This window comes from Anoplopoma fimbria, chromosome 17, assembly GCF_027596085.1.
Source record: "Anoplopoma fimbria isolate UVic2021 breed Golden Eagle Sablefish chromosome 17, Afim_UVic_2022, whole genome shotgun sequence".
In the NCBI taxonomy this organism is placed as follows: Eukaryota; Metazoa; Chordata; class Actinopteri; order Perciformes; family Anoplopomatidae; genus Anoplopoma; species Anoplopoma fimbria.
Window position 1 is genome coordinate 3234989 of NC_072465.1, and position 70014 is coordinate 3305002.

At 39.5% G+C, this 70014-nt stretch overlaps 6 protein-coding genes across 8 annotated transcripts; 2 read left to right on the top strand and 4 right to left on the bottom strand.

Annotated features, from left to right (window-relative positions):
* Positions 1-11392: 11392 nt before the first annotated feature.
* Positions 11393-19629, bottom strand: LOC129105705 (rac GTPase-activating protein 1-like). 2 transcript variants are annotated; one of them, XM_054616869.1, is made up of 17 exons: positions 19451-19629; positions 19199-19305; positions 18497-18699; positions 17752-17906; positions 17349-17418; positions 17168-17221; positions 16869-16946; positions 16578-16692; positions 16270-16418; positions 15999-16163; positions 15818-15913; positions 15441-15639; positions 15218-15323; positions 14821-14953; positions 14373-14463; positions 14039-14147; positions 11393-12959 (listed from the first exon to the last, which is right to left on the bottom strand). In XM_054616869.1, the coding sequence occupies exons 2-17, from the start codon at positions 19296-19298 to the stop codon at positions 12884-12886; spliced, it is 1899 nt and encodes a 632-aa protein (XP_054472844.1). In that variant the 5' UTR covers positions 19299-19305; positions 19451-19629; the 3' UTR covers positions 11393-12883. The 2 variants fall into 2 exon arrangements, with proteins under 2 accessions (XP_054472844.1, XP_054472843.1); XM_054616868.1 differs by having other exon boundaries at positions 19463-19627.
* A 3917-nt stretch (positions 19630-23546) lies between these two features.
* LOC129106482 (major intrinsically disordered Notch2-binding receptor 1-like) lies at positions 23547-26855 on the bottom strand. Its single transcript, XM_054617899.1, has 3 exons — positions 24864-26855; positions 24091-24309; positions 23547-23741 (listed from the first exon to the last, which is right to left on the bottom strand). The coding sequence occupies exons 1-3, from the start codon at positions 26853-26855 to the stop codon at positions 23547-23549; spliced, it is 2406 nt and encodes an 801-aa protein (XP_054473874.1).
* Positions 26856-28684: 1829 nt separating this feature from the next.
* On the bottom strand, positions 28685-36756 carry LOC129106114 (evC complex member EVC). Its single transcript, XM_054617447.1, has 20 exons — positions 36415-36756; positions 36199-36312; positions 35465-35551; positions 34892-35115; positions 34694-34778; positions 34473-34571; positions 34102-34230; positions 33802-33963; positions 33470-33686; positions 32380-32528; positions 32155-32253; positions 31853-32065; positions 31561-31670; positions 31172-31373; positions 30806-31027; positions 30583-30718; positions 29674-29776; positions 29452-29578; positions 29246-29342; positions 28685-29156 (listed from the first exon to the last, which is right to left on the bottom strand). The coding sequence occupies exons 1-20, from the start codon at positions 36592-36594 to the stop codon at positions 29008-29010; spliced, it is 2904 nt and encodes a 967-aa protein (XP_054473422.1). The 5' UTR covers positions 36595-36756; the 3' UTR covers positions 28685-29007.
* Positions 36757-37123: 367 nt separating this feature from the next.
* LOC129105826 (limbin-like) lies at positions 37124-49268 on the top strand. 2 transcript variants are annotated; one of them, XM_054617031.1, is made up of 23 exons: positions 37124-37549; positions 38070-38145; positions 38702-38883; positions 39113-39169; positions 39278-39464; positions 39583-39683; positions 39818-39883; positions 39969-40103; positions 40489-40628; positions 40904-41228; positions 41333-41572; positions 41831-42006; positions 42401-42560; positions 42719-42895; positions 43025-43335; positions 43671-43845; positions 44253-44396; positions 44628-44855; positions 45015-45247; positions 45349-45436; positions 45595-45770; positions 47699-47800; positions 48043-49268. In XM_054617031.1, the coding sequence occupies exons 1-23, from the start codon at positions 37358-37360 to the stop codon at positions 48440-48442; spliced, it is 4071 nt and encodes a 1356-aa protein (XP_054473006.1). In that variant the 5' UTR covers positions 37124-37357; the 3' UTR covers positions 48443-49268. The 2 variants fall into 2 exon arrangements, with proteins under 2 accessions (XP_054473006.1, XP_054473007.1); XM_054617032.1 differs by having other exon boundaries at positions 48088-49268.
* Positions 49269-49401: 133 nt separating this feature from the next.
* On the top strand, positions 49402-52037 carry LOC129106220 (cytokine-like protein 1). The gene is made up of 4 exons (XM_054617578.1): positions 49402-50160; positions 50252-50296; positions 50982-51128; positions 51224-52037. Exons 1-4 carry the CDS (start codon positions 50002-50004, stop codon positions 51323-51325), a joined length of 453 nt encoding a protein of 150 aa, XP_054473553.1. The 5' UTR covers positions 49402-50001; the 3' UTR covers positions 51326-52037.
* A 7103-nt stretch (positions 52038-59140) lies between these two features.
* On the bottom strand, positions 59141-60680 carry msx1a (muscle segment homeobox 1a). Its single transcript, XM_054617669.1, has 2 exons — positions 60272-60680; positions 59141-59556 (listed from the first exon to the last, which is right to left on the bottom strand). The coding sequence occupies exons 1-2, from the start codon at positions 60678-60680 to the stop codon at positions 59141-59143; spliced, it is 825 nt and encodes a 274-aa protein (XP_054473644.1).
* Positions 60681-70014: the final 9334 nt, after the last annotated feature.

The following is a 70014-nucleotide window of genomic DNA, read 5'->3' on the forward strand; positions in this document are numbered from 1 at the left end:
AATCTCAGGCTTTGAGGTCAGGCGAGTTTAGGAGAGATCAGGATTGCTGCAATCTTGCTTTGTGCAAGTTGATGTGGCTGCCAGTATTGCGGCATTAGGGCCTGCATGGCAGCGGCGTAAGGCTGCACATAATGTCTGCAAGACTGAGCTACTTGCTGGCTTTGTCCCGAACCAGGTGCTCCATAAGTACTTGATACTTGCAATGCTCAGAAAGTTCAGTGTTGAGACTTAGTAGGTGGTCGAACGCCATTTTCAGGTCAGCAAACTCTCTCTCACTGTCATGGACCATTTTAGGCCGTCCAGGTACTGGGACTGGCTGCCTGGGAGGCTGGAGAGCGTATGGTATTGGTGATCATGTATACTGGGCCTTAAGGGACTGTGCCTGCGGGGCTGATACAGGCTGAAACGGTACTGGACCAGGTGTTGGAGGCACCTGGTTGTGAATGATGGCTCAGCTGGTATGGTGGCGGTTGATATGCTGGCTGTGCAGGCATAGCTAGAGTAGATTGATAAACTGTATGCAGAGGTGCAACAGGTGTTGACAGTGATTGATAGCTAAACTGGGGATGCTGGGGGACAGCTTCGGCAGGTAATTGGTGTGCAGGGTACAGCGCTGTTGCAGTCTGGGGTTGATATGTAGGCTGTACTGGTATAGATGAAGTAGACTGGTACACTGGATATGCAGGTGTCATTGCCGTAAGCGGATATTGGGTCTGTACGGCCACAGGCGTGCTGCTGTGTATAATATCCACAGACGATGACACAGGCTGGTTTGGCCGGTAGGCAGGCTGGTACCCTGGAGCTGTTGATATTGGTTGGCCCACATGACCAACTGCTTGTTTCGTCTGCAAGTTAGGCTGCGATGTGAGCATACCAGTTGATGCGGGAGCTTAGAAACTGCAGAGAATAGTGGTGCGGACGTTATTGTTGCCGGTAAAGACTGAGTCAACTTATAGCTTTCCTGCCTTTGATTCTATGTACAAGCTATTGTCGCTCGAGACTGTAATGCTGTGGAAACAGCTGCTGCAGAAAGTTGCTGCTGCCCCTTGGATAGTTCAACCAAGGTGAGCAGGCAACTAGAAGCCCAGATAGAGATCTGCCGAATGCTGTGATGTAGGAGAACCAGGTTCAGTCACAGGTGCTGACTGTGGCAGCTCTGGTCGAAGGGGGCTGGCGATTGGGGAGCCATACACACTCAGCAAACCGTAAAGGTCACTAGCGTGCAATGCTATGTTCCATTGGCTTACCTGATCGACTGCTTCTGGGAAGGAGAGGCGGGGAGGGGGCCTGAGCACAATATAAGGCTTGTCATCCCTAGCAGCAAACTCAGTCTGCAAGCTGAGTGACCGCAACTGCTGTGCATTGGCTGTGCATTGGCACTATCGCTGTCATCTTTGAGGGGCAGTATAAGGAATGAGGGCCTGTGGTAAGCTGACCTGATACCCCTGCAGGCGTGCTAAGCTGTCCTGACCTTCCTTCTTTTCATGCTCCACTTTCGGCAGCTGCTGTTCTCTGTGCGTCCATGGCACCGTCGTGGGTGAAGTAATCCGGCTCAGAGGACCAATATTGAGAATTACTGAGTTTGTGATATATGATGCTGGGACCACCTCATCCAACAACATAAAAAACAGTATTTGTGAAACTAATAGGGAATTCACAACAGCTATCTTAGTGAGTCGATAGTCAGGAGTCATTAGTTTTATTAGTCACGTGACTCACATGAGTTGCTAATCAAGTAGCCAGTTTACAAGCTAATTCTTAACCAATAGACATCATCATCAGACGAAGGATGGTGGTTTTAAATATTGCATTTTAGCCAATCTGTCCAGCAGATCAATTAATTAATTAGAGCAGATTAATCAACCAATAGTTTTTGGTGAAAAAAACCTCTTCCTCAAAACTCTTTGGATGCAGACTGTCGCTCTTAATTGAGCCACAAGCAAACTGTGTTGACATGTGGATGAATCCAAATCTGGACTGACCTTGCAGGTTGGGTAAACTGTCAATCATCAGGGGCGAGGTTTAGCAAAACACTCAAACAGATCCTGATCAGTCCGTATATATACTCTGAATTATGGCATTAGATTATCATATAAAGATAACTGACATGGAAGTGTTATCATCAGACATTCTTTTCATTAACTAGTCTATGATTTCGAGAGTTGTCCCCCCTCTACACATTATCTTTACCACATAGCTCCACTGTGTATTTGAATTGGCATTGTACATCTCATGCAGCAGAGTCCTACCTGTTTGCACAGCACGTGTGTGGGTCTGTGTTTGCATGTGCATGTTCTTAGCACACAAATGCTTAATCCTGTCACCATTATTTAGATTAGGTCTCTCTTGCATCATTTCAAAATGCTTGACCATCTGCAGGTGTTCTCAACCACCCTAAGAGGGACTTGGACAGCATGGCAGTGGCTAACAGTGAGCCCACTGTGTTTGCACAGAAACACAGTTTGAAATCTGTCATGGCCTCTGTTTATATTTTGTCACTGTTTTGTATCTCACCCTTCTGACAAGTGTGGGTCTCATTCTTGAGATGGCTATTATGTGCTTTTTCTGTAGATCCTGTTAGGCTAAGTGAGTACACATTTCCTCAGTTGCAGATAAGAAAATATTTTGGGACTTATAGCAATTGACATATTTTGAAAATGTATATTTAAATACCCATTTGTATTGTTTTGTAGTTTTGTGTGTACCAGGTCAATCAGGCATCCATTGCTGCCACTGAGGGCCAGCAAACAGCGCAGGCAGCTTTACACATGTGGTTCTATTTTGAGAGATGGAGACAACTTTGGAATGATTGACAAGCAACAGCTGAGAAGGAGGATAACACACGCCTGGAATACAGTGTCACAGGAACACAGGTGTCAGTCACAACGGCTAATTAAAACAAAGCCATCAGTGTTAATGAGAAATGATGAGTGAATGTGTTGAAGCTCTCATTTTTCTGGTTTACCTTTGACAAACTTATCAGCAAAAAAAGACTCTATGATCTCAAGAAAGTTCTAAGACAAAGGAGATTTAATTGACTACACACGTGCAGAGTAATGTTAAATTAGTAGCGAGTATAATCGCATTTTATGTCTTCTTCATATTTGCGACATGAATTCCTGAATTGTATACTCCTAATCGTTTATATGTATGTTTAAAGATTGGACAACGACTTCAGAAAAGTCAAGAATAACTCCAAGCAGAATTCTTGACATGAAAAGCTCCTCTGGACTCCACTCACTGAGTGACATTTACCATGAAATGCAGGATGTCTTTGATAGAAGAAGAGAATAGCAAAACCTCATTGTATAATTCAAAATCCACTTAAGTTAAGCTGACATATAACCTTTGTGGTTGTATGTATGCAGGGACTCTTTTTGGGGAATGCTTGGTCTATAGAAACTACCATGGGCCTCACCTTTACATTCAATCTATTGCACCCCATTAAGAAGGATCAGATGAGGCCCATCAGATACAGAAGTTAAGGATTTTTCTTTTGCACTGTACTCTGATACTTACAGTTTCTCCCCCATACAATATGTTGTGTGACGGACAGCAGGCTTACCAGCAGAATGTTTTTAGAGGATGTGGGTTCATTCAAACCACAAAGAATGTCTATACTTATCAGTTTCACTTCTCTCTTCTGTAGCAAAGATTAATGTGATATCAGCCAAAAGATGTTATTGTCTCAAATAAAATATTTAGAAAAAAAATCAGAAATTCACGTTATCACAGCAAAAGAAAAAAACTGTTATATTGTATATAAAAAAACATGTGTAAATTAGACTCAAGTACATGCAATGTCACAGCAATGTTACAGTCTTGGATAAATGTTTTATTAAACCTACTTTTTTTTGTGCCTCGCTTTAAACAAAACATTTACATATAATCGTCTTTTAAAGTTGATATGGTAAATATGTGAGCAAAGTTGCTTAATTACTCATCCAACAGAGAAAGAACAACATAAGCATTTATTTGGAGTTGTGTTTGTGTCCACCTGTTGAATGTAACTCCAATTATAACTCTTTTTTAACTCTCTTTTAACTATGTCTTGTTTTCCACCGACTCTTGAGGGAAATATCTGGCATTTAGCAGTTACTACTATTTTAACGAGCTAGTCGCTCACTTTGTCTCTCTTCCATTTGGTCATGTAGGTAGCGTTTAACGCATGTTTGTCAAAGCTTCTTCACTTAAACAGTTGCCTGCTGTGTCTGTAAACTACACTGATTCAATTTACCTGGTATGTCACATTCAAAGATTGATGTTGTTGCTGCTAAAAAAAGGTTTTAGTGATGAAATGTAACTGATTGAAAGTGTTCAGTACTACTTGACAAATTTAATGACATAACATCACAATATGGTAGATAATGGTACTCAATGCACCTATGGTTTCAAATGTGAAAAAAGTTGAAGTCTGTACTCATTCTTGAGTGTGGTATACACTGAACTTTTAGCTGTACCAGCTAATCTCAGAAGGGAAGAAATCCTCCTGGGTGCCAGACCCAGACTCATCGTCAGTAATCTCTCTGGTCATTTGAATAACCTTGTCGCGTAAGATGTCTCTCTCTGTTTCCAAGGCCTGATATTCTTTCAGTAGTCTTCTCAGTTGGTTTTTGTAGCAGAAACATGACTGGGTTGAATTCTGTTGAGATTGGTTGATCTGGCACATGTCCCCTATTATGGAATTGTTGAAAGGGAACTGATCTGTATCTTCTTTTGAAAAAACTGTCAAAAAACAGAAATTGCAGGTTATGATTGCAAAAAGTTTCACATTGGAAACATATTGCAACATGTGCTGTGTGTTATTTTGCATTGAAAGACAAAATGTTGTTATTCACTACTTACAGACAAGGCGCAAGGAGATATTAAGAGTGGCTTGTACGATACACAACACTCCTAAAGTTAAAATCCCAATTCTGAGAAGTCCTCTTTTTCTGGGTGTGGAACCTGCGCACACACATACATGCACAGTACAGTGAATCATTCTGTTATTCTGGATAATGACACTGCTATCTGAACCCCTCCAAAAATTTGTTCAAACTTTGATGTTAGATAATTTTAGGTGGATGATCTCGGCAACACATTCAGTTATTGTTGAGTCTTCGCTGCGGCTTCATCATTTCATATCATTAAAACATTGAGGTACTTAAAATAAATTTGATAGAAAACACAAGAAACAATCATTAATGTGTTCAATATAATCCCAGATGAGCAGTACTAGTTTGCAGTATCCCTTAATTGAAACTCTTAACAAATTATTTTTTATTTATTTGTGCTCTTACCTGACTGTTCAGTTCCACCAAGGTTTGTTTTAGTTCCCTGAAGCTCATGGATAGTGGTGTAGTCAGAAAGCTCAAATTCCTGCGCCATGGTGAGCTAATGTGAGAAGGTTTTGGCGATTCTGACAATGCCTAAGGTCTCTTTTGACACTATGAGGTTTTTCTCGTGTTTTTCAAAAGGAAGGAAGTTGGTTTGGTTTAAGGAAGTGGAGTTTAGAGATAGCTCTTGTTATGAGTCAGAAGGACTACATTTAGATAATAGACAAATAGAAGAGTCAATTTGATTTGTATCCTTTTCATAGCAAATTTTTATGCAGTTCCGAATTGTCACAAACTGAAAATAGAACCAATTTAATAAGGTCTTGAACCAGGTTGGTCAAATCTAGTGGTAAATTGATCTCTCTAGTGTGCTCAATTTTCTATATTTGCCTGTTGCAAATGAAAAATTTCAGTTTTATACTGTTGTATAAAACTGAAATACTGGATGTTTTTATTTGACTACAGGACCTCACTGACATCACAGGACTGACGATGAACCGGGCCCTCTGCAGCTACATCACCACATGCTTCCACAGTTGGTTGTATAAAAGAGGCATTCTTATACATATATCCCTCTACCAACATTAACCTGTTAAACCGAAATGAAGCGCCCACCTCTGACCTTTAAATCATAACGCCTTGAAAAGCAACAGGTGTTTGTCCATGTGAGGAGTCAATGGTTCAATTGTGGTGTGTATTCAGCATTCTGAATGGTGACTTTTTTATGACCACGTACTTTTCATAGCTATTGTGTACTTATATATAGTATAAGTGCCATTCATTTTGAAACATTTGGAAATGTTGATCCATGTACATGTAACCCTAGATAAAGTAGTTGTCTAATTTTGTCATTTTCAAAACTCAGTTTAGCACATAAGGAGGAAAAACCTAATTTACTGTTGCGATATTATAACAAAATGGAACAACTTTGACTTGACTTCAGTAATCAATAATATGAATGCTCCTAAAACTATGTACATGTATCACAATCAGCAACATATTTTATTGATATATTTTAACTCAATTCAAATATTGAATTTGCTGAATGTTACAACACAGTACAGCACAATTAGAGCCAATTCACAATTAACTTCTTGCACGCACACTTTGCACTTTGTACAATTTTCAAAGAGAACAGGAGCTCACAAGAAAATAGACAATAGCGACAGCTGAATGTCGAATATTTAGTGAATATCAGAGTGTATCAAGTTACACATGCAGAGTGTGATAAAAGGTGAATGCTTATGTTTGCAAACGGCTGTCAACCGTACAGTTAAGGGTAAAACCTGAGAACGTGTGAATTACATGTGTGATAAGGCTCCAACATACACTGGTCCCTGTTGAGCGTACATTTATGTATGAACGCTGATCTACCCAATTTAATATTTTCCCTAGAGGTTAAATAATCCCTGTCACCTGAGCAGGCTGCAAAACTTTATCTGCTCAAATTAAAGCTTCAATGGTGTAAATGATACCAATACTGACACTACTGTACCACTCCCATATCTTACCAACCACAGGGGAACTGGAAATGATAGAGTTGTGGAGATGGGTGAAATTAATGGGTGTGTTCGGCTGGTTCAGCTGGAGAGGAGCTGCATCGTGAAACTGACGTTGATTACAGGGAGCAACAGTGCATTCTAGTGGTCATTTCTGATGCTAAAGATTTAGATGGACAGATGTCTTTTTGCAACACATGACCTAATAATGTTTCACTAATCTTGCTAAGATTCAATTTAAACCAAAAACACAAAAACAACTGTGTAGTGCCAGGGGTGTGGTTGTATGCTACAAGTGAAAAGAGATTACAAAAGAGATGAGACTTGGGGCTGTGTGGTTTAGAGGATAGGAGTATATCATATATGGTATATATACAGTATTTATAGCTCAGTCCATCCATGCAGAAAAAACAATCCAAAACTCTGAGGCAGAGACACACACATACCTGCACAAACATGGTCGCTGCACACATTCACTAGAAAACACTCAGCCATTCATGCCCACAACCCCTCTCACACTATTCCATATCATGCACCCGTGCACACACATTCACATTCAATTACATGAATTGAGATGCATTCATGCAGGAGGGCACACACACAAACACCCAGCTGCATGCATACAGGTATTTTAGGTGCGAGTATATGTGTGTGCATCCACATGTGAGGGCTCGGTTTATAAAACCAGTACATAAATCATGGAAACAATGGCAGTAGTCAATGGTGTGCATGTGTGTGTAAATCTGGATGCCTACAATGTTGCCAAACATACCATGATGTCACTCTGCTGGCATGAAACCTATCACTAAAGATCTTTATTCTTTGAAAAATTACTTTCAGCAAGCCTAGAGGCATGACTCTAGGGAGAAAAATTACAGCCTGTTGGTCGGTCCACCACTTTGATCCAGACCAAGATATCTCAACTACTATTGAGTGGATTTCCACAACATGTTGTACAAAAATTCCTAGTCCCCAGAGGATCAATTTTACTTACTGGGTTATCCAATGATTTTTCCTTTAGTGGCATTACCAGGTTGACATTTATGGGTTTTAGTCTAATGTTAGCAAATGTGCATGTTCACATGCTAAACTGACATGGTAAACATGATAAACACTATACCTGCTTAACATTAGCATATTAGCGTTGTCATTGTGAGCATGTTAGCATGTTAGTATGCTGAGCACTGTGCCCCAAGTACAACCTAACAGAGCCACAAGCCTGGTTGTTCTCCGTTTTGTTGATACTCTAGAAACACTGCTTTTCCTGATTTTATATCAACATTGACACTAACACTTTCCCAAGAACCCATTATTTTCTTTGAACTTCCCTTGTCCGAACATAGTCAGGAATGCCTTTGTATTGTCATAGTTTATCACTTTAGTAATACAGTATTAAAAGTGTTACTTTGAGATTCTTGACAGCCAGCATCTTCCTTTTCTTGCATTACATTGCCTACAGTATGGTCCGTGAGAATCGCTGATTGTGAATAAAGAGGCTTTTTAGGAGGAAATGAGCCAGATGTGGCATGTTGTTTCTCATTAGTGACATGCAGCTCACTCTTTTCCCAGTTAAATCAAACACTCTGCTTTGACTTTGTGTATGACAGCTGGAGATGAGTACTCAGTTATGTGGATAAAATAAATCAAAGATAAATCAAGGCCCTTGCCATCTTTTTGCAATGATTTGTCTAATTCTTGTCTGGTATGTCCAAGAGAGGGGAAGGGGAAGGAGATATAGAGGCAGTTGGGGAATGAGGAGACAGTGTGTGTGTGTGTGTGTGTGGGGGGGGGGGGGGGGTGATGAGAAGAGAGAGAGACAGAGCGAAAGAGTGAGAGAGTGCCTGTGTGTTCGGACCAGCTGCACAGCAAATCTGTTTATTCTGCACAATTTGGCATCAAACACAACAGACTGCTGAGTGCCTGCTACTGCTTGTGGTGCCCCATTAAAATGGAATTTATTGCTGCCTTAAGAGCAAACCCGGATTACACATTTTCCCCTCTACGTTCTGTCCTCTTCCCTCTCTGGTGATGGTAGTGTGTGTGTTTTTTCCCACTTCTCGTAGCGGCTGCCAGACAAGCTCATTACAGACCAAAAAACAAGTATGGTTGGCATGCCCACCTACCTGTCAACGACTACTCTGCCATCTCCTCTGTCACCTGTGGGTGTGGTGTGGATGTAAGGTGTGTCATCACAAGTATGAAGACATTCTTGTCATCTAAAGGCATCTGAAGGCAGCCTATGTCGTGTGAGAGGACAGTTTAATATCAAATCTGTGTGTCATTTGCATCCATATGACAGTGACTGAAATAACCTTGTTCCCGTTTATGATTTAGGACACATAACCTCACAATCCTGGCAACCTGTTACCCATTTAGCTTACACTAATTTGTAACCAGACTTTGAACTTATGCTGTAAAGAGAGCGTGAACTCGGGGGCCCACATCTCGCTCCATAAATCTCCTCAGCCAATGATAAATTCATATTTAATGACCATGGCCATGGTCTGGGAAGGAGGAGCACTCTTTCATTATTGCCTCTTTCCCCTGCTGCTTGGTCGAGATAATTGATTTCTCTGTGGTAACAAGGTATCGACCACGCATGGTAGCCTGCTAAGACGGCGGTTCGATTCAAAGGAGGAGTGGAGAGGGGAGGAAAAAAAAACAGAAGGAATAAGAGAAGACGAGATAAAATGAGAGAGCAAAAGCATTAAAGGCCAACAAGCCATACAATTATTTGCAGTTAAAACTCACTGGCTTTAGGTGGGTGTAGATTGGACAATGACACGGCTTATTTTTCAGGATTTTTAAAGGACTAGTGCAGAACGGTTTGGTATTTTAGTGTTATATGTAAAATTTACCAGAAGGAAAGCATATTGATTTCACAATATGTCACATAATTCACTGAAAACTGCGTCAGAAACAAATCTGGAGGACGACTTTTCAAGCACATGGTTAGCCTGCTAAAGAAGCAGCATATTGGTCCCGGTCCATGTGTTTATAAATTTGCATTTATTATCTAAACCTGACAAACTGCTCCTTCTCCCATGCCCATTTTGATGTGATTTCGAAAACAAATCTGCATGATGCCTAGCTTAATCCAGCAGCAAATCTTCCAAAAATAGTAAGCAGGTTCTCCAACAGCACAGCAGGAACATAGAAATGCCCCCCAGCAAGTGACAAAATATGTAAAACACTGCATTTTATGTAGCAAATGTACATTCACAGATATACAAGTTACAAATTAAAATAACTATTTTTGGACTAGTTAACATGGCTTTCTGATTTAACAAATGTATTGATTTGATACATGATCAGATGGGTGGATTTGACTGGCAGTTATTGAGTTGACTTCTCTGAGGCGCTGACAGTATTGACCCTGACCTCGAGCAGGCAACGCTTGACACGTACGCACTGTATTTTCAATCAGTCAATAAATAAACTAAACCTTATGAATTGAGTAATGTATTGATTGTATTCAGCTTCCAGAGATGGTAATAGTTCTGTTAGTTCCTGTGGCATCACTGCACTACAGGTCACTCTATAAATAGAGGAATTAAATAGTGCTGCTGTTGTTGTTGTGTGTTTACCAGCTTACCTTGTAATTTATTTAAGAGCTCTTAATTGGACTAGTTACTCATTTGGCCCTGGTTGGTCCCACAGCAGAGTGGAGCTACATCACTGCACACTGGGGCATTCTAGAATACGGAGCTACAGAGACTCACTGCACACAGCCAGCTGTTTGATGTCTGTAGCCGCCGAGCGTATGCTGCACCGTACAGCATAAATAAACACACAATCCCCCCCATGAGGGGACAGATCGACACACAGGAGACCTTATTCCAGGCTGATGAACTATTAATGTTGATTTGAAATTCAAACATTTTCTGAGGGTCTTCTCTGCAGTCGTTCATGGCTCTTTGTGTGTGTGAGCAAGAGAGAAAGGAAGAGCCAACAAACTAATTTGGATGAACTCTGCACACCATATTTTCATTTCTCCCCCAAACAGCTAGATGTCATGGGGCCTCATGTCTTGTTGAAGCTCTGTACTGAATGAGGCCATACAAAATGATTGTCAATGGGTTCAGCCTGGCTTAGCTCTCTCCAAAGTAACTGTTAATGGAATAACTATACAATGTATAAATGATCCCTGCTTTAACTCATAATAATGTTGGACCTCATCGCCTGCCCACTCAGCCCAATAGATTATGGAAATAGCAGTAATGACTATTGGAACAATGAGCCAAATTGCATTATCATTCAGTGCCACATCAGCTGCACAACGCCGTGCTTTGCTTTTTCACTAAAGATCTTGAATAACAATGGCCAACATTCAATTTCAGCCAAAAAGGTTTTACGCTGTGTGAATTAGTCATTATTAACATACTTATAGTTAATAGAGTAACACTAATCCATGTCCAGGTGTAAGAGGGTTTTTAGGTTGAATTGCTGGTAACAAAACCCACACATCATACTTGTATGCCTCACATTCTCTAGGGCCTCATTTCAGCAGGGTTCATCACCCCACATGCCCAGCTCATGCATGAACAACACCCGACAAGACAAAAGAACCAGTCTTTTGAGGTTTATTTTTAGCTCAACAATGGACTTTTGTTTTAACCTTTTGGAGCCAAGACAAAGAAATTAAGGTTAACATTCAAACAAATCTTTGGTGAATTTAACTACATGAGTTAGACAATATCCTATTAAAGAAATAGAACCACAGAATGGAATAAATGTACAAACAATGTAGTTATGTTTGAGTCCCACAATCTCAAACGATGCCCATTTCTTTATTGCCACGCAAAACATGGTTAGTTTTGGTTTTAATGACTAAATACTGTGAATCAGTTTTTGCCAACACAAATATCTATCCTATAAATAACAGTAATGTCATCGTCACGCTAAAATCTGGAACTCTCGACAGTAAGAACAGCAGAAAATAAATTTCCTTAGAGGAAATGTCACTTTTTGTACATTGCTGGTGATGTAACTGTGCAAGAATGTTAAGGTGGATACAAATGTTTAAAATAGTGAGTGTGCATGCAAATCATTTTTTTTTTTTTCATAAATTAAAGAAGCTCCAGATTTTCTTTTGTGATGACCACACAGATAAGAGTCTCAGATCTCTGGCTAGTGAGGGAGATACATCTTTGCTTCACTGTCCTAGGTCACAGGAATAACTTACAGTATGTCCAATGATCTGTTGATTGTAATGAGTGTCAGTAATACTCACTGGTTGTGTGCATAATATGCAGTAGATCATCTTCATTGGTTAAGGCTTGCATAACAAAAGTGGTGCAACAGCAGCCTCTAGTGGCTTGTGTTCCCATGTAGATGCCAATTGTTACATAGACGGTGCAAAAGGCAACTTCCCATTTAAGATCAGTGTTTACACTGCAGTATTGTTAGAGTACATAAATTGTCATGATTCATATACATCACAGTGCACAATCAACATAAATATAAAATAAAATGTTAAACAAAAAAATATGTCAGTTTCAGGACAATGACAAGGCAACCAACGCAAAAAGACCAAGAGACACTGTCCAATGATAGAGTTTCTTTCTATCATTGGACATTTCTTTGTCAAATGCAGCTTTGTATTTCAAGTGTGTTCGAGTACCCCTGTCGCTGTGGTTACAACCACAGGCTCAAAGACAGACTAACACCTGTGAATGCATAGCTTTTGAACATCAAACCCATGTTAAACACAAAGCAGAGCATATAATCCTTAGATTGGTTTAGAATGGTTGCTTGGTCAAAGCCTTCAAACCTCTTACAATCACATCGATGTCCTCGCAGTTTTGGTCAATGATAAATCATTAGTAATCAAAGATATAAAATCAAACTGAAACACTCATGCAGTAATCTTTTCAAAAGAAAAAAAAAAAAAGTAGGGTTAGAAATTGTTGTATAAAATACTTGAATAAAAAACACGGTAATAAAAGTCTTACATGCTAAAATTGCACAGTAGTTTTCCCACATGATTATGTGAATATATCTTCAGTTATTGCAGTAAGTTACCCAGAAATACAATATGGGTGAATCTCTTTTTCTCCTTTACCATTACTTCAGCTGTGGAGAGGCGAAGAAGTTTCCCTGGCGGTTAGAGGCCGCTGATGCTTTGCTCTTGCTCCCAAATCTAAGGATAGGGGTGTCGGGGGGAAATGGGGGAAATGGGGGGAAAGGGGGCAGAATTTCAAGCTTAGTAAGAGCAATTTCTGCACACGCAATAGGCATAACTTGTGTGGTCAGTTCCGCATGTTGAAGTACCCTTGGGCAAGACACTGAAGCCCAAATTGCTCCCAAATCGGGGTACAAATGATTAGATTAGAATCTGATGTGCAGGTGGCCCCTTGCCTGGTAGTATGTTGACATGTAGTGTAAAGCGCTTTGAGTGGTCATGAGAACAGAAAGGCGCTATTTAAATGCAAGTCCATTTATCTTTTAACTAGGAGGATGAATGTTTAGAGGTAAAAACTGGAAAATCTATGTGGATAACTGAGTATGCTTCATTTGATTGTTGATCATTGACTTAGTTCAAATCTTAAAATGTATCTTGAGCTGCGGTTTGAGACAAATCGCTCAAATCTGCAAAAGTTGAAGATATATATATATATATATATATATATATATATATCATGATATATCATGAATAAAACCACAGGGTCATCTCCCATTCCTTACTCTTAATACTTAAGACTTAACACCAACAAACATGGATTGAAGCTGAATATTTTGTTGGATAAAACATGTTGTGAAATTTGGCAATGATTAAAAAAGAATCTCTACAATTTGGAAGTCACAGGAATCAGAAACAATCCTACGCAGCCACCACTTGATTCTTATTCTAAAGGCAACGATAACCTATTCAACCCAGGAGGAAAGTGCAGCTGCGCATGTCTGTGTGTGTGTAACAAGCAGAGTTATGAAATAGCCAATAGGCCCTTTTAAATAGCAGGAAAATACTGCACCATTGACTTTAATCCAGATTTTTGTGGGCAACGGTGTAATTGCTTTCTGCTGCCTCAAGATAGCATAGCGCCAGTAATGCACTTGACCACACCTTATTCTAAGACCAACACTGGCGCACATACTAATGCTACGAATACAGCGTATGAAAATGACAACGGCATCGCTCTGAAACAAGCAATGATAGTTGCACTTCGCTTTGCGCTGGATGTAATGTAGAGCCCTGTGTGTGAGTATGAGTGAGCTTACATTGAGGTGCTGGAGAGTGTCTGCTTCATGCGCTGGGACAGCGAGCTGGAGGAGGGCGTTTTGGCCATCATCTGGTGCTCTGGAGTGGTCACTGGTCCCAATATGCTCACTACAGATAAATGAAAGAAACACAATTTAACACAGTTGATTTTGTCAACTTAAGATGCTAAGTAAGCATTGAGGAATTTTGAATCCTCAAATGTGAAAAAGTTGGTTTTAATATCTTATCTGTCATTTCATGTGCTTTAAAATAAAATGTAACACATCGTCCTACTCTCATGTTATTCAATTTGAAGAAACTTTTACTCTTGGTAATCCCTTTGAAATGATTTACCTGTGTGGTGAGCATCGTCCATGCCTGTATTATCTGGATAAGCAAACCGGCCCCAGTAGTTTGTTGGAATACTAAGCAGGCGCTCTACAACCTAGAAATACAAAAAGAATATTTAGCATTTTGAGGCAAAACAATTCCAAAGAACAGAAAAACACTGATGTTATTATTCTAATATATCCACTGCTGCTGTTATTATTAGTAGTCGTAATTTTCCGTCATTATACAGCTTACTACTCTTATTATATGAATAATTTATAATATATGCATTGCATGTGTTGTAACTCTGTTATGTTATTCATTCTGTACACATGACATATGTCATGGATCCCTCTCCCAGGATGGACAATCTAGGGATCCTTACTTATTTGGGGCTATTCAAAATAAATGGAATTGAATGTTGAAGTAAGCAAAAGCACACACATCCATATCGGTATGACATTCATTTTACCCTTGGTTGTCGGTTTGTGTCATGCAGGATGGTCATAGGGTCTGGGTCGGGAACAGCATGACCCACAAGAGTAGGGCCAAACACCCTGGCCAGGTTGTTTACATCCATCTTGGTATCCACACACTCTGAGACCCTGGGAAAAGAAAAGGGTAGAAAATGTCAAAGTCTTAACTAAAATGAAAGTTTATCTGAACTGCAGAGATGTAGGAGGTTACAACAAGCTTAATCACCATTGACTAAAATCTTATACATTTTGGATAAAACTCCTTCTGGCTTACAAGTTGGTGATTACACTACTACGATCAAATGGGTGGCAGGTAATGCCAAACACATGGGAGTAAGAACAGCATAAAACAAAAAGGCTTCATAGCGCTACTGAAATATAATAGAAATTTACTTCTGCAGATGGATCATAAGGCAGGCCAGAGTGTCTCTGTTGGGTTGAGGCAGCTCACTGATGGTCTGATACAGTGTGGCGAGACTGTTGCCATCATCCTGGATTTCTACAAAAAACATTAACACCAGTCATTTAGTAGTCCATTATTTAAATCATTGCAAATGCTTGTTCTTAAAAGAATAAAGTGGCAAAAACAGATATTGTCCAAGTCTCAAAGACTCACCAGCGGCTTCCATGAAGACTTTGTTGAGATGGAAGGTGAGCAGTGGCTCCGGGAGGTTTCTGAGGAAGTCTTTGAGGACACCTGTAATGACGTTAATGTCATCGACTTTGTGAAGGGGAGGCAGAGTCTTTCCTCTTATCAGCTTCTCCTTCAGCTCTTTAACCATGCGCTCTTGACCAGAGACTCGGTACAGGCCAACCTGGGGCAAGGGAAAGGTAAACGAAACCAGCTCTCATTGTGTGACTGCTTGTGATACCACCACTCAATAAGATAACTATTTAGAAACAAATTTTCTATTGTAATCGCCCAAGGTAAAAGGATCAGAGCATATCATGAAGTTGACAAGTAAACAAGGACTTCAATTAAGTCTGTCTCACCTCATGTAGGCCTCTATGTTCAATCTCCTTAATACAGTAGATGACCAAAGCTGGGATCTTTGGGGAGGTGGCTGGAGCAAAGTCCGCTAGGGTGATCTGCACACAAATTACATACGGTTAATCCTAACATTATCGTAACAGAAAATAATAAAAAATAGTTTAAAAAAAGCCATATATGTACCTCTGTGTTAGCGATGGGAGTTCCAACGGCTGTGGGATTGCAGGGCGAAGGACAGTAGTCACGACACTCTGGATGGGTCACAGCCTTACAATCCTGGCAGCGAAGGTACATCTTGCCAAACTTTGTTCTTCTTCCACATGGTACGCAGAACTCAGACTTGATCACCTTATTAATAGAAGGAACACATTGCCCAAGGTGAGTCGTGACACTTCAACATGGTGAACAAGCGGTTAGTGTGGATGCAGACACAACAATAAGTATACAGTCTTACTGTTTTTGGGATGAACTGGTGCTTCTTTCCTCCTCTATTAGGTCGGGGGGTTCGGAGCTGAGTTGGGAAATGCGAGACTGGTGTGCTTGGAGCCTCACTTGCAGTTTCAGATTGGTCAGTAGTGGTTGTATCACCCCATGCTGGAGCAACTGTAGGCGCAATCACAAGTTGGTAAAATCACAAAACCACTGAAGAAACTAATAAAATGTTTCAAGCATATATTGGTTTAATAGTCTAATTAATTATGTTGTTTTTGTTCTAGAGGTTCTGTAAAGAGGAACCAAACAGAAGATCTACAAAATTCTCACCGCTCTTTCTGCTGCGTGTCCAGTAAGGAACAGTTTCAATGGTGGAGACGGCCTCGACAGCACCACCGTTCACCGGGACAGTGATTGTGGTTTTTGCCACAATAGAATCGTTCATCTGAATCATGTATTAAAATATATATATTAATTTGCTGTTTTCAAACAGACTGATAGACATCAGAGTTGCTTTGGAAACATAATATTTTAATAAAAAGAGACTTAATCACTCAAAGCTGTTTTACGGGGAAAAAAATTGTGTTATAAAGTACATTAAGCTGAGTAGGTCAGCATTACCCTTTCTGCTGTTCGTCCAGTGGAGCGAGGTTTCTTCAATGCCTGTGGTGGAACCTCAGAGAGTTTTCTGGAGGAACGCTGCAGATTAAAAATTTATAGTAACTTTCAAAAACCCATTTCATGGATTGGCTGCTGAAGACTGTACACAAAATAGGTGCTGATGTGTAGAAAATAATATGAATCAAAACCACTGACTGCCCTTACACATAGCCTGAAACTAATGATCAAGATTACTTCATCATCAATCCACGCAAAGGAAGCATCTGTTCAAAATACATGACATAAAAATCAGGACTCACTCGTTTCTGGCGTTTCCGCAGTCGGACAGTCTTCATCACGGAGGAATCCCAGTCCTACAGGTTAAGAGGACACATAAACCAAAGCACTTAATGAACTTAACTTGATGAATACTGTTGTATTCAAAATCAACAGTTCCCCTAAAATATACAGTGACACTTTTAAGAAAATGGGTCAAAATACCAGAGAGTCGTCTGTTTGGTCATAGCTGATGTCCGACAGCAAAGAAGCTGATTCATCAATGACAGTTAACCTGTAAAATAGAATAATGTCAGCACTTAATCTTCCTGACTGAAGTTCTTCATGTCTCAAGGGTTAGTTGGAAAATAACATAATATTCTGGACAAGCTTTAAAATAAGATGTCACGTTTACATGTTGAATTTTATATAATTTAAAGTACATATGCTGCATCTCTATACAGTTAATGGCAGACAGTGCATTTACTAACTTCATAAAGTGCACCAGTAAAGAACCCTTATTATAAGTGAAAGCTCATAAAAGGATAGGACTCTATGGGTATATGAACACCTGAAATCTTATTATTGTCTTATCAGTAGCCGTTTCAGAACCATAGGAGAATCTGACCTCCGACTGGAGTTGAGGTTGGTCTTAGCAGCCTGTGCTGCCTGTGAGTGGGCACTGAGGAAGGCCAGGGCGGAGCGCTGCTCCTCACTCAAGTGGACACTGTTACCGTTGTTCTCCGATATCAGCAGCTCCCGGATGAGCTGTAGCTGACGTTCCTGTTACAACCACAAACCAGCAGATTGAGAGGCACAGGTCAATATATATAAACACACATACATTATTATTATTATTTTAATTAACAATCTCCAGTTAGACAACGTATATGCACACACAGGGTGAGCTTTACCAAGCTTAGTGACCAATGGCCTTATCTGTTATCTTTTATATTGTGAGACAATGGAGTAGAAGCGCAGCTTGATGTTTGTGGTGATCACATTGAGAGGCATTTTGGATCCTTCTGGTGTACTGTACTTACTCCATCTTGTGAAGGGCTCATTGCATGGGTGGAATATAATCTCAAAATAATAATAATGCAAGTACCTTCAAAAGTAATACATGGCACACTGTAGGATTTGTGCAAAATCAAAAGGCTTGTTTTCTACATGGAAATGTGTATTAAAATTGACAAATCAGGTTCATTGTCAGCAGACTGCATTTTATATTTTTTGAGACCATATTCCACCCATGCAATGAGTCCCTCACAAGATGAAATGAACTTCTAGATTTTCCTTTTTTAAAATTTCCTATATATCCCATTAGCAACCATGCAGATATACAAGACTCCACTAAATAGTGTTGCACCTACCAGCTTCTCGTGGACTGCCTCCGCCTTCTGCCGCCGGCGGATCTCCACATCCACCTGGTTGCGGGCATGCTTTAGCTTGACCTCCAGGGCTCCTCTCTCAGTCTCTGCTTTGGCCAGCACTTCTTTACAGGAAACCAGCTCCTCACCTGTCCCCAACCACTTCTTACGGCACTCCTCAAAGTGAACTGCCATCTGAAGGAACTCTGAATAAGACAATAGAAGAGGAGATTGTTGTATTGCTACAGTGCATATTATACCTCTTTTCTGTGGTGGTTATGTGCGTTAGGCCTCCAAAATGCCATTGCAATGGCAATGATGTAAATTAACTTGAGAGAGAGGACAAAAACACAGTGTGCTCTGCTGTAAAGTGAACAAATGATTAACAGTGCTTTCCTGTTAGTTACAATGGAAATGAATTGCATTATCTGTACTATTGAAATGGAAATTTTTTACTACACTCCAATAGCTATTTCAACCCCCCATTTGTGACATGTGGGGCACCAATAGTTTTCACAGCAGATCTGTTAGCCTGTTAACCTTTAGTTAATAACTAACTGTTTGGGATGGAAATGCAGCCAATTTCACTGCTAACTAACGTTCGCACCATGTCATAGCAGACCAGCTTAACTACACAAGTCCTTAAGCTCTGCCTGCCTTCTAAAGAGGTGTCAAATACCAAAACCAAGTATGGAAATAACTTACGTGGTTCAATGCCCTCATTCAGACCGTCCACCTGGGCTGCCAGGCTCTGGAACTGGTTGTACAGGTTCACCACAGGCGACTCCATCGTGTGTTGCTGCATGCAGCTCCTTAGATCAGTAGGGAGAAATGGGAGAGTTTGATAAGAATGCTAGTAGATGTTACCCTACGATACTGCTGCACCTATAATGACGCTATAAGAACACATGTTTGTGTTGACTTAACGCTAGCCAAACGAAATTACTAAACACTTACTTTTGCACTTACTTGTTGTTATTCCTGTGATAGTGTGGCTGACATGAAACGTATCAACGTCCAATGTTGGAAAAGAGAGGTTATGCGGTGATTTCCCACAGCAGCAACCGCAGAGCCACACCTGCTTGATAAAGTCTGCACATTCTTCTGGAAAGTTCAAAATCAGCGCCGGTTTTCTTCTTCGTGGGCTGTTTGCCGGAAGTTGCAGCGCTCTGGCGCCACCACACGGTCCGGGGTGTAACTGCAGGGGATTGTGGGGATAAGTGTCCTCTGGTTCCTAAATCAGGAATCCAAGCATTCCATGGAGTCAATTCAATGGAAAGTACAGTACCAGTCAAAAGTTTGGACACACCTTCTCACTCAATGTTTTTTCTTTATTTATTATTTTATTTTTTTCCTACATTGTAGATTAATATTGAAGACATCCAAACTATGAAGGAACACATATGGAATTATGTGGTAAACAAACAAATGCTCAACAAACCAGAATATGTTTTATATTTTAGATTCTTCAAAGTGAGTTTAATGAGAAGGTGTGTCCAAACTTTTGACTGGTACTGTATCCCCATGTCATAATGTGATATATGTGTAATGTAAAAATTACATTTATTGTATGAGTCGCAGAAATACTTAAAGAACGCAGTATTAACTGAAACTACGCTGTACTTTATGAACATAAATTAAATACAACCTTTTATTAATGAATTAAATTACTCAGTCAATAAGTAGGTTTATTTAGAAAATATGTAGGTTGTATATCAATATTATGTCATCATACTAAGCCTGCATTTCATTTAAATGTGGCCCATTGATTTGGTTAACATACTCATTTATATAAATAAATATAAATAAATAAATAAATAAATAAATAGTAATTTATCTTTCTATTGTCCAGTTTATTATCAATTCATGAAATGCAGCGTTTTTTAAATTAAAAAAATGATTTGGTTAACAAATTCATTTATTTTTTTATATTAATCTCTCTTTCTATTGTCCAATTCATTATTAATTATTGAACCGCTATAACTATTTCAAGAATTCTGATGTCCTACTGTCCTCCATACATTAGAGGAAGACATGGGGGACATACATAATATATGACATTGTTTATAATGACTCGGTGTATCTCTTCATCTACTCCATAGAAAGACAACAAACATTTCAGATGGGGATCTCTGGCTCAAAGATCTGTGTTAAATTGAGCTGTACTTGGAGTTTTAAGAATCTCTTGAGGTTTTTAAAATGAGATCTGTGCTTGAGGTCACTTTCTTTCAAATACTTGCTTCTAACTTATTGATTGTACCCAGAAAACCCATCGAAAGCATCAATAACTTTGCTATATATGTCTATTATTTTGCACAATAATACAAGTATTTAAAAGTTATTTTGATTCAGGTGTGTCAGTCCTTCTGCTTTCCTGACTGTGTATCAAAATATTAAATTGAGTAGGGACAAGTTATGTGTGAAATTGTAAAATCCTTTTAAACAGACACTAACTGTGTCCTGTTGTGTGCCTGGCACATGGGATGCTCACAACAACATCATTAATCAGCCATGGTAGCATATCTGGGTGCAGCAGCAGCACTGTGCAACATTTAATGAGGGTATCACACACACAAACACACTAAATCAATTGCAAACAATTTACATGTATGTGTCCATAACACATTAGAAATGTTTAAACAATAGGCTATAACTGATTTGTGTTTGCCTGTGTTTTTAAAATGCATTGGCAGGCTGATTTAGCATCACACTGTCCCCAGAACAGTGTGTGTGCGTGTGTTCTGAATACCGCACTTCCATTAGAGGTGATTTGGGATAATAGGATCTGTCAGTCAATATGCACTCTCTGTCTTAGTCAATTATTTATTTCTATATGTACATTTCCTCCAGTCACAGATCATTTAGCTTACTGAATTATCTCTTTACATCAATCATTGTCCACCCTTTCTTAAACTGAGTGGCCTATTACTTCTATCTGCATTAATCTGTATTCTGGCATCAAGTGCAAAGCAAAGAGGAAGAAAAAAGGGACATAATTAATTTAGCAAAACAGAGCAGTTTCTTTTAAATGTATGTTGATAACATAATGCAAATGTATTATTTATCAGATCAAACATATTGACAGGCAACAAAGGTCAACGGAACTAGTAATACCTGCACACATTTTCTTTAATTCACAAGCAGTTTTTAAGACAGAGTGTTTTACCTGAATAATGAGTTCACAGATTTATAGATGTCTGCCTAAAAGGTGCATGAATAATAGGCTACAGCAAGGTCAAAATTTCACAAGTGCATCTCAGGAATGAAAAAAGTATCAGGACGCTCTTATGCACCGAAGATTTAGAGGAAGCACCTGCAGCTTGTGCTGACTAAGGCTTAGGCCTCCTCAGTGGCACCATTGGAAGGGTAATGGATCCACAAACAGCCTCATGGGGAACACTTGGCAGATATACTTCTACTTAGGAGGATGCATGCTAGCAGAACACATCCTCTATACATCCGTTGCATAGTTGTGCACACAGAGCAAAGCAAAGTTTAAGGGTCTGGATAAGGGTAAAGAAAACCAGCATTTTCATGCACGTTAGTTTGTTCTCCAAACGATATGCATCGTTTCAGTCCACTTTGGTTTATAAATGATGAAAAGTGGACAAAAAACCATGAACACTAAGAAAACTTGATGCAATCCAATACATTTGCACTTTTATAATTGAGATAGTTTCAGGTGTTCACTATTTGGTTACTGATGGAGTTGTAAAAGATTACAACATATTATAAAGTGTGCCTCTTATTATGACCATTCTATAATGCACATTGTATTGCATTAGAGTCTTACATTACAAGCCCCGCAAAGTAAGTTTTTACTGTGGACATATTAGGTTGAGTTTAATCATATTTTGAAAGTGTGCATGTCTTTGTGTCAACCCCCCATAGGTTTTACAGTCTGGCACAAAGAGTTGATTTAAATATAATTTCTACAGAGTTAACAGGATGCTTTTACAAAATGGAATGTCACACAACTGGCAAGACTATTTTCATCATCTGTGAAAGGATGCCAGATGAATCTGTTGGTGCTAAGTGAGACTGCAGGTACGTGGAAAAGCTCTTGCCAAGTGAGTATAGTGATAGGATAATGTGCATAGGTGCACTTCAAAACATCCCATCAATTGAATTACAAGTGGAATCTCCCACTCAGAGAGCGTTTACTGGAAAAGGCTCTCTCTTTCCTTCACTGCTTCAACAACAACACATTTTTTTTAATCTTGCAGATTTTGAAACCTGACACTTGGTAAACACTCCAACACAAACACATCAATGAGCAGATTTATCATCTTAAGTTTGAAAAATGGGAGGAACTCTATAAAAATATTATTTTTATTGATTTTAGCTTGGTAGAGAAGTATATCTTGTTGGTTAAGGAAAGGACAAGAGCACTCAACCTAAAATAAAGTAAAAATGCTACTGTGAAGAGAATCCATTACTATTTATGAACAGAAGACGTAAAACTCTTATGTATTGATAAAACTATTTGCTTACTTTGAAGTGAAATAAGCCCTGAGAGGCAAAACAGTCCGGCAACACTCAAGGCTCAAGCTGATTCACAATGCCTTTGTAACAGTGACGTTTCTCAGAAAAGAGCAGGCAAAATGAGAAGAAAAAGAAACTGACACTTTTGCATTGGCTCAGTATTACTAGTTTCAACATATATTTGACAATTATGTAAAACATTCATACCTAAATGCTTAATTGTGTGCTTCATATCTGAAATAATTTAGAACAAAAAAAGGAAATAAATGACAGGAAAGGGGAAAAAAAGTTAACATGGGAGATTACTTTCAATGTCTTGTAACTGCACGAGGGAGAAACTTTGTGACGTCTAAGTAAGTTTCGGTTCGTATCTTCCTGTTTTTCTGATGTCATAAATAATGATGCTGCATGCAGGGAACTGTAAGGCGTTACTGAATGTTAACTGATCGCCAATCCAGCTTTATGGTTTTAGTGTCAGTCAGCTACTTATCTCCATGAGAATGGCGTGCAAGTTCCCGGGTACAGCACATATCTGGCAGGCAACGATGTGGGCTTTCGGTAAAGGTCTTCATGACCCCATGGTGCAAATGGGAATGACAATGATGAGAATGATAGTCACTGCAGTGGCGATGAGTGCAAGAAGCTTGCAGATCTTGGCCCGGCGGAGGTCAGCCTCTTTACGCCTGAGGAGAGCATCATAGCCTGGAGTGTAAATGTCGTCCATCCAGAACTCCATGTTGTTGGGGTTCAGAGACTCCTGGGTCTGAGTAACATGATGCCATTTAAAGATTATTACAGCAGTTATACACTCATATAGATTAAACACAATTCCTAATCTAATCTAAGATGTTAAAGGAAATTGTTCTTTCCTGCTATGCATAATTAATTTGTGATGATCTATTTCATGACAAGAATTGTATTGTACTAACCCCACTCTTCTTGATCTTGGATGATGTTTTAAAAAAAAAAGTTTGTACCAATCAATCCAGAAAACATATCACATTTACTCATTTATAGACTTAAACCAATGACTTTATACAAAAGATATGATGATGAGAATTGGATTTAATGTTTTTAACTAATGTAGCCCTTTCAAAGTCAACAAATCTTACCTGTAAGTCCAAAGGGGAGATTCGTGCCTCCCTGTCGTCTACAGTCCATATGGGCCTTGCCCTCCCGTCAGACAATCTGGTGTCCAGGATCTTCCCAGAGGTTAGCCCACCAGTCAGACTGCTGTCTTTGTGGCGGAACAGGGACGAGTTAAACACTTGTTCCACCAGGTTGGAGGACTTTTTGGAGATTAGGTTAGCTGTGCTGCCGGATTGATCTGCCTAGAAGGAAAATGTGCCAAACACAGATTTTATATAGACTCTATTATACAAAACCTATTTGAACCTTCTAAATGTTTCTTAGCAGTCCTGAAAAAAATGTGCAATATATAAAGTTTGATTGATTTTGCATATAAATACAATTTATTTATAATTATATTTTATCCCTATATTTTAACTTCTGCGCTATTTTGTGTCTTTCAAGTCATTCTCAGCATTTACATTGTCCGAAAGATCCTTAAAATCTAAGATTTTGCTTCTTTGTAATTGTTTTGCATATAACAGTAAATAATTTGTAACTGGAGGTGTTCACTGTAAAGGTTTAAACCCACACCCTACAAGGTGGGCTTATTAGTCAACCAACCACTAAATCACATAGTTTACACAGCAGATCACCAGCTTCAGCCAAACACATTTTGTGGTCGCACGTTATACACATGTAGTGAGGAATGTACTTTTGCCTTCAAAATCGATTACTGTTGATGACTCATCTCTCGTTTTTTTTTTTCATGTATCATGGAAAATATACAATAAACTGCACAGTAAAATTACTCTACCTGTCCATGTGAAGATTTGCCATCTTTACTTTTGGAAAATGAGATTGTCCAGTCTCTTGCAGAGTTAGAGACATTCAGCTGTTTCGAATCAGACAGATTTTTCTCCTCAGGCTGGGTCTTGGAGGCACGACGAGATGATGCATCCTTCTTCCCTTCTTTCACCCCCTTTGAATCAGCCTGACCTTCGCTGCCTTCTGTTTGCTCTACAGGAGTGTTCCACCGGTTCCAGTCCAGACTACTAGTGCTGATCCCTGGAAACAGATGCTCAGACACAGACAGAGGCTGAGGCTCTGACGAGTCAGAAGGGGTTAAAGGGTGGCTCATGAAAGAGGAGACTCCACTGAGAGGCTCCAGCCATCGCCCACCGGTGCCTTGTCCATCACCACCGATAGGCTGCTGGATCTTTTCATCTAGCCGCTGCAGAGCAGACAGTACCTGGGAAATCTCAGCCTTTACGTCATTCAGTGATTCCAGTTGTCTTTCTATCTGGCTCATACGGAGCAGCAGCTTACAGACACTGGACTTGAGCCCATCGTCACTGCTTTCCAGAGAGTGGAAAAGCCTTTGGAGTTGACCTAGGCGGCCACGTCTGGCCTCGGGGGTGTCCTGGTTAATAGCCCCTGGTCCATCGCTGTGGTGCAGGACTCCCGTGGAACCACACATGCTTATGTCATCCAAGAAACGAAAGATGGCACTGATGTCATCCTCACCAAACTCAGGGTCGTCTAATGAGGTCATGAAAGACAGGCGGTCAGCGTGGACGAGGCTACGGAGGCACCGGGTGTCTGGTGGATCTGTCTGGGTTCCTTGAGCTTTGAGTCCGTCGCCTCCATTTGCCAATCCACTATCCACACTCTCGCATCCCGGGGACCGCCCGCATTTGCTGATAGCAGGGGTTGATCGTCTTGGAAATTGCCCCCCTTGTGATTCCATCCCCATACAAATGCTGCCTGGGCCTATCCGGTCCTCTAGACTGTGACTCTTGTTGCTCCAGATGGGCCTCTTGGTCCTCGGAGGTTGAAGGTGCCGGGGGGACCACTCTGGGATTGGCCGCGGTCCGAAGTAAGTTGAGTCCTGTAGATCATCCAGGCTCTCGTGTTTAGCCCTCTGCTCTGGCGACTGGTTGACTCCTGCTGATGATGGGTAAGGATTCGGGATGGTTTCAAAGCTGGGATTGTTGAAGCCTTTCTGAGCCTGGTTGGGACTGGGAGACTCACTGTTAACAGTCACCTGGGGTATTAGAGGCGGCTGGTTATGAAAGTCCTTCCTAAAGATGTTTCTCTTCTGGTCGACAGACGATCCCTGTTCATCTTCAAACACCTCCATGGGCGCAGAATCTCCACTAGACTCACTGTCCGTCTCCAAAGGCAGATATATATTCTTCATGACCTCGTTGGGGATTTGGCCACTAGGGTACAAAAGTGTGGTGTGAGGCAAATCGAAAGACACAGCCCTCGCCCTGATTGGAGGGGAGGAGGCAAGTGAAATGGGATCGGGGGGAAGACTTGCTCGCTTGTGGGTGGAGTAATTAGATCTTGGAAACAGCAAGTGCTGATCGATAGGCCTGTCACTGGAGTCAGAGTGAGCACGTGCTCTTTCTCGACCAGAAATGTTCAGCTGGTGTATTCCAGGCAGACTGGGGCCTGGGGATTGGTCGACGGGGAGGACCATCTGCGCTCTTATTGGTTCATCAGGGGCACCACCCGTCATCTGAATGAGATTGAAGATAGTTACAATGTCAGCAGCCACACCAATGGGTGAAAGTCCCTGGCCTTTTGTGGAAACACGATCTCTGAAGAGAGTAGCTGGGAAACAGGGGTCCTGGCTGGCAGCAGCAAACAGCAGACTCCTGAGCTCGATGAGGTTCTCCAGGTCGAAACGGGAGCTGACCATACGACAAAGATCCTGAAAGGTCAGCCATTGGCGCATATTGGCCAGTTCCTCCAGGATCCCCAGGAGGACCACAGGGTATTCCTGCTGCAGGTTAGCCATGGCTGCTTACCTGAGAGAGAGTACCAGGCAGTTAGTGAGGCAAAGAAAGTTTTTTTGTAAAGCACTTTTCAAAACCAAGATATTTCAAAGTGATTTACAGAACACATATATAGCTATTAAGACAAGACATAAAAGAAACACAAGTTATATAAGAAGATAAGTGCATGTAAAGTATAATCGCCTAATAATAATATGATGCATGTTGTATAGCATTGTATATTACATGTCAATACGAATAATAAAGCAATGGATATTGGTATGAATTAAATATTTGTTTTATTATTATGTAAAAATATATAGGTGTATTATAGATCATTACCCATGCTCTCATTAAATTACATGTTAATAATAGAGATACAACGCTGATAGTTTTGTATCAAAATAAATTGGCAGTTCTATGTTTGCATGACTATTTCAAAGTATTTTCCCTTTGGTCCAATATCAATAGTGTTTCAGATCTGATACTGTTTCATTAGCAGCATATAATCATATAATGGGTCGAAATTAGATCTGACATTTTCATCTCGGATGGAAAAAGCCCTTTGTGTGGGGAGTCTGGAAAGCGACCTTATTTTTGAGCCCTAAAATAACCGATCATCTGACCTGATTACGCTGTCACACTGCGCACATCTTTACCTCAGTGGACATTTTTAATCTTCTCATTTCTATTAACACCCTCAGGCCAGACTCGGCCACTTTACTTAACACATGCTAGATGTGTGTCGATGAATATACCAACATGCGTTCAGTAACTTTATTCCAGGCAGCTGTGAAAACGGTCTGAAGATGAGGACAGGGCAGGACAGGCGCAATAATATTTACTACGAGTCGATGCACTTTTGAGGATCATCAGCTGGGAACACCGACAATGACGTGCCAGTGTTGCAAATGCAAATCTTACCAAAGGTGTATCTTAAGCAAAGGTGAGCCAATGAGAATTTCCACTTACCTGAATCTGCTAAAAGATGATTACAGTCAGGCCTGCGTCCATGAAAAAATAACAAAATAAAATCCAGTTATACGCCGTTAGCTAGGCCATATTACATACTTTCACGCTGCCTTCATGGGCTTCTCTGTTTGTAGCAGCAACTCGCCGACAGCTCAGGCAGGAGAGGAGAAAATTAGAAATCAGGTCATCTTCCCACAAGTCCTTGCAGTCCCCTAAGGGACCTGAAAATACATCCAAACGGTTTCCCCCCTACCAGAGACAAGCGCCGACACTTGCAAAGTCAACAGAGCACCCTCATTTCTGATTGATATATGGGAGGAAAAACACCCTGTTTCCAGGACACCCCAGTGTATATGAGGAGGATATTTTCTCAGGGTGCCATGGCAATAATTGGTTATGTGTGCAGATTGAGCATAGGCATAAAGGGCAGATTAAAAATTGATGTTTTCTAATTGACACTCCAAATTGACAGTAAGCCATAAGAGCTGAAGTAAATTACCTGCTAGATTGCTGCCTACACACAGACCTGTCTGCCAGAATGCAGCCCTCCCAGACGTTTCACCATTACTCTGCATTATCATCCATAAAGGGTCGTACTTAAAATTCCATTAGAGCAAGAGAAGGGCAAGGCTTTCATCGCCGAGTGGTAGCACTCTGCTACAATCAGAACGGACATCTCTAATTCATCTGAAAACTCACAGAGGAGCCCGTCCATCATCCCATGTACTCAGAATCACTGGGAATCAATGCAGTGAATGAACCGTTGTATGCGGGTGTAGGTATAGCACAATATTGTATTTATGTCAGGCCTGTAGCATAGCACGGCTGTATACTAGGTGAGAAAAGTACAAAAGTTGAATAATGTATTCAAAACATAATCTGCTTTTTTCCCCCCTCTTTTTTATTATTTAATTGCACTTCACATTTACAAAAATATCTACTAATTGAGGAATCATTTTAGTCATTAAAACAACATTTCAGTTACCTTCTTCTAGCACAGAAACATTTAAAATTAGACTGGACAGTCCACTTAAACATAAATTAGGGAAAGATCCCTCTTACTTAATGCAAACAAACCCAGGGTACCTTCCTAACCACAAAGTTGGTACAAACAGACCAGAATTGGCTTTACAGCACCAACTATGATAAGAGTTATTGTTTTACAGAACATGACAAATATGTAAACATTACTGTGGTAAGGTTTCAGCTGAGATGAGAATCTCTGTCTCTTTTCTTCTTTGGTTTCGATTTCACCACTGGAGTTACATAGGTTGGCGTCAGTGAAGGATTCAAGGCTGGATCTAATGCTGGGTTCAGGGACAGCAGGTCCAACATATTTGCATTCTCATTACCTGTTGAAATATGACAGCATGAAGGACAGAGAAAGAGGAATGATGTATACATATATTACATTATACTATCCGACTAAAAAGGTGCTTACCAGTGTTGTCCTCTTCACCGCTGGGTTCTAGGTCTGGACTGTGGAGAGAGACCCGGGCCAGGGCTGCCAGCTCAGTTATGAAGCTTTCTTCTGCCTCCTAATGGACACAACAACACACTGCTTACAGAAAATGACTGCACAATTGTAAATCAAGTTGTGAACTTTTTGTTCGGCAGGGAAGTACAGAAGACAAGAAACATACTAACCAGCAGCTGTGCTTTGATCCTTTCCATGTTCTGATCCTGGGCTACTTTCCTCTGCCTCAATTCCTCATAAATCATCTCCTGGTCCAGATCAGACTGCTCCAACACCCTCCCTTTGTGGAGTTCAACCCTGAGACAAAAAAAAGTAACAAAACAAATGATAATTATTTCATGTATTTAAGACTGAAGTGTGCACAAAGATAGTGTGGTGCATGGTTATTGCACCTCTGTTGAAACTCAGCAGATGTGGGTTTCTTGCCCCAGTTCACCAGCTCCCTCAGCAATGATCTGCTCAGCTGACTGCTGCTCTCTGTTTTCTCATTCACCTCTGAAGAAACAATAACATTAACATACAGTATATTTTGTAACTTTAAGGGTTTTTTCAAAGCAAAACTCAGGTCGGTTTGCCTGAATGTACAGTTCATGCGGGCTGGTGTGAAAGCTGTCAACTGAACCCTGGTGCGGACCAAATAACCAAACCTTGGCCACTTGAAAAGGCAGGTCTTGTTTTTAAGTACTTTCACCCTACAAACAAGCCAACCACAGGATTTTATGATCTCAAATATGTGATTTTAACATGACTTCAAAATCTAAACAACTAATAAATACATCTGCTGACCATGAAATTAATATAAATATATGCATCAGAAGGATTACAGTGTTGCATAAACTTCTGTCAGTCACCAGAATTGAATTTCCTCACGTGGTTCCTGATGATGCAGATTGAAAATAGTCAAAACTCTCCATTCAACAAAATACCTGTCAGTCTGTATGACTTCATGTTTACTCCTCTTGGTTTGTTTGTAAAAAATCAGTCTTAACAGGAACCCGATCATTTTTTCCCTTCATCCGGACCAAATGAACTGAAAAGGACTGTCAGCACCCTACTCAAAACTTATCTACTATTGTTTGCTTAAATCATGCTGCCTTAACAGTGAAGGTTAGGAAAACCAAGTAGGTTATAACAAGTCTAACACAATCCTAGTAATCATTGGCCTGTGACCTTATGTAATACTGTAAATATAGCATCTATTACATACATTTAGTCTAGATTAGCTCGCCGCCATTAAAGCATAAAAATCAGAGTTTATACAGATGCGAACATGTGCATGTTTGTTGTGATTGTCATCTCACCCTGGTTTATGTTAAACTGATCCGGCTCTATTTTTTTGATGATGTCCTTCAGGTGGGAATAGTAGCTTCGGACCACTGCAGTGAGAGAATCTTTGGTCACATACACGCTCTCCGAGGCAGCCTCCGTCAGGTGGGACTATTAAGAAACAAAGTTAACTCTAAGGTGCTTAGCAAACAAACCTTAAGTAGAAAGATGATTCTAATTCACAACGCACTACCCTACCTTCAAACCATTATGTTTTGGAGAAGTCTGCGACTCAGTGGATGGGTTCTCCATCATCTGTTGGATGGCGTGGCTGAGGGCGTTGCCTACCACCAGCTGTGCGTGACTCTGGAGAAGCTCCATCCCTGTTTCCAGTTCAGAGAGGAACTCCTGCTGGAAGCTGTGGCCAACCAGCTGACTCTCTGGGCCCAGATGCCTCTCTGCTAGGCTGGCACTGCTATTCTGTGATGGTATGGGAGAACAAAGGTGTATAATCTGCTGTGAACTTGGCTAGTATGTTAGATACGTTAATGGGAGACATGCTGTGTTTTGTGATGGTTTTGAGATTTAAAAGAATGTATTAATGAAAGAATACATTTTTCACACCTTGAGAGTTGAATTGACACAGGACTGGCTTTTACTGGGATCTTCCATTAGCACAGTTCTGAAATCAGTCTGAGAGAGTGCCTTCAGCTTGGACAGCCTCATCTCCTTCAGCATGTGCAGACAGAAGTGCCTGACCACAAAGTACCTCTGCACCGCCCCCAACAGGTGCTCATGTTTCTTCTCGATCAACCTCCCCACGTGGCTGAGAAGAAGATCATATTGCATAATTTACAAGTTACTCATTAACATTGATTTAGTTACTGAATAAATGGATGTGGCTGTGCTGTTAATCTGCTCCCAGTACAGATTTAGTTTTTGTTTACATCAGGTAATCTTTCACAATCTCAATACACCATAAATACTTTTTGACAGAGGTTTTCCAATCTCACCTGTTGAGTGTGTAGCTCTGTCTGGCCACCATGGCCCGTAGGATCGTCATCTGTTGTTCACTCAAATGTTTAAGACAGGCCTGCACCAGAGACATCTCTTCATTCCACACCTACAGTTAAAACGGCTCAGTTAGACACAAAGGAAAGCCTTTAGTTCAATTAAACTCTTGCAAATACCTAAATGTACTTCAATTTAAGAGACAGAGTTTAAAAATACTCATTGATGAAAGAATAAAGGTGCCAAGCCCTGGTGGAAAAGTTCTATGTGTCTGATCCTTCAGATGGTGTCTACCTGTCCATCTTCATCCAGCTGAGCCCTCATGTCTTCCAGTTGCAGCTTGGTAGTGCACTCTGCCTGCTGCAGCTGTGCAACCAGCTCCTGCTCCAGATCCAACCACAGCTTCTCGCAGCGTTCAGCAGAGACCTTTGACTGGGCCGGGACAGAGCTGAGAAAAACATCCTTGGCTAGATCTCCAAGCTTCTTTGACCAGGAGGCACGGAGTTTCTGCAGATACAAAAACGTACACAAGAATAATGTAAACACTCTTGCAGAAGTAAGCACACAAATACAAAATGCAGTATACAATCTTTTACCTTCCAATGGTCACAGAGGGCATCAGCCACTCTGTTGTCCTGCTGCTGCTCAAAGTCAGAAATCTGCTGCCTGTGTTTCATCAGCAGCTCCTGGTACACCTGAAGGAAAGGTTACAGTTCAGATTTAGATACCAGTTGAATCTGCAAGCAGTTTATAGACCTATTTATTATATACCAGTAATCCCAGATCTACATATTGAGGTAAGGGAGGCAAAATGTTACGACCTTGGTGAGCTGCTTTAGGTCATTGTGAGTCTGTTTCAGTTCCAGGGCGCGGCTCTTCTCCTTGGTTTGACTCCTCAAAAGCTTCTTCCTCTTGGACTCAATTCTGCTGCACTTTTCATCCACAAGCTCCTTTGTCTTCCTCGTGCACTCTAGAACACGAAACGATCAACTTTTGTGTGAGCTGGACTAGTTGAGCATTTTGAAAATAACTGCATTTTGTAAAGCCAGCTGGAAGACTATGTTATTAATGCTCATTAACATAGATTGTTCATGTAATGGATTAGCAGTATGTGAGTGACAGTATATTCAGATTAACCACAGTTACACCAATTACTCAACAGTAAATGGTCTTGTGGCTGCATCATTATATGGTCTCATGAGGCTACAGTAAAATAACCTGTATGATGTTCTATGATGATTTTTTTTCCCTTTAAGGTTGTTAAACACACATGTCTAGAAATAATCCCTATGTATTTTATTGTGAGGGACTAACATTAAATATCACCTTTATTGTTCTTTTTTTCACTATGACTCACCATTTGTACTTTCCCACAAGAGTAATAAAAACACAACAGAAAAGTAAAATACACCCAGAAGATGTGCCTTGTCTTAATATTGTAAACAGTGTTAATTTATTAGCTTGTCTTTATTACACAATAAATCAATAGCATCAAACTGTGTTAAGTGTTATGCTAAAATATTTTGCATCTGAGTCTACAATAATAGTGCAATAGATATTCTGTGCTGTCCTGAAAGAACCTGACCTTATTTAAGGAGCTAAAGAGGATTCCCAGAAAATGGTCTATTTTGAGAGAGTAGGTCATTTAAGTTTGAAAAGTAGGCTAGATGTTGTCCAATGTTACCTACCAGCAGAAACTAGTTTAGTGAAATATGTGAAAATGACAGACACTGTCAGTATTTGAATAACTGTGTTTCTAAAAAACTTACTTGGAAGTTTTCTACTTTTGCAACCAACTTGCTTAACCTACAAAATGCTTACTCTAACATGCATTTTGTCTATTGTCTTTTGACCTGATAGTGTGTTGCAGTGAATTGACTTACATGAAACTGAAATTTCCACATGTCTTACCCTCTGTGCACTGTTGAAGGCCTTCTGTCTGAGTTGCCTGAACCTCTGAAAGTATTTTTTCCATGTGGCTAAAAGTCAAGACGTCATCGCTCGTCAGCTGCTCCAGCATGGTTGCTATCAAGCCCTGCCTCAGAGACACTTCCCGATTTAGCAAGACAGGTTGGGATTGAAGAAGCCCCGTCAGCTCCTCCCACCACAACAACTTCTGCTGGATACTCTGCGAGAAGTAGAAAACAATTTTTCCTTTGGTGTATCTATCTCTTCACACGATGACACAAGGGATGAAAACCAAAAATGAATAGTGTGCCAACGACTAACTAGTACTACTTTACTTTTAGATCAGCTTCCTGTGTGTTCATCAGGTGGTTTTCTACTAACAGAAGAGTCTCGACGAGGGAGATAATCACATCCTGTGCTTCATCTGGTGAGAAAATGCTGGTCTTCTTCAGCAGATGCTGGCACAAGTCCTCCACCTGTCTGCCAAAACATCTGGACTGTGAAGAGACAAGGATATAAGCTTTCCCTTAAGAACTGCCAGTGTAAATACAGGTGCTCTAATAGACTTAGTATAGAATGATTATTAGGGTAATTGTGAAATAATCTGCTCTCTGGGGGTTTCTCCTCATGTTTACCCCTTGAAGGCCATGCTCAAGAAGATCTTTCTGAGCTCTCTCTATTTCCTCCAAAGTACAGGGAGCATCATCCTTTTTCTCGCTGGCAGTGTGGTCTGTTGGCAACTGTTTCTTCAGCTCATTCAGTTCCTGAAATGACAGATGACAAAAGATGTATGTATGTATAAGAATGAATGTATGTATGTATGTATGTATGTATGTATGTATGTATGTATGTATGTATGTATGTATGTATGTATGTATGTATGTATGTATGTATGTCTGTATGTATGTATGTATGTATGTATGTATGTATGTATGTATGTATGTATGTATGTATGTATGTATGTATGTATGTATGTATGTATAATAGACATAAGATCTGGCCCTACCTTTTCTTGCATTTGAAGAATATTCTTGGAGAAGTCAGCATCATTTTTGTCTTTTGGAAAACGACCACTGAATATTATTTTAACCATTTGCAGAAACATCTATAGCAGGGAAAAGATCATAGGGGAAAATAAAACATCCATTTTTGCCTTTTGAACTTTGACGAAAATATACTTTATAAATATTATAATACTGTGTTAAAGAAAAATGGTAAAAAACTGACCAAGCATTTTTCTTCCTGAAGCTGGGAGCAATGTTGTTGGATATCCTGCAGCGCCAAACAGTAAAGGCTGATCCTACCTTCAAAACTGAAGAGATAACATGAGTGTTATTGCCTCCAGCAAACTGGGGTTTGTGTATACTAGCTGTAAGATTAAGGTGCATGGTTATGGCTTAACATTTAGAGACTACTGGCTCCTACCCTGGCTGTGTCAGTGTGCGAGGATAGTGAGAGACCCGGGTGAAGCTTTGGTTCTGCAGGCTCTTGGGGACCAGCCAGGAGGAGATAAACTGACTGCTATCGTCGTTGTCCTGTTCTTGGCTCAGAGAGTCTCCATCCGTGGAAGAGGATGACTCATCGTTAGGCATTGCTGGCAGCTTGGAGTGCTCATGCAGTGATGGATTGGACGCTCCGTCTGCTAAAGGCTGACAAATTCAGCGAAAGGTTGCAGCTTAGTGAAGTAATCATAAACCAACTCATTGCAATATACTATATTACACCTTATTCACCCATGGATTGTTTTGCAACTGGGTACTATTTTCTGTGATTACACCACTTCTATTAAACAGCACAAATAGCGCTTAACCTTTTTCTCATGTAATGCTTATTAGTTTACGAAAGACAAACTACAAATTATTCAATTATGTGTGCTTAAAAAACCCCATATATAAAACATTACTTTTTCCCATTTTGTTAACAGTCTATTACCTTGTGTACCTAGCAGAAGGTGTATGTTATTATGGTAACATGCTGTATATTTATGATAAGACTTACTCTGTACTTTTGGTTGATGGGATAAACCACCTTTGCTCTGGATGCAAATGCAGCAACTTCACTGTTCACAGGTGGCTGCTTCTTCTCCTGGACAATGAGGACAACAGACTTAATATGTTAGTGGTATGTTAACTAGTGGCTTAAACATCAGAAATGGGTAACCCTGAATCAAGCATGAATGGGTCATTCACTTAAACAAATCCAGGTATTTTACAACAATTTACCAGTATATAATTCCTGTCACATATAACATCTACTTGTGTATATTTACAATAAGTCCCAGACGTGTCTCAGATGTTAAAGATCCCCATCTTTAGGCGCAGGCTGAAAACTCACCTCTTCAAGAAGTACTACCCTGAGCCTTCCTCGTAGCACTTATTGCACTCGTATTAGTTGTTGCACTTACTGTATTCGTATCAGTTCGCTGCACTTATTGAATTTGTATTTGTTTACTGCACTTATCCTATTCGTAGTAGTTTGTAGCACTTACTATATTCGGATTAGTCTGTTGCAATTATTGTTTTCGTAGTAATTTGCCTCTGCACTATACTTTTGCTCTGGTTTATGCTTTAAGATGCTTGTTTAAGAAAGGAGATGCACTTATGACTTCTGGTGACTAGTAGTTCTCTTGAATACCTATGTTGAATACACCTCCTGTAAGTCGCTTTGGATAAAAGCGTCTGCTAAATGACTGTAATGTAATGTAATGTAATGTAATGTAAAGAGAATAATACTTTATCTTTTGCTGTTCCACTTGGAGCCTCCTTTCTGCTGTTGCTGACACAGTCACTTTGGTTGTTGTCTAATTCCCCATCATCAGGTTCAAGCAGCCGCCTTGCGTTGTAACCCTAATGGGATGAAACACGACAATATGGTACTGTACATCCATGGATATCAAGACAGAGGACTGGGTGTGTGAGAGTAGCAGAGGTTGCATGCTGTTTACTTACTTGTCTCGTCAATAGCAAAGGCTTCAGGCAAAAGACATATAAAAGAGCAGCAGCTATTATTCCTGAGAGCCCTCCACACACTGTGGCCACCGTTAACAGTCCCGTGTATACGTGCAGAGACTCGGAGAAGCTGACCAGCACATCAGTGCCACATCCAGCTACCAGGTCCTGCTCTGCCATTACTTAGTTTCTGAATGTTTGCATATTTCGTTGATAAAGTTCAGCGTTAGTAAGTAACATTAGCCTCTGTCTGACATGTCTTGGCTCGAGTTTTTAAACGTGTCTTCACTCTAAAAGGTTCAACATTTGAGGAAACTAAAATTTGCAAAAACTTCTTCCAGCAAAACCCTTTTCCCCCAAAAGCAACAAACTCTGCGTAAACTTTCAAGACAGGAAAGCTGCCTAGAACTACACCGGAAAGAGAGATGTATTCGCCTTCAGTATAAAAGCAGAATTATGATTATTGGTAGAAATTAGGTAACAGAGCCCTCATAACCAAAAATAAATGTGGATATTATGTGTAAATAAAATATTCTCATGGTTTCTATGCATATTTATACAGTTTCCAGGTAACCACGGTTCCGATAAGCCCACAGGCTCGCCTATGGTATTTTACTTTGAACGACGTGACCGGAAACACATCTATGTACTTTGTTTTTAACCTTCCTAGAGGAGTTGCCCATTCTCTCCAAGTTTTGGAAATGTTTTCCGAAGTTGTGTTCATGGACCTTGTGTTCGTGTTCCTTCTATTGTTTTAATGGCGTCCTGAAATATCTGGATATAAGGAGAATGCTCTTTGTTGAAGACAACAATTGAAGTTTTTGAAGAAGAAGAAGAAGCAGTGGGCATGTTTTCATGTGTTTTCATGGAGGATTTGAACATCTAGACATGCAGACAGCTAGCTAGCGGCTCTCCTCAGGGAGAGTGGCACACCAGTTTACGAATGCTTCAGGTAGACTTTAACGGGATATGGTCATTCATCTTTACTGTCCAAGTGTCATGTTTGTTTCCACCCCATCTGTGGGCATCAGACTCCAGTGCTGGGCATCAGCTCTGTTATAACAGTAACGTTATATCTCAGGATGCACCATGGTACACCACTCTACCGTCACCTCCTTTCTTGGAGAAACAGGAGGTGAGTGACCTACTGATGACAATGAATAGGATGTGATCTCCCATGTCAATCACCCAGACAATAATTGGTCGAATATAGTAAGTGCTACAAACTACTTTTTTAGTCTCCAATCTCTCCTGTGATTAAGTAGCCCCCCCATGTGGATATACTGTACATTTTTTTATTTGTATTCTTATTTTTTATTTTATTCTATTTTTTATTTGATTGTATAATATGTGTATTTATTATCTGTTTCTGTGTAGTTGAGCTGCTGCAACACCCGAATTTCCCCCATGGGGATCAATAAAGGAATATAATAATGATTAAGGTGTAGCCTCTCAGCAGCTAAAGATACACATCAAACCTGCCGAATTTGACATTTTTCCTGAAAATTACAGAGATTTTTGTTTTGTTGTATCCATGAACCTTATTTAAACATCCAATATTTTGTTTCACTTGTCATATCTAACCAGGTTTTGAGCAGTACCCCTTGTTTATGCATAACATATTAAATGTCCTATAATTAATTTTCCTTTGTCAGAGGCTCTCCAGTATCCATTTAACGCAACATGACCCCGGTGGGAAATCAGCAGAGCAGACATTTCTTAGGATGGATGGTTTGTTTCTTTTTTCTCAATTCTATGCATCAACAATAGAGTAATAACACAATTTATTTGCACACACCAGATGAACGATTGGACATATAAGTCTATGATGGGTAAATACTGTCTGATTTGTATCCCATGCTGTACAAGTACAGATGATGTAATGTTAGAATTCCATAATAGTTTTAGGTCGCATACATACAGTACCAGTCAAAAGTTTGGACACACCTTCTCATTCAACTACTTTGAAGAATCTAAAATATAAAACATATTCTGGTTTGTTGAGCATTTGTTTGTTTACCACATAATTCCATATGTGTTCCTTCATAGTTTGGATGTCTTCAATATTAATCTACAATGTAGAAAAAAATAAAAATATAGAAAAACCATTGAATGAGAAGGTGTGTCCAAACTTTTGACTGGTACTGTATGATACTGAATGATACAGACTGTTAGACAAAAAAACTTTAATTCATCTGTAAATACAAAACCTCAGTATGTCTATGCATACATCGTATTCAGTTATGTATTTCTTGTCAATATCAGCCTTTGTAACTGACTCTTTCAGGTACAATGGAAATCAATGGGCCCATGGCGCTGTCTGCAGAGGGCCGACTCTCCTCTTCAGCTGCTGCTGGTCCATGGGAACACTCTTTTTACACGCCACTTACTTTCATGTCAAACATCTTGCACCAACGGATCCGCAGAAGCACACTTACAAGATACAACCCGAGCGTCCCTCTGCCTCAGGTGTGTTTCTAAGAGGTGTTTTGGTCCCTTCAATCATTGTACACAGTGACCGACTTTCATGGAATATGCATATGTAGTATGCAGTGCAGCTTCTCATGTATGTGGTTATTGAAACGTTTACATCTTTACATTACAGCCCATTCCCATACTTATTTATACCATTTATAAGATTTTACCAATAATTATGTTTGAAGGAACTAAATATACAGAGTGTTTTATGTTTCTACAGACTCAGAGTGTGGCACCTCCATCCACATTTGGGGTCAAATTTCACAAGTGTGCACAGGTACATCAGCACAATTGTTTAAATACAGCCCATTTTATCTGCAATATTTTAAACATATTTTACTGGACTATTAATAATATTCCTTCTGCTCAATCATGTGGTCACTAGGTGAAGCTGGACACTGACCCTCCTCAACTGACATTCTTCCTGCTAATTCACAACATGGGCCCATTGGATGGCACCAACTTGTCTCAGGTGGCTATCCGGGACTCCATTTCTGGAATAGTACCCCTAAAATCTGATGGCAGAGTGGTTGAAAGAGGCTACCAGACTTTTGCCATTGATTCACTGTCGGGTATGTCTGGGAGTCAATTTGTTTTAAAGATTAATCTGGTTTGAACTTTAAAATTTCAAATATTGGAATTTTCTGTGTCTTCACAATAAATAACATGATATTGATTTTACTACTTTAGCCGGATCCCAAGTTGTTGTAAACTATACTGCTCACATAAGGAATCATAAGAGTGAAGTCCTGGACCTTCCAGCGTTCCTCACCTTCTCTAATGCCTCACAGGTATTGTTTTTCTGCTCTATTTAACTTGAAAAGGAATCTTCCAAATATTATTAATCTCACCATGTCAGCATTTGCAGTACTATAAGAACAATTTCTCTATTCTTACCCAGAGTCATTTTTTCTTGACTCTGCAGAATGATGTCAGTATGTTTGGTCCATTAACGGCTAATCTTACCTTGAGGGTCAATTCCACCGACAGGGTAAGTTCAAGCGTTGCATGTTTAGTTCTTGTATTGTACACAATTGATTTGATGAGAAGTCTGACGTTTCTGCCCACTGTTTTAGATTTATCCTAACCATGGGGTCCATTTTGCTGGATTTGTTGCTGGGTTCTTTGTGACGCTGATGCTGCTGTCACTGGGGTTTCTGGCCATGAACCTGATAGGTCTCAGAACCCGACTGAACCTTCTACAACAAAGGGTATCACAAATTTAAAAGTGTTTTACTTCAAGTTAAGCATCATAACAAACTGTTATTAAAACCTGATTAATCCGTTGATTACATACAAATAATGTACAGTATTTGTGTTTGTTAATTTTTCTAAAAGTGTTGATAATGCTTGTCTGATAGGAAATTGGGTATCTTTGTCCAACCCAACAATATACAGTTTATCACAGTTTTGTTGACCAACCATGTTTCTACACATGAGTAAGCATTTAAGGAAATTCGCATTAACATAACTAATTTTGTGATTTTAAAGAACTGTTTTCTCAAATTAATGTCAGTTTATTTTTCTAGTTGTTTAGGTTTTATGAAATATTTCTTGTATAAGTTAATACACTGTGCATATATGTTCTTGCTTCAGAGAAACAGAGCTGATTCAGACCCTGAGTATGCAGACTGCAACATGAATGAGGCCGTAAAAGATGAGGCCGCATTTGAGGACAAGATGGTGGACACCATGGTGCTGGAGGATCCCCAGAACATGTACCAGGCTTTGGAGAAGTGAGTAGACGAGTCAAGAACTTCAACAATCAGTTATGCCCACCGGCGCTTTATGTTGCTTTCCACTGAGCCAGTTTCACCCAAAGCAGTAATTATAATAACATCTAATTTGTTCACAGAATATGGTGTTTTCTAATTTGAAGTTTTTATTGTCATAAATGTTATTATCAAATCCACCAGGAACAACAAATATTATCAATTTGTATAGTACATCTCACAAAGAACCCACTACTCACAGGTTGACCCTGCTTACTCTGCGTTTTTTCCCTTTTAAGCCTTGAAATGTCCACACTGCTTCATGCCACCAATAACCTGGAGGCCACTCGGATTCAAATCTACGGGGACGTGATGTCCTCCCTGCTGGGCGGCCTGCATTCCCAGGGCCTTGCCAGCGCCCAGGCCCAGCAGAGGCTCCTTAGTGTGCTCCACGGACAGATGCTGGGCATGGAGGGTCGGCTGAAGGAGGAGCGAGGGGCCCGCATGGCTGCTCTGGCTGGCCGCTGTAACCTGGAGACCCGGGAGGAAATGGAAGCAGAGCACTGCAGAGAAGCTGCTGAGAAGGCCCAGGCCGAGCTGCTGTGTCAACATGCGGACCAACAGGTATTAAAAAAGATATATATATATATTTTGTCCCCTCTGGATCTGACAGTTTATTGCATTCATTACATACTACCACTAAACTGTAAACCTCATTTTGTCACTAGGAGCTCCTCCACTGCAGTGTCCTCCTGGAGAAGCTGCATAAGCTGAGCCAGAGTCAGCTCCAGCGCATCCTGTTGGTCCGACATGAGGAAGCCTCAGGGAAGGTCCAGAGGCAGATCATCGAGTGCCGTCGGGTGGAGTTGCACAAGATTTTCTCTGAAGAACTGGAGGAGGCCACCAGGATGGGCGAGCTGCAGAAGAGCACAGCCAAGAGTCTTCAGCACGATTACTTTGCCTGTCAAGTGAGCAACCAAAATCTTTACTTTCAAAGTTGTGACACATTAGAATTGACCATTTGAATTGCATAATTATGTATGTATAGTTTGAGCTTTATTGACACCTGTAAACATGGCCAACAAAGCATGTAAGACTGCATTCGTCATTTATAAATCTACTTTATTATTTTCTTCTACTTTCCAGCTCTTTATTTGTGATAATCTGTATAAGAAGCAAAGATTTATAAGACATTAGGAGACATGACCTTCTTTTTTTCTGACCAGGATCAGCTAGAGGAGGTGCTGGATGTGGTCCTTGCCAACCAGCGCTTTGTTCTCGCTGAACGCCATGCACAGAGGAAGTTCTTGGTGCACAGCCTTCACAGCCTCAACAGCCTGATTTCTGACAGCTTCTCCAGCACCTCCAGCAATCTGGACAGCTGGTTCACTCACATCAGGAGGTTGGAGCTTATTGTAGTCATCAGTGATAGCATCATGTAATGATCATTTCACATTTGGATGCACTATCACATTACACTACACTATAAATGTCAAGTAAAATAATATTACAGTATGAATTTACATTTTTAGAATTGAACCTGTACTGCATCTATTTGTGATGTAAAATACATAATAGAAAATATAGATTTGCAAAAAACACTGCCATGGATGAGCGCAAACACACGACAAACAAAATATTTTACATATTATTTGTATACAATAAAAGAAAATATATGTCCGTAATGTGAGCCTTTGTTGGCAGTTCAACCTTTTAGGCAGCTCTAAGCTTGTATAATAGAAGTAAGATGAACTCTAGCTGTGTATTTAGCTGGCATGTTTTCCTTTCTCCACCAGGGGGAGCAGTGTGCCTTCAGAGCAGATAGACCAGCTACAGGAGAAGGCCCAGAAAGAGCTGGTGATGGTGAGGCAGAGACTTGATGAGGCACTGAGCCAAGAGAGGAGAGCTATGCGCTGTGGACTTATTAAGAAGAGGCGGGAGCTCATCTCTGACTTGGTGAGGAGATCATGCATATTTAGGGTTTTATTCCAAACAACTGCATTATATATATATATATATTTATAAATATCTATTGTGGAATAATACCAAAAAACCTGTTAATCTCATACCTTAACTATTACACCATCTTTAATCCATCTCACTGCCTTTTCCAGCTGCGGGTCCACAAACAGAGACAGAAGGATCTGTCTGTTCTTTCAAAGGGTCTGGAGGGAAGGAGAGATGTATCTCAGCACCTGCACTGTTGGCAGAACTTACTGACAGCTCACAGTTTGGAGCTAGCAGAGCTCATCAATAACCTCGATGAGGAGGCTGCTGCAGACATCCGCAAGGTGCAGTACACCATCAGGCACACTCATGACCTAATCACTTTGAAAGATACACAAAAACCCCAAAGGACATCCCACTGGGATTGATTTAGTGTTGATTATCTCTGTCTTGATCCTCTCCCTGTTCTATAGGTGACCATGCGTGTGATTCAAGGTGCCATAACAGAAATCAAAGCCATTCAGCCATCTGCAACTCAGGCCTTGCTAACACTATTGCCTCCAGGTGCGCAACGCGCACTGCCGCAGGTGGAACCAGAGGCAGGAGCTGGACAAGCCCAGGGACCAGGAGCGGGCGCTGTCCTGCAGGGCCAGGAGAGGCTGCACCAGGAAGGCAAGGCAGCCTTACACACCCTCAGCTGCACCCGGGCTGCTCTAAGGGAGGCCATGGAGAGAGAGCTGCAGGAGCAGAGGGAGCTCAGGGCGCACTGCAGAGCTTTCTTTAGGTCAGTGATGTGATAATACTGGTCATTTCATTTCAGGGGATCCAAAGAAAAGTTCTCTGTGTGTTCCTATTAGCAGTGGATGTCCTGAAAGAGGTAGATAGTGAATGAAAACACAAATTTCTGAATCTGTGTTTTACACAAGTTGATGTCAGATGGTGGTATTATATACAGCAACATGTCTTTGATAGCAGGCTGTCCCCCAATAAGAACACCATCAACAAACTCTAATTACACCATCCTGGATTGACGATATTCCACTCTCAACACAGACACGTAAAGTCTCATGGTGGAACCCCGGTGTGTTTATCTGCCTGCCTTTTCTCTTCCTGTCTCAGTTGTCTGTGTTCGTCCCAGCTGACTCTGTCTGAAGATGATCGACTCCGGATGAAACTAGAGTTTCAGAAGTGTCTGTCTGTGATGGACCGCTGTCTGGTGATGCCCCACGCCGTCTCCAGAACCAAACTTCACACCGCTCTGGCAGCTTGGAGGAAGGAAAGCGAGCAACAGATGGTGATCACATAATCACACTTTACGGAATTTAGTTGTTATGTTGATAAAACCTGTGTGTGGGGAATTAGAACATGTTTAACTTTGGCTACTGCCAGTGGTAGTAGTAGATTGTACTGGCTGTTTAAATCTCCCTATGAGGCAGTTACAGTTTATAGCCCACATTATTAAACTACAGCAGGATATAATGGTGCATTTAATATTTTCTCTAATGTGTAAGAAAGGGAGAATGGCGACTTCCAGTGCAAACCACACTGCGATCAGCCTCAATTGTGTGGCCACTGGATAAGTGCACATTGTTATTTAGAAATAATACAGGGCTCCACAGAGTGGTTTCATTTTAATCACAACGTAACAGCATTCTTGGAGTCATTTCCCAACCAACGTATGGATATTGTGGTTTTTTGCAGACTAATATGCAATCCAAGGGGAAAACCAGTGAGGCCAGACAGAAAACAGACACATCTGACCTGCTACTTTTCCAGAAAAGGCTTGAAGACGGGATCCAACTCTTTGAGAAGGAGAAGGAGACAGAGAGTGGCGTCATGAACAAGGTTAAGCCGTAAAATAACCTTTACTATAATATATATATTATTTTTAAGTGCATTGAGTTGCCAAAAGGCAAGAAGGGACCAGTGTATGTATTTTCTATCATATCAAACTCTAAGCTCATTCAGTAGCAGAAGCTTTCTCCTTGAAGAAAATCTATGTCTGTTTTAAAGTTCAATGTTTAGTTTGGGATCAAGTACGAGATGACTGAAGTACATCCGTCCTAATGTTGCCAGGTGATGGAGGAGATGCGTAGGGAGAGAGAGGATGATCTGCGCTCTCAGGGCGACAGCCTGGCCATGCAGATGGCCACCATCCACTACCAGAAGGCTGAGAGGAGGACCAAAGTCTTGGAGACTTCCAGAGCAATGCTCGCTCTGCACAGCCTGCTCATTCAGCAGCTCAGAGAGAGAAAGAGCCTGCAGAGACAAGACATGTCTCAGAGTATACAGAACTACAGCTTGGTAGGCAATGCTTTACTCAAAGTTAACCCTAATGGACATATAATAAGGTTCAAACTAATGTGTAATTCTCAGAAAGATTTGCATGTTTCCTCTGTGAGTAATACTTTCTCATTAGACCTTGTAGACTTTTATTAGAGTGTAATTTGACTCTTGCCACAGGGCCTAGAGGAAGCCGAACAACAGCTTCAAAAGGAGAGAAAAGAGCTTGACGGCCCGCAAAGGTCTCGAACCAGAGTCGAGTCTAATCCAACACAGAGAGAGAACTCTGAGGAGGGTGAGGAGGGAAGTGAAGAGGAGAGACTGTTTCAGCTGCAGCAGGATTGCAGGATGACGTTCATCCTCCAGGAGGCGCTTTACAAGAGTGATCAGGTCATCTCACTGTTGGCCGAGAGGTGAGCTGTTGTGTTAGTGTTATCTCAGGAGTAATAAGGAATTTCGTGTTTTGACACAGGCCGTCAACTTTTACAGTGTTGAAACTCTCTTGTGTTTTCAGGTTGCAGGAAATAACTGGCAACAACCAAGCCATGGAAGATTTAAAAGAGCAAATGGAGCTCAGGAGACTTTACGCAAACTGTGACCAGGTCTGAATTTATGGAGACTTTTTTTCCAATGTTATATTCAACACAATGTAATACAAACGGCATGGAAAAATACTGGGGCACCTCTGTTCTGTGTGCATCCAGAGGAGGTAGAGGAAAAGGTGTATTTACCGTATTTACCGTATTTATGGTTATCTCAGGATCTGGAGTTTGCATCCCGGCTGGTAAAGCAGAGTCAAGTGTCTGCTGAGGTTCTCCTGGAGGCCCTGCGTGTCCTCCTCCCAACTCTGCCTGAAAGCGAACTCCTCTCCATCACTGACGCCCTCTGCCCCAAACAGCTCCTTGTCTCAGCATCTGCAGAGCAGGAGCAACCCGGGTAAGATCTGTCTACATGGCAAACATTCTTGTTGTTTTACATTTCCAATTTACACAGTGTTGTGTCACATTAGGTGAATGTTTTTGACTCATGAGAGGTGCTAATTATTGCTAGTATAATAACAATAAATACACATTTCAAATCTTTTTTTCCAGTCTAAGTCTTTCTCTGTTAGACTTTAAATAAGCCCTGTGCAGCAGAAGGATTACCCATCATCATAGAAAATCCGTCTGGCTCTTCCAACTTGCAAACACAGTTTTGAGCTTGGTTGCCAACTAATATGCAGAAGCCAAGAAAACCTTTTGTCGTGCACTAGTCTAGTCCATTTTATTTTCCTTTCCCCACTTTTTTTTTCAAGGGAAAAAAAAATAATTGAACAAATTGAATATAGTGAAAACCTTTTAGCCCAAAGTACGCAGCCAGAGTCTCAGCGATTCAAGTTCTGTGGTTTAAGAAAGTAGTTTTCTGAGTGAAGTCACTGATTTAATAAAATCAGCTTTTAAACACAGCTGGCTGAAGCAAACATCTCCGACCATTGTCTGAAATTGAAATACTGTTTGAAAACAATTCCACAAGGGTTGTTTTCCCCGAGCCGCAACAGGAAGAATAAACGATTATACTCATCATTTCATTTTCTGATACAATGGACCACTCATGTCTGGCCCCCGCTGAGTTTGGATTACTTTACTGATGAATAATGTGCCTTGCATGAGGAAAGGAGTTGTCAGGCCAAAAGACAAGGAAATGAAAATGCTCAGTTTGGAACAATATGCAAAACATGTGTTTTTCTTTTCTTTTTCCACTCTTGTTTCTGCTTGTTGTTTGCTGGATAGACTTTACCCGTTCTTTACAGCAGTTTTAAATCTTACTAATGTGAATTCAAGTAAACAGTAGGACGTGAAACTCCAGGGCCTTTTAACTGGATTCTTAATCAGATCACTTTATCTATTGGCATGCAGCTGTCTGAAAACAGAAACTGTTACGTTGGTACTCAGTGGACCCTCTGACGCATGGTTAGGTGAAGTTTAAGAGGGTTTACCGTACGTCAGAAGGGAACGGGGGTGAAGGTGAGAGAGCGTTTGCCTACCACAGTAGTTGAGACAACAGTCTGGTGAAGAGCTGGTGTTGTTATACAGGAGAGGTGATGAGCTAATTGATGGCAGGTTCACTTGGTGATCAGGGACCCAGGAGCTATAGTGAGAGTCCCTCTCTCACTCTCCTAGCTCCTGGGTCCCTCACCACACACAACCTTGTCTTGCTAATTTAGACATCAGAGTAATACAACAAGCTTTAATTATCTCAAGAAAAACTTTTGTCCTCGGCTGTTCTGTTCCCTCCTGCTCCTTGCGTCCTTCCTTAATTTGTTCCGGAACAGTATTTTACCTGCCAATTTGATCATTTACCGTACGCTGTCATTTGTAGGTAAGTGTAGTCAGAGGGAGTGTTCATAGAATCTGTTACGTTTGTCATAAAAATGCAGGTAATCTGTGAAATACCCAGAATTCAATTAAATGACATATATTGGCTATACAAAATGTTATTTTCCATAAACAAGACAATGCACATGATTCACTGTTTCTGTTCACAATGGGAAGATGCTTTATCCAGGCAACCCGGTTTTTAAGCAACTACATTTCTACTTCTTGGTGTCAATCTGAAATATTAATTATCCTAAAGAAAAGAAGCCTTGTTTAATTTTGCAGTTGGAATTATCCGTACTTATTAGTTTTATTATCAAGTCTAACATGATTTACCCTACTTGCTTTATTGCAAAAGATCACAAAGCTCTCCCTCTAAACCAATGAAAATGCAATCCAGTATATCAGATAGCCAGGAATCCCTGACCATTTTAATCAAAGTCAGTCATTGTCTGCAGAGATCATATCCCAGTTACCAGCTTCATAATATTTTGATGACTTTTTGACCAGGTGTGCCGGCGAGTTTAACAGACTTCTTCCTGTCAAACTGAGAGAAGACGTGTTGCATAAAAATATGCCAAATATGCCGAGCTGCACTGTGGAAAGAGAGAGGTGAGTTCAACACATTTCTGTTTTGTTGCTATTAGCTGCTATATAAGGACTTGATGTTATGTTATAATCAAAACTAATTTGTAGTTCAGTGATAACCAACATCATAGACAAGTCATTCATTGGTGTGTAATAGGCCTTTAGTCGGTTACGTGGCTGGGCCACTGTGACCACATGTGTGATTTAAGAACTTTTAACACTCCAGTCCCACTAACAACAGCTCCTCTGTCCTCCAAATCTCCCAGACTCCAGAAAGTTAGGCAAAGTTTGATGGAAAAACTGCTCCCCAGATCCTGTATCCTGGCTCCAAGAGATGTTGCACCACTGCTAGTTGGAGAGAAACAAAAGGAGGACAGTTTTATTAAAGCACAACGGCCTATCTATAAATCTACCGTCACTACAGACGCAGTTACACAGCAGCAAGACGACACTGCAAAAGAAAGGGTTGTGAACACAGTGAATGAAACATTACACAGGACAGCGGAGGAATACATGATGCCCTCCTCTGCCAGCACCGGGGAGAGGTTGTTTGTGTTCCGGGATCCACCTGAATCATGTGGCAGTGCGGGCGCTCCTAAAAGAAAAAGGAAAAGAAACTTTCTCAATCTGAAGAAAGGCTCAGTGGCTCCAACAAACCTACCTTGAGACTTACAAACATTGTCTTTTGCAAGTTTTTTTTATTTTATTTTTTATGATGGTACTTACTATCATGATAATATCACAATGCAAATATCACAATCTAAATGAAACCTATCATTTTGCTGTGTAGCAAAACATTTTCTGTGCCTTTTTAAATGTATATTGCATGGTGGTCATACAAAGGGAGTTAACAAACAGTTCATCATTTTAAATTGCGTTGTCTTGAATAGATGTCTTTCAAATGATGGGAAAAGTCCATTAAAGTTCAGACTCAGACTTTACTGAAAATGTTAACAATTTAAAAATGTGTTTTGGGGAAGAGAACGGATTAAAACCCTTCCCTGTAGTATTGGTGTGTACTGCATTGGTATTATAATTATTCACGTTCAAGACTAAAGATATAAGACTGAAAGTTACTGTGTGTTTGTTGTTTGATATGAGGATTGTACAGCCGTGGCCAAAAGTTCTGAATTTCACAAAGTTTGCTGCTTCAGTGTTTTTACATCTTTTTGTCAGATGTTACTATGGTATACTGAAGTATAACTACAAGCATTTCATAAGTGTCAAAGGCTTTTATTGACAATTACATTAAGTTTATGCAAAGAGTCAATATTTGCAGTGTTGACCCTTCTTTTTCAAGACCTCTGCAATTCGCCCTGGCATGCTGTCAGTTAACTTCTGGGCCACATCCTGACTGATGGCAGCCCATTCTTGCATAATCAATGCTTGGAGTTTGTCACAATTTGTGTGGTTTTTGTTTGTCCACCCGCTTCTTCAGGATGGACCACAAGTTCTCACTGGGATTAAGGTCTGGGGAGTTTCCCGGCCATGGACCCAAAATGTCAATGTCTTGTTCCCCCGAGCCACTTAGTTATCACTTCTGCCTTATGGCAAGGTGCTCCATCATGCTGGAAGAAGACATTGTTCATCACCAGACTGTTGTTGGATGGATGGGAGAAGTTGCTCTCGGAGGATGTTTTGGTCCCATTCTTTATTCATGGCTGTGTTCTGTGAGTGAGCCCAGGGGCGCCGCTAGGGATTTTGGGCCCCATGAAAAGAATCTTTACAGGGCCCCCAACACAGCGGCAAAAATTTTTGATGCTATTTTACATACAATTATGCATTTTAATGGTATTTTTGACTATCATTTGACATCATCAACTTAGTGTCATTATTTTTTCTGTATTATAATTTCATCATCATTAGGGGCCTCTCTGGGCCCCCCTCCATCATGGGCCCCTAGAATCCGTCTCCTTTACCCCCCCTTTTCGGCGCCCCTGAGTGAGCCCACTACCTTGGCTTATTATAAAATGTATCCAAATTCCAAGTCACAAATGGAGCAATAGTTGCGACATGTTTGGCTCTGTTATCAGCGTGAGAAGCTCAATCATCCCTGGTGTTTGCAGAGTCCACGTCCACGTCATCGTCCATCATTTCTTTTTATTTTTTTTTCTTCTCCCCTCTCCCACTCAAAACTGCTTCAAGTCCTCCTCTTCTACCCTTTTCAAAGCCCTGTTGACTGTCCCAGCAGCTGGACGCGGTGCTCAGCAGCAGTGTTCTCCGCCATGAGGCTGGTTCTGGTTCTGGTTCTGGTTCCTCTCCTGTGTTTCTTCAGCTTCGTGTGTCTGTCGGACTGCGCGCCGCCGACTTGCTACTCCAGAGCTCTGGGCCTGAGCACAGAAGTCCTGGTTCTGCTGGATAAGATGCACACACACCATCGCACGGTGAGTCACATTCTGCAGACGAGGCTGTGTGTGTGAACTGTGTGCAGGCTGGTGCTCCGTGTAACCATCATGTTCTGTTGGGTTTTTGCAGAAAACGTGTGCTGAGATTCTACCCACGATCTTCCTTGATGTGCATGTAAGTTTAAAACAATGGGATAATGCAATATAACCACCCTTCCCCCCACTGCTAATCAGTTACAGTCATTTCAGAATTCCAGTTAGATATTAAAGGGGCAGTTCACCCCAAAATCAAAAATTGATGTTTCCTCTTTCTCATAGAGCTCTATTTATCAATCTAGATTGTTTTGATGTGGTTTTGCCTCCTTTGGAAATATCCGAAATTTCAAAAAAAAATATAATAATAATAATACTGGGACTGTATGGCACTGGGCTTGTGGTTCTCAAAGTGCCAAATAAATTATTTTGAGAAATTCAACAGCAATGTCTCTTTCCAGAAATCATGACCCGGTTACTAAAGAAAACACCTTGTTGTGAGCAGTTTCATGTAGAAACTAGAACTAGCAGACAGAGATTGATAAATAGCATTACAGGCAAGAAGAAAAATATGTATTTTTGACTTTGAGGTGACAAAATCCCAGTTAGATAAGAACTCTAGCTTTCACTTTCACCGTGCACAGGTAGCTAATTCAATGCAAAGACAATCAAACCAATGCAAATCACTGTGTACTGTGAGACATAATCATACCTGATATGAATACATGACCTTTTATTTGAGTACTCTAGATTCCAAAAAGTGTAAATACCGTAAAGACTGTTTATAGGACACTGTTCATTCTAAAAGAGCTGTTTTATCCATCTAGAACTCATGCGTCACAACCAAGCTCCGTGACTTTATATATGTGGTGCTGAACCACCCTGACCAGTACTGCAGAGAGCGTCCCAGGATGGTGCTGCTGAAACGTAAAGTCCAGAACTTGTACACCATCATCACCAGAATCTGTTACCGGGTAAGAGCATCTCAAACACCTACAATGTTTTTGACTTTGACATTCTTGTGTTCTGGCTCCAGTTTGTTGACCGCATGTCTTTGCTTCGTTTGCAGGACATGGTGTTTTTCACAGACGACTGTGAGGCAATTGACACTGGACACACTAGGCCTTACTACGCAGAGGACAGGCTTCAGCTCCTACAAGAGGAGAGATGAGCAGCACAGGAAGAAGATGACAGACCTACATCCAAACATCAGCAATATGTAGAATGCTAACAAATGTACACACCACAGCCTGCACTGTATTAGATGCATCACAAACAATACACAGAGTGCGGCTTCATGTTGTACCTAGTTGGCTCTGTGTTAGCTGCAGACTCATGTTAGTGGACATGTGTGGCTACATTCCAGCAAGGAGTGCAGAACTTTCCACAGGAAATTTGCTGAATGCCAACCATGCCGATGAAAACCTTGAAATAATAAGGCAATAAGAGATGCTTGTGAGCTGGGCTTAACCGCTGCTTACTTACCGGGGCTGATCAAAGGTTCATGTGTCATTAAGAGAAATATGTTGCTCTGCCGTAACCCTAAACCAAGATGTCTTAAAGGAGCATTATACAGCATTTTGAAAACATTTGCAGAGCTGAACATGGTGGTTGAAAATGTTATAACAGAAATAGATTTCCTAAGCATTGCTCCCTCCCACTCAGTTGTAGCGTGCGCTCTTTCAGAATTTTGTCACTTAGAAAGTTTATTTTTCTTACTTTTGTTTTATACCTAAAAGTTACGACAGTGCTGTGTGTGTGTGTGTTTGCTGAACTGAATAAATATTTTGTTGGCTCTCAACGCGATTGGATATAAAACAGAGAAAGCCCTCACTGTTGTTAACATATTAGACACATGCCTGTTTTTATGTACACACTTTATGTCTCACATTATTTAATAAAACGTCTCTGTATGTATCAGCTTTTACTTTTTTTCATTCTCTGAAGTAATTTCCAAAATGTGTGCCAGTTGATTCTGGGAAACACAAACTACTGGCCCGTGCCCAGTCCGTGAATTGGAATGATGTCCTTATTATTTTACATGTGGGAGGGTTTTTTTCACTCTGGCTGATGCTCTGGTTTCCACTCAGCATGTGACAATTACTGATGTATTTCATTTTTATTGAGACAATATGAAGTTCAGTCACCACTGGACTAAAATACAGTTGCATTTCAAGTAACCAAGGTTGAGGTAGACGTACAAAAGCCTTTTCCCAATGCAAAGTAAAATAAACTGATTGTTGTGTTTTGAAAATGTGATTGCACTGTAAGTGAAGCAAAATGTATTTTTTACACAAACCACAGTCTTCACTCTTACAAATAATGTGTGCAGTTTTTCTATTATTTTGAAAACAGTGTTATGACATGTTGGGTTTGTGAACAAGTCTAATGCTCAGATTTCATTTAGGCCCTCTGCTGCCCTCTGTGGGCCAGACTGTCTGATCTGCATCCAGAAGGACAGTTGCTCCGACGTTTTACCATATATGTGCTGCATTTTGCTCAACCCTGGTTTAATCAATGCTTTGAATGTATCTGGTTGATGATATGATGTTAGATTTTTGTGTAGTAAAGTTCAATAGACTAAAACTAGCCACACTTGAGTCAGCCTCAGTTAAAGGCCCCTGTCAAAGGCCCCTCGCCAGTGTACTGACTCACTACTTTCCACTCATGTCGGCACAGTGCCAAGATACATACATGGAAATGAATTATAGAGCCTTGAATATACTTGTGATATTTAATCTAGGCCAGTGAACATTCAGCCAGCTTTTCTCTTTGTCAAATGAGGCCTAACTTATTGTGGCTGGTGCTATCCATAGTTGCCATAAGGAGAACTTGTTTGACAGCTCCCCCTGTTGGTCCACTGAAAGACATTCCAACAGACTAAGCTACGAAACAGAAACATATTTAAAGAAAGAAAGACTCATTCGATTTCGGTGTTTGTGTGTGATGATTTGTCTTTTGAATTAACTTTTCTGACAACCAACATGGATTCTTGATATCATTGATTGTCTACGCAAACAAGCATTGACCCCCATTAATCCCATCTTTCATATTCGCATATTCTGTTGAAGCATCTGTCCCATATAGGGAGCAACATTTTTCATTTATATTATATTGTTATTTTGCTGTTCTTTGCTGCTGGAGCCTGGTGCTGCCAATGTTGTTGAAATTTTCTGCATCAAAGAAATTTAACTGGGAAACAGGACACTGAACATTTGTCATGAGTTTGAATATGGCTTTACTGATGGCAGAGATAGCTTGTGTGCAATGTCTATTTCATGTGTTAGACCTGCAGCCTTCAAATGCTTCAGTTGTCTTCAAGGTTGATGAGGTGCAGGTTATGTTCCTGGATCAGGTCCACTAGACTGATTTAGAGGCAGGGTCCCTATTCAATGGTCATCCATTTGCTGTTGGCAATACTGCAGGTCCATCCACAGAAGGAGGTTGGCAGTGCCTTCATCTGTCACAAGGTGGTGCTGGTTGTTATAGTTTCATATCGCCACATCAGATGAGGAAGGTTTCCATAATTTGATGCTGCTGAACTTAGACTGTATACTCTCTCTCTCTCTCTCTCTCTCTCTCTCTCTCACTCTGTGTTTTTTTCAGTGGCAGTAATCATTAATAATGTTTTCTAGAATTCTAGATGTTATTTTATAATAGAGATGCGAAAAAAGTAAAAGTAAATCGAGTAAAATCTGCAGCCTTTAATTTGAAAAGGTACAAACTATTTCCTACTGTGATGAGAACTAACTGACGATGTTTCAGTGAGAAGACAAAACAAAATGTTACATGAATAAGCAAGGACACATGGATTCACAAAGATTTTCAAACTTGTAATAATGTCGTAGAATTTAAATCTACAAACCTTGTTATTCACCATTTAAAAATGCGATCAGTCTTTAAACATTGGGACTAAAATCAGTCCTTTGCAAAAGATTTTTTTAATCTGACAACACATATTCAGAATAATTTAACAGCCCGCAGTTTCATTTTAACCCATTTTGTAGTAAGCATGTTTATCATTTCATCTAGTTACACTTGACTGAATTGTCAGCTATGAACACAACTAATTAACTAACCCCCCCAAAAAACAACAATGTAAGTCAGCAGCATGTAGCTGGTTAAAAAAACAGCTTATTTGCTGTGCCTATTGAGCATCATTACAGGGCCAGAATCCACATTATTTTCTTTCATTAAACCAAACAAGAACAAAACCACAGGCGGCTAGGTAATTTAACAATTTAATGCTGTGACACTGCACCAAAAATGCTTAATGCTGCACAGTAAAAAAACAACAACTTAGCCAAAGGGTGACTGTAATCATTCTCTGCCTTGTTGCAATAAATGGCCTTGTAAAGGACAGATCACAAACCTATTTACAATAAAGCATCTGTGATGTAGTTTGTGATGCAGCTTTATTTATGGGGGTTTTCAGGCAATTTTCCATCACAATTAGCACATTTATTGCATCTTAAAAGAAATGTTGCCTCATTAGTCCACATAAGAAATGTTTCCCCCCTTAATTTCCAATAGATGATTGGCACACTCTCCACACTATTGTAATTCAGCTGCACAGTAAATGTGTCTTGTATTTAAAACTCTCATATATTTAGATCAGCTTCTCCTCCTGTCAACTGTTAACAACTGTTCAATAGATTATGAAACTGAAGTATTCAATAAAGGGTTACAAGAGCACTTCTGGTAGCAGAGGGAGGTTAATATAGTTAATCAAGCTAAATATCAACAAATGTAATCAATCATTGTGAGATTACTCTGTTGGTATCTCAGTGGTTAATAACTGCAGCCTAAGATGTTGTTGCCAAAGTGTAATTATGAAGGTATAGGTCAACTAAGAAAACTCTGCAAGTCGGCCAATACACCACTGCCCTCTAGTGGACACTATAAGCCATTGAAGCACACTTCATTGATGAATCGGTGTAAACTATGGGCTCTGCTATAGGCAACAGTAGTCCCATCATTGATAATAATAATTCAAGCTAATGAACAGTTTAGTGTAGTAGTTATAGATGGTATAAGCCATGTGTTTTATTATTTATTATAGTGTTAAGATATTCACCCTAAACTATCAGCACGTTTAGGCCTTTTGGGTTCACAGGAAATAAAAATAAAATGTATTTCTTACCCTTTGTATTGACTTTTACTGTATGATATTCTGATTTCACAGTGACTTTATTGCATTTCATTTTTTTAACATGTAATTTCTATAATATTTCTTTAAATTCCTTATGAGAACATCTGGTTTTCTGCAGGAGACTTTATAGGTCTTTTTGGTGAATGGCTATCTCTGCTGGTAACTGAACATTGATATAAAACAAGCTGCATTGTTAATAGTATTTATAGCATGTGACCGTATTTTTCTTTGCACAGAGGACCTGACTTTGTCTACCTATTCATCTACAGCAGGCTATCCATATGTATATACATTTATATGATGTATTTTCATTTAATGTTTCTCAACACCATGACAAAGGATATTTTCTCAATAAGAAGAGAGCTAAACATGTAAAATAAATAATCTAGGCATGAATCTACTGAAGGTGAAATCACAACATTTTGACATTCTCAGAGGGCTATTAAGAGGTTTTTTCCAAGCATAGTTTTAATTAATTTTTTTTTTAAAACATTTATTATTGCTCCGGTTTGTTCGGTCACTGTTCACAAATGCCTGACAAATCTTGATAAAGTGAACTCAAATGAGACACACTACCGTTGTAATGTATAATCATCTGGATGGAACAGTTTGAAAATGATTTTATTAGGGCCGATGTTAAGTGTGGTAAAATTTGTAATTTCAAACTTTTTTTTTATCGAAATGAAAGAGCATCTTTATGTTACTCCGACTCCGAACAGAAGGTGGTGGTGTGGTATGTGAAAGAAACATAAAGTAACTTCTGCTTGTATATGTAATATATATCATGGCTTAAATCTAGTGTAAGTTTCAAGTGGTTATAAAGGATGTTTTTAGTGTTCTGAAAGTGGATATATGCTTTTATTAAATGTTATACTCTGGCAACAATGTGTCTTATATTTTGAATGAAATAACAGTAACTTGCCTTTGCAACTCGCAATATAAATATCAACATATGCTATATTGTATTTCAGTAAAAGTCAAATAAAACGTGCAGACATTTTATCGCTTAAAGGGTCATTGATGCTTAAAAAAACTTATTTTTGAGGAGACAAATAACGTTCATATTCTAACAGCGAGTCAAAGGCAAGTAAATAATAAAAACAATAAAAAGATACTTTTTGTTTAAATGTTGGTTAGTATATTTTTGGTTAGATTATCCAGATTTCCGTCTGGTTCAATTATTCTGCAATTAAAGTGAATAAACCGAAATAAACCTTTTCTGCACGCAATCTTCAATATCTTATATTAATTAATCTTGAAAGAAATCCCAGAATCCTCTCCATGTCTTTGAGGAAAAAAAGCAATGATAAAGATGAAGGTCTTTTCCATCCACTCTGCTTTAATAATAATATATTATCCGAGCTGTAGGCCACTTCTAATAACCCATTTTCCCTTTTGTTGGGGATGAAGGGGTTTCACTGCGGAGTCAAACAGCCTCCTGTGATCTTCTGCATGATATAAACAAGTGAGTTTTGTTTTCTGCTCGGCTCCTGGCAAGACTGAGAGCCAGGGAACAAAAGAATGAAAGAGCTGAAAGAATGGACGGATCCCCTTTGGCTCTTTTGTGTCAAGTTTCTCTTCTTTTCAGATGGAGCCTCCATCCATGTGATTATGTGTTAATTCATGTCATTGTCAAGAGGTGAATGCAATGACCAAATAAATACAACAAAACCAGTATTTAGGTCAACTTTAAGGTAAAACTATAAGTTGAAACTCATTGTATTAGGCTGCAAAACAACACAAAATGTGTGTTGGAGTAAATCAGGCCTGGTTGAGGGTTCAGGGTTGAGGACAGCAGCTTGTCAGTGGAGGAGAAGTGTTGCCCGTCCCAGTCCCCCGTTGACATTTTAGGAATGATAAAAGTTCCGCCTTGCCTGGAGCTACAGCCTCTCTGGAGCCTTTGCTCATTACAGCAATTATTTTACTGCAATTTAACCCCTTCCTGAACAGCAGAGAAGTCAACAGAAAAAAAGCCTTTCTGAGTGCTCTGTAATTGTCTCATTTAAGTCTTCCTGATGGCAAGAAAATGAGCACTCATATATAAAATTCACTATCAGAAATGCTTTTTACTATCAATAAAGCCTGTTAAAACACACAAAAAACAATGTATTGATCCGACGAGCTAGAAGAATCTGTGTAAAATATTTTAACATGTTAATATATTTAACCTTTTAAGGTCCTGTTCTGCTCACTCACTCACTACCTACCTGCTTAATAAATACCAGTTGTCAGACCTGTCTCTGATGCTGATCTGATTTTAAGTAGCATTTTGATCCTTTTTGAAAGAAACTTAACAATTAGTTGCATTTTGTTTAAATCCATTTCAACAGATAACAGGACAGAGTTTCATATTTACTCATAACTTCATATACTCAATATTTGTAAGGTAATATGTTTGTACACATGGGCTGGGCTAACACCCTGTCTTCTCCATAATGGGGCTCATTTTACACCCTAAACACGCCATAATGACACTCTAGTGGATAGTTTACAAGCCATTTAACTCGGAGGAGGAATCTCCAATATTTATCGGTGTGTTTTGAAGTCCTCCACCCCACACACACACATCTCCACCCCCCCTAAATTCTCTCTGGCGCCAACAAAATCTAGGTTAGTTGTCTCAAAGCAATAGGCAACAGCTGTAGCATTACATTCCTCCAAATAATATGTTACACTGAGGGAATGTGGACATTATATTGTCAATGTTCTTAAGCCTTCAGACTTCTCGATGGCATTCCTAAAAGGATAATATTATATTAATAATGACCAATTTAGCTCATTTCTATTTTTAACAGGGTTTTAAAGGCCTGGTTATTATTATTATTATTATGCCTTCAAACTTTGTCTCAATGCGCAACAATGTCCAGCAAGTAACAACACTCAGAACAGGCCAAAACTTCGTCTTCAAAATAGATAAAGAATTGTAAAATAGTAAGTATTAGCTGGAGCTGTCATTAAAAAATATATAGGAAATATAATTTCAAGGAATAGTTTTTCCTACTGCTTTGTACAATTATTTGTAAAAATGAAAAAGTCTTTCGGCATCATGCAAGTCAAAACGAACAACTGCTTAATGAAAAGAATAAACAATTTATTGTTAAGTTATGTCACAAATATATTCATAATATAAATGAGGATATTCTTCAAATATACATTATTTTACAGTACACATATCCCTTTCGAAGGGAATCATTCCAACAACAGACAGTGCTGTTATAAAAAAAACAAATGCTGTGGTTTTCCAAATTCACAAAGAGCATTCATTGACACTGGTTTCAGTAACCCACTATTGTCACCCATAATTCAAAGATTTTCGTTTTTTGCAGTGTGACAACAGCCCAACATAAGATCTCTGCCTCACTTAGAAGCTGCTTTATTACCCCTTTTACCTGACTGGTGTAGGTAAAGGGGAAAGCTATCTTTGTCCCACTCACTGTCCACTTCACTGCCCATACAGCTACTAAATTGTTTTCCATCACAAAAATATCCACCTTAAAGTCATTAACTCTCACGGTCAGATTATTTTCTGAAACAAGATTTCTCTCAATACGTTCTTGATTGGCAAATATAATCTAGTCCACATTTAAGAATCAAGAATAAATGACTAATAAAGTTGGATTATAAATTTGCAGTGTGTGAACTTACTGGCGAGGTCATGAGAAGTGGATAAACTTCAAGGTCCTTAGAAGGGGGTCTGTGTGGAGGCCCCCCTGTGGAGTACCAGCATGGCCTCTTGATTTAGTATTTGGTGTTCAGCTCACCTGTCCGAAGCTCACCTGTCCTCACAAAGTAGTCTAAACCCCCCTTTTGTGTCCCACTGTCCTTCCATCCCTGTCAAGCAAGGTGGTACATGCTGTATCCGACGTGAGCGGCGTACAGTCCCATGGGGGAGACCGGCAGCGAGTGCCTCTGGAACGGGTGCGACCCATATGACCCCGGGACGTGCGCACCGAGAGGAAAGGAAATCCCGAAAGCTGGAGGCAACATAGGCTTAGCTGCCATTTTCAGTTTCTCAAGTTCTGCCTCCTGCAGTCGTTTGGCTTTGGCTCTCCGGTTCTGGAACCAGATTTTGACCTGGGTCTCAGTCAGGTTGAGGGAGCTGGAGAACTCTGCCCGCTCGGCGATGGACAGGTACTGCTTCTGTCGGAACTTCCTCTCCAGGGCCAGAAGCTGGGACGTGGTGAAGGGGGTCCGGGGCTTTCTGTTGGTCTTGTGTTTCCGCAGAGGACAAGCAGGAGGACTCAACCTGCCTGTTGGAGGAGAAAAAAAAAGTTTTCATTTAAAGACCTGGTTTGCAAAAGAAATACACTGAATACAATTATCATATTGTAAAAAGAGAAAGAAAGAAATCATATCATAAAATCCAAACATGACCTACAAAAAATACAATTATCATATTGTAAAAAGAGAAAGAAAGAAATCATATCATAAAATCCAAACATGACCTACAAAAAATACAATTATCATATTGTAAAAAGAGAAAGAAAGAAATCATATCATAAAATCCAAACATGACCTACAAAATTGCACACATTTAGTATGTTTTAATATTTTTAAAACTTTTTTTTTTTTTTTTTTTATGTCTGACACCAAACTTTTTTTTTTTTTTTTTTTTTTTGTTGTATAGTATGTGTATTTATTGTCTGTGTCTGTGTAGTTGTATAGTATGTGTATTTATTGTCTGTGTAGTTGTATAGTATGTGTATTTATTGTCTGTGTAGTTGTATAGTATGTGTATTTATTGTCTGTGTAGTTGTATAGTATGTGTATTTATTGTCTGTGTAGTTGTATAGTATGTGTATTTATTGTCTGTGTAGTTGTATAGTATGTGTATTTATTGTCTGTGTAGTTGTATATATATATGTGTATTTATTGTCTGTGTCTGTGTAGTTGAGCTGCTGCAACACTTAATAAATTTAATATAATAAAGGAATATAATAAAGGAATATAATATAATAAACTTACGTGGAGGTGTGGGAGAAAAGCGAGGACTCTGCAGCCATGAAGTCCGGTCGTTACTGTCCGGGCTCTCGGGTTTAATCAACACGTCGTCTGGCATGTTCATGATGTCGCCCACAGAAAACGAGGAGCTCATGGGTAAAGCAGGACCCGAAGTATCCAGACTCCCGAAAGAACCCATCCTTGGGTGGGACGTCCCGGGAACGTCCGGGGACACCGCCTCTCTGCTGGGCTTCCTATCAGCCATCAGAGCCTCGACACTGAACGGTAAAATAGCAACTTTGGGCTTCATGGTCTCCTCTGTGGAGCTCAGGCTGGTCTGCATCTTGTCTCTGCTGCCGAGAACCGAGCGAGGAGGAAGATCTTCAGTTTTCAAACCTGCGGTCAAAGCTGACATGGCGATCGATGGGGCCATACAGGTCCGACCGGCACTGGTGAGGTGACTGGTTTGTGACTGGTTTGAGTCTGGTTTGCTCAAAGTGATTGCGGTGCGCCCTAAGGTGACGGTATCCTCATGTTTATGTGACCGGATTGGAGTGCAGGGCTGTAATAAGGCAGGCATGGGGAGGGAGGTCAGCCAATCAGGAGAGAGATGGGCTGGTCCTGGACTATGAAAAAAAAAAAAGTTAACAGCAGTGACTTTTTTTTTTTTTAAAACAAGCAACTTTCAGGTAAAACATAAACACAACAAACTCATAACAATGTTTCATCAAGACTAAACCCCACAAAAATGACACTATAATTATCATAGCATTAAGTAATTGACATGTTATAATGAGCGACAGGCATGTGCATTATTTCTTTGTATAGTATGTGTATTTATTGTCTGTGTAGTTGTATAGTATAGTATGTGTATTTATTGTCTATGTGTATTTATTGTCTGTGTAGTTGTATAGTATGTGTATTTATTGTCTGTGTAGTTGTATAGTATGTGTATTTATTGTCTGTAGTTGTATAGTATGTGTATTTATTGTCTGTGTAGTTGTATAGTATGTGTATTTATTGTCTGTGTAGTTGTATAGTATGTGTATTTATTGTCTGTGTAGTTGTATAGTATAGTATGTGTATTTATTGTCTGTGTAGTTGTATAGTATGTGTATTTATTGTCTGTGTCTGTGTAGTTGTATAGTATGTGTATTTATTGTCTGTGTAGTTGTATAGTATGTGTATTTATTGTCTGTGTAGTTGTATAGTATGTGTATTTATTGTCTGTGTAGTTGTATAGTATGTGTAGTTATTGTCTGTGTAGTTGTATAGTATGTGTATTTATTGTCTGTGTAGTTGTATAGTATGTGTATTTATTGTCTGTGTAGTTGTATAGTATGTGTATTTATTGTCTGTGTATTTATTGTATAGTATGTGTATTTATTGTCTGTGTATGTGTAGTTGTATAGTATGTGTATTTATTGTCTGTGTAGTTGTATAGTATGTGTATTTATTGTCTGTGTAGTTGTATAGTATGTGTATTTATTGTCTGTGTAGTTGTATAGTATGTGTATTTATTGTCTGTGTAGTTGTATAGTATGTGTATTTATTGTCTGTGTAGTTGTATAGTATGTGTATTTATTGTCTGTGTAGTTGTATAGTATGTGTATTTATTGTCTGTGTAGTTGTATAGTATGTGTATTTATTGTCTGTGTAGTTGTATAGTATGTGTATTTATTGTCTGTGTAGTTGTATAGTATGTGTATTTATTGTCTGTGTAGTTGTATAGTATGTGTATTTATTGTCTGTGTAGTTGTATAGTATGTGTATTTATTGTCTGTGTAGTTGTATAGTATGTGTATTTATTGTCTGTGTAGTTGTATAGTATGTGTATTTATTGTCTGTGTAGTTGTATAGTATGTGTATTTATTGTTTGTGTAGTTGTATAGTATGTGTATTTATTGTCTGTGTAGTTGTATAGTATGTGTATTTATTGTCTGTGTAGTTGAGCTGCTGCAACACTTGAATTTCCCCATGGGGATCAATAAAGGAATATAATAATAATCATGTTTATTCCATCCCAGATAACTTCTCTGTCCCAAGCATTTTGACATGCTTTATTCACATATGATGATTGGTTTTGGCCATGTGCTCAAAATGCTGAAGAGAGTCTTAAATGTTGCACAACAGTTTACTGCTTTATGTGATCAACCTCTTGCAGTTTATTGATGGCTGCGGGGCTCTAATCAGATTGAAACACACAGGCCTTCGCAGTCATTTAGGGGTAATTATCTGGCTTTGGGGGGGAGGGATCACCAGGATTTTTTTTTTCCCCCTTTGACTTCATCCATTAAAGTCAAAAATGATGTGGCGTCGGGGGCAAGGGGGAGGAGGCAGCGTGGAGCCAAGGGGAGACTTAACCCAGGACTGTCATTGATTTACCTGACTATACCTTCTCATTATCTGCCTATAAAGAGGCTCTTTTACAGCCACTATAGCTTCCACATGGTCTACATGCTATGCCTCACATGGAATTGAGAAGTTTACTGTACAGTTTGAGTTCATATTGTAAAATATTGTGTCTCTAAATGTTTTGAAATTCACAAATCTTAGCGTAAAGACATGCGAATAGATTCAATTCAATTCAGTTTATTTTGTATAGCCCAGAATCACAAATTACAAATTTGCCTCAGAGGGCTTTACAATCTGTGCACATGTGACATCCTCTGTCCTTAGACCCTCACATCCTCTGTCCACCCTCACATCCTCTGTCCTTAGACCCTCCTCCTCTGTCCTTAGACCCTCACATCCTCTGTCCTTAGACCCTCACATCCTCTGTCCTTACACCCTCATCCTCTGTCATTCATTAACAGGAAAAACTCCCCTAAAAAACCCCTTTAACAGGGAGAAAAAAGGAAGAAACCTCTGGGAGAACGACAGAGGAGGGATCCTTCTCCCAGGATGGACAGAATGCAATCCTGGGAGAAGGATCAATTTATTTAGATCACCTCTTTTTTTTTGCTGTGTAGTCATCAGTTCAGGGGGGAGCGTCTGCGTCGCTAATTGCCAAGCATAAACAATCAGTCACGATTTGTCAGTCTCCCTAATGGGCAGACAAGTTATGTTGTTTTTAGGCGCCAGCAGCGGCCGGATCAAAGCGCTCGGCTCTGGGGAAACTATTGAAAAAGTTCAACCCTGCACCGAGAGCACAGCACCTCCTCCTCCTCCTCCTCCTCCTCCTCCTCCTCTACACCTCCCTAGCCCAGGGACACTCGATCCATTCAGCCTGAAAAATTAGCTTTTTTCTCAGCCGATCGCACGCCACTTCCATCTATTCATATGAGAGCTATAGTCGGTGTAATAGTAGGAAGAAAAGGCCCACTATCACTGAAAAGGATTCAAGTGTTTCCCAAGACACACACAGACCGCAGATCAGTGTCTGAGGAGGCGTTTATTGTGAGACCTCAAACCAATCATCCTCATAATCTATCCGCCATAACTTCACCAAGGGGAATAAAAATAATTAAAAACAAAAACATCTCCAGGACCACAAACCAACCTAAACCAACTGGCTCATACAGTTTAAACTTGTTGTGGTGTAGTCTAGTCATGGTTGAAATAGCAAATGACTGCCACTTCCTTCACTTGAACATTGCAATTAGCATTCAAGGTGACACAGAGCTTTTACCTGTTTTGCATGCATGAGTGATAAAGATGACACGATAAGGTGAATGATTGGCTCTTAGGTCTTTTAGTGTGGTCATTTTAGGGGAAGTGGAATCAAATAAAAATAAATTGATCTTTGAATGGTTATTCCTTTAATGAATAATGTTATATTTATTAGATTTTGGTTTTTTTTTGGAACAAAAGCTAAAGTGATTTCCACATTCATATTCAAATTGCAGCCACAGGTACAGGTGGCCCCCAATTAATACTTGTTATGCATTTTACAACAGATAACCCGGTTCCAGTCGGTTTATTTAATCTTAACACACTTGTGCACAGATTGTAAAGCCCAGAATCACAAATTTGTAATTTGTGATTCTGGGCTATACAAAATAAACTGAATTGAATTGAAAATTGTCTTAATTTATAATTGTGTGTGTGTGTGTGTGTGTGTGTGTGTGTGTGTGTGTGTGTGTGTGTGTGTGTGTGTGTGTGTGTGTGTGTGTGTGTGTGTGTGTGCAGCTGCAGTGCGTTTGGAAACACTTAAAGCCTCTAACCTGGAACGAGTGCCATTGCTCCGAAAGCTTTGAAGTCACCGTCGTCTCCGGGGCTCCTGAGTCCGTCTGAAGGCCTCTCTGCTCGGGGCTCAAACACTTAACCCGTCCTCTGAAACGCAACTCGTTAAACCAGTAAACATAAATAGGTAAGAGGCATTAAAGTGAGCTGTTTGTTAACGTGCAGTAACAACATATAGCCTGCTAATTTCTCTTGGTTGAAGTGTACTTTGTTCAGAATCTCATAAATCACTTTTCTGCTTGTGAAATAATGCAGTTCTGTTTTGATAAATGATTGCATTTCCCAGATGTTATACACGAGTGTTTTGATGATCATAGTCGGATGACATTATGATGAAGTAGACAGACATGAAACAATGAATAAACATCAGTAGCCAAAAAGTTGATTTTAATGAACATTTAACCTGATTGTTGTATCCTTGTCTCCAGTTTATTTGGCTTGTGAACAGAGGGCAGTGGAAGACAATGTTAGTGGCAATTAGCATCCCAAACAGTGGCCCTTGAGGAGCCTGATGGTCCATGGAGAAGAGGATTACCATGACGTTTTATTTAAATCTGAGGTACTAAACAACTGTATGGCTCATCGGGCCTTTATTTAACTTCATAAACTACTTTGATTCCCAGTCAGGAGGCAGGGACTCCAGACAAAGGCCCATTGTTGCCCCCCTCTCAAAGTTGTCTTAACCCCTTTCATGCAAGGTCTGTCTATTTAGACTGTAAAGACATAAAAGGGAGTGTCGACGTCAAAAAGGCATTTTCAGGCAACATATTTGCTCTTGGTGCAAGTAAATGACTTTGGATGACGCTCATGTGAGTATATCTCCTGTATCACAGTAAATGAATAGTGTAATTCTCGATTTTAAAATGTTGGGAGATATTGTTTTAAAAAAGGCCTAAAAACCTACCTTTTTAAAAAAAGCCTTTCATTAGTTGTTTCCTTTGGAGAGACGTTCTATCTCTAAATTTTAACTTTTACTTTTCTTTTTTTTCTTATGTAGCACTTTGAGATTGTTTGCTCAATATAAAGTGCATTACAAATAAAATTCATTATTATTATTATTATTATTATATTGTCTGGTGAAGTGAAATCCATTTGACTAAATGTTTGATGACAGAAAAAAAATCTAGAATAATCAGAGCAACATTTGAGGGATTTAATGGAAACTTTATATCAACTAGATGAGAGAAAACAGCCGGCAGTCCATAATTATACATAATGTATCTTATTTCAAAGCAATTAGCCCAATCAGGCGGATCGGAGCACTTTGCTGCCAGTCAGTAACAATGCCTCACAGTCATTTAAGCCTCCACATGCAATTCACACTCCTGCAGAGCTTCAGTCCATTTGGCAGGTGTATGTGTCCAAAGTCCAAAAGTCATCACCAAGTCAGTTCATGCTCCGATAATCCAACCACAAAAACAATGCATGTAATGCCTTTTTATAGCAGGTTTATTTAAATCTAAAATACTGAATCATACACAGGACATAGCAGGAAATTAGGCATTGCATTTTTGATCAACTTTGCATTGAAAATAAAATTATCATTTGATATTATAATTATATTATAAATAACAAAAAGAGGTAAACAATCTTTGAATGTGAATAAAAGTCTGTGCCATTTTTTTTTTTTATGTATCATTACAATAACCACACACCTGGGAAGATAAATGAACAAAAATGATAATTGAAGTTTAATCTTTGGAATAAAAAAAACAAACGTATTATTAATATTATTAGAATCATTATTATTGTAATTAATAACTAATATTAAGTATATATGTCACTTAAATGTTGTAATACCATTTATTATAATGTTGTCGAAACTTGCTAAATTTCAGCTAATAATTAACCTGAAAATAAAAAAGGTATGTAGTACCAAATGCATATTAAGGAACAACATTCATCGTTCAATTGTATTAATGTTTCAGAAACAATCAGTAATAGCTGAACCAAAAGCAGCTCGTAAAGGAAACTGCAGGAAAAAAACAGCAGCTCAGAGAAGAAACAGACTCCAAATGTGAAGGCATGATGATGATAAATGCAACTAAACGACTTCATGCTGCTTGAAGAAAGAGAAGAGGAGGAAGAAGCAGGAATAGATGTGTTTTTTCTCCAACTATTAACTCTCTAAGTCAATCAGATCCACCGCTTAGTGAACTTTATTCATCCATCCCCCCTCACCTTTCCTCTGGCTGACAGGCAGGACGAATGTGTCCCACAGTGATGATAAAAACCTCCAGAAAAAAAGCTCTGTCGCCAGCCCAGCGGGGGGCATATTGTTGGGGAGTTTCTCAAAAGAAAGACTTCAAAATAACTTTGGAAAAGACACATAATGATTTTTGATGCTCTGCTAGAAAATGTCGATATCACAGCACTCTAATGCTTCCACACGAGGGTCCTTAATACCCAATGTACTTTAAAATGTCATTGCATCTCAATTGGGGGTGTGAAACTGTGGAATGGGATGAACAAGGAGCTAAAGCAATGTCCAAACATGATCCAGTTTAAAAAAAGGTTCAAAGCAAAGGATTTTCAAAAGGTACAGGGATGAGGGACAGAAGTAAGAAGGAAAATATAAAAAAATAAATACTAATATTAATATATATATGAAATAATATATCAAATATAGTATAAAGAGAGATTATGAGGAATACAGGAAGTATATATTAATTAAATAAATATTAATTATTGAACTGTGGAAAAGGGGTAGGATTAAATAAGTGTTACACTTCTTCCTACTCCTTTTCAGACATATCAATTGAATGTATGTAATTTTTTTTCTTTAGTGAAATAATTGGCACATCGCTTTTGTTTATTGTAGTGTCATGTTTTTTATTTTGTTTGGTGTTATTTGCGATGTTTGATTTGTATTTTGATATGTCTGAAATAAATAAATGAAATCAGAAATCAAATCAAATCAATGTCCTCTTTATTCTGCCTTGTTTTTGTAAGGTTCATAAAAAGAGCATTTTTTTTTTGGGCATATCTATGGACCGTCCGATGCTCGTCTCTGATTGGCTGTTAAAACCACAGCAGAACTTAAACACACACACCTTTTATTGAAATATTAATATTAATAAATTAATATCACGTCGGTGTCACTGATATTTGTTTAATAATGCTCGCTGGAAGAATATCATTCATGGCAATTAGTCAGGTAAATAATGAGAATAATTACATCGAGTAATTGTGGCACATTTGGGTACTTATTTTAAGTACAATGGTGTGTTGTTTTAATTTTTTACCACTTATCATTTCTTATTGTTCTAATATCAGTGATGGTTCAGCATTTTCAATCTGCATCCAAAAAAAACGACATATTTTTGTATAAAATGCAAATGGAACTGCATTAAAGTGATTAAAGATTATTTGCATTGTTTTAAATTACTTCATTTTTTGTTCGAAAACATCTAAAAAATAAAATCCACTGGATACATCCGCCTAATATTGGGGAAAATTGGCTTCACATTCAAATTTCGCCAGCTTTAGACATTATTAGCAGGACAATGTATTAATATTATTATTATTATTATTATTATTATTATTATTATTATTATTATTATTATTATTATTATTATTATTATTATTATTATTATTAGAGTGATCCATGTTCCTTATTCAAGTTAATTTCTACTCTAGGCTATAAAAAAATATAATGTAACTTTTAAGTAATTAGAAAATGCAAAAAAAATCACATTATTGGATTGGTTTATGTATTATGTTTATATGGAGAGCATTTTTTCCCTTCCTTGATTCAGCCAGCCACACACACACACACACACACACACACACACACACACACACACACACACACACACACACACACACACACACACACACACACACACACACACACAGCCTCAGTCAGATTAGGATCACTATCCTTCACACCCTGACCTCTTCATGACTTCAAAATCAAAATAATGCCATCATGTGACGGCGGTATCAGTGTTTCTCTCCTCTGTAAAACTTAGATAAAACTGAGGCTTTTAAATTTACAACATTCCACCATTCAATCAAAGACATCTCAATTACCCGAGGTATTGGTGTGAAATTGAATTATCGCCCCTTTATTTCTTTCAAGCCATTAAACAGGAAGCATACTAAAATCATTTGCAAATCACTGGCCTGGGTAATATGATATGGGCCATCTAAATGGACTGATTAACGAATGACAAATCATGGGATTTATTTTGATAAGTTGATCATTTGGGTTTTTCAAACGCGAGTGCCAATTGTTGATTAGAAACTAAATAGAGTCTTAAATGAAATGCTTAATAAGCGCATAACAAGCAATAGTTTTAGCAACAAATCATTTCTATGATCGGGGATTCAAAAAGATGCTTAATGATGAAGTAAATGATGCGGAGGATCAAAACACTGTCACCCCTATTTCATAGCTTCAAAACAAATTGCAGGAATAATGAAAACATGTTCAGTCTTATTTTAGAACAGAAATACTGCTGCAACCACTTTTTATGCTGTTGCTACAGTTAGACATATTACAGCAGTGTGTCATCATCTTCATTATGATTATTATTAATATTATACATTTTATAAATATTATAAATATTATTATTATTATTATTGTTGTTGTTGTTGTTGTTGTTGTGGTGGTGGTTATTATAGAAAATAACAAAAAATGTTTTGATAGATATCCTTAAAATTTTGTTGATTTCATACTTTTTAAAAAACGTTTCTGCATTTGAATAGATAGTTGCAATGGACAATATTTGAACAGGATCTCTTTTTTAAAACTAGGAGGTTTGACGGTATCAAGCATAATTTCACACAATAATTAACTGTATATCAACTAATTGTGTTGTTATAACTCAGTTGTTATGTTTAACAGATTCCTTTTCTTTCTACCAACAATATTTTCCATCTCTAATAGATCAATTTTCCTCTTGGAAAACTATAATCATTTTCCATTTTCATCAAGATAGGCAAGAATAAATAACTTGAGGTAATTGTGTTGGAAATTAACTCTGTGAGAACTGACATCAGATAAAAAAGACAGGCTTTGAAATGCAATCATAAGGATTTATACAGTGGTGTGTGGTTCAGCCATTTTAAAATATCACTGCAAAATCTCTGCCTTGCCCTCCCTGTGACACCATGTACATAAACCATCCTTCACAAAAAACCTTAAGCCCATCATTTCGGGCGGTTCCTCCCCTGCTTTAGATCTGGCCAAAGAAAAGCAAAGCAAAACAACAAAGGGGGGCAGAATCAGGGGGTTTGTCTGGGAAGTTGCACAGTGGACGGCGAGCCGCTGCGTGCCCTGTCCTTCAGATCACAGCGTAGCAGACTTGGCTCCATCCTAATCTCACAAGTCTCAACAGTCTGCAACTCAAGTTTATCCAGAGGGGGTTGAGCCTCTCGTAGCCCCCCATCACCATCTCATCTAACCCGCCCCTGTCCTCCGCCTGCCTCCACCCAGAGGAACACTCTGTTAGTGAACCTTTGCTGACTCTCGCTGCCTAATCCTTTAAATGTGGGAAAAGCCTGAAATGATGAGGAGTTGGGCTTTTTTTATACAGGTGATGTCCTTTGCCTCTACATGTTTCCCTGTGGCCAGC

What these genes read in the sequence shown, in the direction of transcription:
- LOC129105705 (XM_054616869.1), bottom strand. Translation starts at nt 19,298, where the DNA reads ATGCAGCAACACACGATGGAGTCGCCTGTGGTGAACCTGTACAACCAG. An exon ending in CTCCCATCGCTAACACAGAG is followed by an intron (nt 15,914 to 15,998) that starts GTACATATATGG and finishes ATTTGTGTGCAG; the next exon opens with ATCACCCTAGCGGACTTTGC. An exon ending in CTTATGATCCATCTGCAGAA is followed by an intron (nt 14,954 to 15,217) that starts GTAAATTTCTAT and finishes TTCTTTTCCCAG; the next exon opens with GGTCTCAGAGTGTGTGGATA.
- LOC129106482 (XM_054617899.1), bottom strand. Translation starts at nt 26,855, where the DNA reads ATGGCTAACCTGCAGCAGGAATACCCTGTGGTCCTCCTGGGGATCCTG. An exon ending in GCAAATCTTCACATGGACAG is followed by an intron (nt 24,310 to 24,863) that starts GTAGAGTAATTT and finishes TTTTCCTTCTAG; the next exon opens with GCAGATCAATCCGGCAGCAC. An exon ending in TCTCCCCTTTGGACTTACAG is followed by an intron (nt 23,742 to 24,090) that starts GTAAGATTTGTT and finishes CATGTTACTCAG; the next exon opens with ACCCAGGAGTCTCTGAACCC.
- LOC129106114 (XM_054617447.1), bottom strand. Translation starts at nt 36,594, where the DNA reads ATGGCAGAGCAGGACCTGGTAGCTGGATGTGGCACTGATGTGCTGGTC. An exon ending in CGCACACTGACACAGCCAGG is followed by an intron (nt 34,779 to 34,891) that starts GTAGGAGCCAGT and finishes TTATCTCTTCAG; the next exon opens with TTTTGAAGGTAGGATCAGCC. An exon ending in TTGAGCATGGCCTTCAAGGG is followed by an intron (nt 33,964 to 34,101) that starts GTAAACATGAGG and finishes GTCTCTTCACAG; the next exon opens with TCCAGATGTTTTGGCAGACA.
- LOC129105826 (XM_054617031.1), top strand. Translation starts at nt 37,358, where the DNA reads ATGCTTCAGGTAGACTTTAACGGGATATGGTCATTCATCTTTACTGTC. An exon ending in GTATACAGAACTACAGCTTG is followed by an intron (nt 44,856 to 45,014) that starts GTAGGCAATGCT and finishes CTCTTGCCACAG; the next exon opens with GGCCTAGAGGAAGCCGAACA. An exon ending in TTTACGCAAACTGTGACCAG is followed by an intron (nt 45,437 to 45,594) that starts GTCTGAATTTAT and finishes TGGTTATCTCAG; the next exon opens with GATCTGGAGTTTGCATCCCG.
- LOC129106220 (XM_054617578.1), top strand. Translation starts at nt 50,002, where the DNA reads ATGAGGCTGGTTCTGGTTCTGGTTCTGGTTCCTCTCCTGTGTTTCTTC. An exon ending in CGATCTTCCTTGATGTGCAT is followed by an intron (nt 50,297 to 50,981) that starts GTAAGTTTAAAA and finishes TTATCCATCTAG; the next exon opens with AACTCATGCGTCACAACCAA. An exon ending in TCACCAGAATCTGTTACCGG is followed by an intron (nt 51,129 to 51,223) that starts GTAAGAGCATCT and finishes CTTCGTTTGCAG; the next exon opens with GACATGGTGTTTTTCACAGA.
- msx1a (XM_054617669.1), bottom strand. Translation starts at nt 60,680, where the DNA reads ATGGCCCCATCGATCGCCATGTCAGCTTTGACCGCAGGTTTGAAAACT. An exon ending in CTTTTCTCCCACACCTCCAC is followed by an intron (nt 59,557 to 60,271) that starts GTAAGTTTATTA and finishes CTCCTCCAACAG; the next exon opens with GCAGGTTGAGTCCTCCTGCT.